General features: G+C 43.4%; 3 protein-coding genes across 3 annotated transcripts; all 3 read left to right on the top strand.

Moving 5' to 3' along the window:
- The first annotated feature begins 22,144 nt into the window (after positions 1-22,144).
- Positions 22,145-39,137, top strand: LOC124140302 (xylan 1,4-beta-xylosidase-like). The gene is made up of 12 exons (XM_046507809.2): positions 22,145-22,516; positions 23,111-23,270; positions 26,945-27,115; positions 28,053-28,144; positions 30,377-30,603; positions 31,902-32,155; positions 33,370-33,592; positions 34,380-34,469; positions 35,433-35,647; positions 37,239-37,442; positions 37,723-37,900; positions 38,924-39,137. Exons 1-12 carry the CDS (start codon positions 22,215-22,217, stop codon positions 39,037-39,039), a joined length of 2,232 nt encoding a protein of 743 aa, XP_046363765.2. The 5' UTR covers positions 22,145-22,214; the 3' UTR covers positions 39,040-39,137.
- A 1,625-nt stretch (positions 39,138-40,762) lies between these two features.
- On the top strand, positions 40,763-42,250 carry LOC125373334 (proline-rich receptor-like protein kinase PERK2). Its single transcript, XM_048384347.1, has 2 exons — positions 40,763-40,856; positions 41,727-42,250. Exons 1-2 carry the CDS (start codon positions 40,763-40,765, stop codon positions 42,248-42,250), a joined length of 618 nt encoding a protein of 205 aa, XP_048240304.1.
- A 137-nt stretch (positions 42,251-42,387) lies between these two features.
- On the top strand, positions 42,388-57,301 carry LOC124140303 (probable beta-D-xylosidase 2). The gene is made up of 12 exons (XM_046507810.2): positions 42,388-42,720; positions 43,045-43,204; positions 45,915-46,085; positions 46,569-46,660; positions 48,074-48,300; positions 49,986-50,239; positions 51,290-51,512; positions 52,258-52,347; positions 53,682-53,896; positions 54,544-54,747; positions 56,565-56,742; positions 57,089-57,301. The coding sequence occupies exons 1-12, from the start codon at positions 42,419-42,421 to the stop codon at positions 57,202-57,204; spliced, it is 2,232 nt and encodes a 743-aa protein (XP_046363766.2). The 5' UTR covers positions 42,388-42,418; the 3' UTR covers positions 57,205-57,301.
- Positions 57,302-72,089: the final 14,788 nt, after the last annotated feature.

Below are 72,089 nucleotides of genomic sequence, written 5' to 3' on the forward strand. Positions count from 1 at the left end.
TGATGTAGAACGTTATATAGCACAGTAGAGTGTTATACATATAGAATACTAAACGAGCTCCCGTGTAATACCAATTTTATGAAACGAGTGAATAGTTTTGGTATCTGACGAGCGAAAGCGAGTCAGATACCACAACTATTCACGAGTTTCATAAAATTGGTTTTACACGAGAGCGAGTTTAGTATTTTATTTATTACTTGTCATTTATAATGTTTTTAGAATTATACTGTTGAGTGTAAATAGGCTGACACCTACACGATCCATGGCATAATCCAATTGAGTTTAAAAGGAATAATACTTCAAACACGTCAAAAGTTGAAACGTATGAATTTAATATCATACAATGGTCCACCTTTAGAATTCAGGCGTTCGTCCAACAAAATTATCGTAGTGCTAAGGCTATCACTAAACTCACATAATTTAACTTAGACTAACGACTGTCGTTGCGCTACAGTACGATCGCCTTGTGGGACGGGGCCGTGCACCTCAAAGTTTACAATGACGTCACAATACCCGATGACGTAATTTGTTGAATTTTGTTGCAAGATCCATCGGCGAAACAATGCCATGTGACGTCAGCCTAGCAACAAGGTTGCTGGGGTCATCGAGTGTGCATAAGCTCCTCCCAGTGATCTATCATCTCCACACACAATGTCGTTGAATACGCCAAGGGATGTTGAGAGCTTTCAATATTTGTTCGTGAAACGTGTTCCGAGAGTACATAAGCACGCGTTTTGGTATTACACAATAAAGCTGTATGTTTATTAAACGGGTGATCTCTTCACGGGCAAGTAATAAAGTGATGTAGAACGTTATATAGCATAGTAGAGTGTTATACAGTGATGTAGAACGTTATATAGCACAGTAGAGTGTTATACAGTGATGTAGAACGTTATATAGCACAGTAGAGTGTTATACAGTGATGTAGAACGTTATATAGTACAGTAGAGTGTTATACAGTGATGTAGAACGTTATTCTTCCCCGCCCTTAAGGCGGGGAAGTATACGGGAAACGTTAAATTTGTAGCATGGATGTCGACATGTTGGTTTATTTGAAATTTCAAGCCACGCATTTACGGAAACAAAACATACAAATCATGGGCGTGGAATGTTGATGCTGTTCTTTTCCAGCAATAAGAGATGCTTCAAAATCGTCTTAATGTAGTTGATTGATGCATCTGACCGTTTCTGGTCATTAGCTGACATTATTTAACCATTCATGTGTAATCCGATGTCCTTTTTTCCTCAAGGACTAATTTTCTGATTTTCACGGTGTATACAAAAGAAGAACTGTGCTCCGGAGATCGTAAATAACAGCATTATAAAAATTATGTTCTGAATATGCTTATTCATGAACAACGACGACATCTCAATTTAAATGTAATATGGCTGAATTCAACATTCTACATACCACACTTTTGATTGTTTGGATGCCCATGTTCACTGGAAATATTTGGAATAGTTATATTCCGTATTTTGAATTAAACCAGTCCCCCGGTTTTTTTTAATCAGTGCACCGCACATAGCCACATGTGAAACGTTTGGTAGCGAAGTCAAAGCAAAATCGGAGTAGTGTGTCGGCGAATTTGCATCAAGGCTGTAATATTTTTCAAACGTTTAATGGAATTCAATTTACAGCCGTAGCTCTGGTCACTCATATATTTTGTGTCCCATGGCTCAAATCTATTTGCGTCTGTACCGTGTTCCACTGACCTCGATAATCTGTTGGATGAAGGCACAGCTCTCTACAGTCACATAGTTAACACCAAAGGCTATGAGGGGTATTTAGGTCACAATCAATTTTATGGCTCCGTCACGGGTGCCACAAATATTGAAGCAGGGAAAACAAATATCATAGAATCATTTCAAAAAGCAATATTGATATCCCCGTCACTTTTGGTGACTTTTAATGATGTCTCCATTGCAATTTTTACGGATTTTGATTCGTATGCATTTTTTTATTCTCATCAGCGGAATGGTTTGGGTCAGGAATGCTTCTCGTAAGAGGCGACAAACGGGATCGGATGGCCAGGCTTTGGTTGATGCATGGAATCGATACCAATTGCGTGGATCGATGCTCATGATATTAGGCACTGGATTGTCTGGTCCAGACTCGATTATTTACAGAACGCCGTCATATAGCTGGAATATTGCTGAGTGCGGCGTTAAACGACAAACCAATCAATCACCATCATATGAACTCAAACCAGTCATTGTTACAGGTAAACCACATTCCACAACAGTTACTGGCACTGGATAAAAAACAATACATAGAAAAAAACCAAGTAACTCAACTCATCATGATCACAATTACTATTCTTTGAAAGAAAGAAATACAAAAAGGAAACTGACCAAAAAACGTAAAACAAGAGACGAGGAATCTCCATTATTGATTAGTCCCTGAATTGAAATGTTCTCCAACTACGTGATAATATTTTGAGTTGTGACCAATACACCTTATCTAGTATGACTTTTTTGCAATATGGAGACCTTAGTATTTTCATTTACATTATTATAACCAAATGCCAAGTGTAAAAGGAATGTGATCTATTATTTGAGTATGTGCATCTGCCAATGTTGTTGGCAGTTTTGATACTATTTCCACGTGTTTACATTTGTGCCAGAAATTGCTTCCATTTCCTTCGATCTACTTTTTAAATAAAGAGCGAGCTTAGAATAGGTCTTTAGCAACCTATGCTTGCCGTAAGAGGCGACGCACAGGATTGGGTAGTCAGGCTTGCCGATTTGGTCGATGCATAACATCATATTGCAATTGCGTAGTTCGATGCTCTTGGTGTCAATCACTGGATGATCTGGTCCAGACTTGATTATTTACAGACCGCCTTCATATGGCTGGAATACTGCTTAGTGCGGCGTTAAACAAGAAACTATTTTTAAATAGACCTACCCTATGCAAATGTATCAACTGTATTGCCCAATACTCACAACAGCGTTGTGTTATTTGTGGTTAATATAATTATGCTCCTTCATGCCTTTCAGTAACATCATAATTATGCGTTTGTGAGGCATCACAGATGGCGGGGAACTTTGATGCTGTGCATCAATGTTTTCTTGTATAGCATAGTAGAGTGTTATACAGTGATGTAGAACGTTATATAGCACAGTAGAGTGTTATACAGTGATGTAGAACGTTATATAGCACAGTAGAGTGTTATACAGTGATGTAGAACGTTATATGGCACAGTAGAGTGTTATACAGTGATGTAGAATGTTACATAGCATAGTAGAGAGTTATACAGTGTTGCAGAATGTTATATAGCACAGTAGAGTGTTATACAGTGTCGTAGAATGTTACATAGCATAGTAGAGTGTTATACAGTGTTGAAGAATGTTATATAGCACAGTAGAGTGTTATACAGTGTTGCAGAATCTTATATAGCACAGTAGAGTGTTATACAGTGTTGTAGAACGTTATATAGCACAGCAGAGTGTTATACAGTGTTGCAGAATGTTATATAGCACAGTAGAGTGTTATACAGTGTTGCAGAATGTTATATAGCACAGTAGAGTGTTATACAGTGTTGTAGAACGTTATATAGCATAGTAGAGTATTATACTTTGTTTGTTTGTTTGTTGTTTAACGCCGCACTCAGCAATATTCCAGCTATATGACGGCGGTCTGTTAATAATCGAGTCTGGACCAGACAATCCAGTGATTAATATCATGAGCATGGATCCACGCAACTTGGATCAATGCCATGTTTCAACCAAGTCAGCGAGCCTGACCTCCCAGAGTGCTCTACATTTTTGTAGAATGTTATATAACACAGAGAGTAATAAAGCGTTGTACATGTAGAATGTTATATAGCACAGTAGAGAGTTGTACAGTGTTGCGGAATGTTATATAGCATAGTAGAGTGCAATACAGCGTTGTAGAACGTTATACAGCACAGTAGAGAGTCATACAGTGTTACGGGATGTTATATTATAGCATAGTAGAGTGCTATACAGCGTTGTATAATGTTATGTAACATACAGAGTTATAAAGCGTCGTACAGTGTTATGTAGCAGAGTGCTATACAGTGTTGTAGAATGTTATATAGCAGAGCGCTATACAGTGTTGTAGAAAGTTATATAACATAGAGAGTTATAAAGCGTTGTAGAATGTTATATAGCATATTAGAGCGTTACACGGTGTTGCAGAATGCTATATAACATAGAGAGTTGTTAGTGTGGCCCAGTTGTCTAAGGCGCCGCAATTCGCTGTGCAGAGTTGCGTTCCTTGGGCACGCCAGAAACTTTTGATGGTGGGTTCGAATCCCGGTTTGCCCCGATTATGTTTCTAGGTTTGTCAGCACAATACCCGTGCTCGTGGGTTTCCCCGAAGTGGTATACGTCTGAGACCTGCATCACTTCAGGCTACCTCCCACATTAAGCTGACACGCCGTGATATAACTGGAATACTGTTAACATAGTAGAGCTTTATACAGTGTTCTAGAGCGTTATAGATGTTGTAGAATGTACATAGCACACCAGAGCGCAAAACAGCGTTATAGAGTGTACTATCACAGTGTCATGCACAGTTGTAGTGTTATACAGCTACATGGGTGTACTACATTGTGCAGGGTGTTTGTCTGTACAGTCATGCAGTGTAGGAGAGCACTGGGCATGTCTTGTCATGGATTGTATTGAGCGTAGGGCTGATCATGTAGATCATGTTCCCGCAAACCAACAGTCTGCGCTCTCTAGGTTAGTAGTTGTCTGATCTCATCCACAGCAATGCCTTGGGCGGATTTCAGAACAAAGGGGGGCACGGGTGGCCCAGTCGTCTAAGGCGCCGCGATTCGCTGTGCAGAGTTGCGTCCCTTGGGCACACCAGAAACCTATGATTGTGGGTTCGAATCCCGGTTCGCCCCGATTATGTTTCTAGGTTTGTCAGCACCATACCCGTGCTCGTGGTCTTCACCGAAGTGGTAAACGTCTGAGACCTGCATCACTTCGGGCTTTCCTCCCACATTAAGCTGACACGCCGTGATATAACTGGAATACTGTTAACAAAGACTCATAACGAAGAGATGTTATATAGCACAGTATAGTGTTATACAGTGTTGCAGAATGTTATATAGCATAGTAGAGTGCAATACTTTTTTGTTTGCTGTTTAACGCCCCACTCAGCAATAGTCCAGCTATATGTAAATAACGTGAACTACGTTTATAACGAACACCCTTAGAACGTACTGACGGATATAACGAACTTATTTTTCAGTCCCGACCATTTGTTGTATATATGTTGCATGTATGCTTAAAACGAACTACGGTTATTACGAACTAAAATAAGCGGGCCCCTTGAGTTCGTTATAACCGTAGTTTACTGTAATCGAGTCTGGATCCAACAACCCAGTGATTAATATCATGAGCATCGATCCACACAATTAGGATACGATGACATTCATCACCTCCTTAGTTGCCTCTTACGACAAGCATTCGCCTCTTATGGGAAGCATGAGTGGCTAAGATCTTTGTTACCCCGGGTCTTTTGGTCTTGTGAAACAGAAACGTAAATACATCAATGTTCCAGTCAAGGTGTCAAGTCAATCTATGTGTAAAATAACCCCCCACCCCCGCCCCCACCCACCCAAAAGACAATGTGTAGTACATGTTTTTGTGCATGGCTTTTACCGACTCTTTTAACACGTCGCTGATCGTCCTGTCTGCTAAGCACGGGATCGTGTTATTATGTCAAACGAAGTGCTACGAGTATCTCTACCAGGTAAAACTATGTCTTACACGTAAAATAGTGACTGTTGGCACCGAGCCAGAATAGTTGAAACACTCGTGCAGGCGGAGAGGTAATTGATTGGACTTTTTTTCCCCTGCCGCCATGTTTCTAGAGGGCGGTCGTTACCTTGGGTCCATCATGAGCCGCTTCATACCTTGTGGTGGCGCGGGTAGCCCAGTCGTCTAAGGCGCCGCGATTCGCTGTGCAGAGTTACGTCCCTTGGGCACGCCAGAAACCTATGATTGTGGGTTCGAATCCCGGGTCGCCTCGATTATGTTTCTAGGTTTGTCAGCACCAAACCCGTGGTCGTGGGTTTCACCGAAGGGGTAAACGTCTGAGACCTGCATCACTTCGGGCTTTCCTCCCACATAAAGCTGACACACCCCGATATGACTGGAATACTGTTAAAAGCGGCGTTAAACTCAACTCACTCACTCATACCTCGTACACTAACATCCTGATAACGTGGACTGATATTTTGTATGAAACCCCTACCATGGAAACCAGTAGCGAAAAGTTCGACTAGCCCGACATCAATATGTAATTCATTTTTTTAGTCGAAGGTATTTTTTCGCCATGGTTGTATATGCTGAAAATTAAATTGTCAAATGTATATTTTAGTGTAGCTTTTAGTGTTTTATTTTACTGTCATAAAGCGTGGATGTGGTATGGCGATATTCCTTCTGGATTGAAAAGAAAAAGGTTTGTCCTCAGGTTTTGTACGCTGTACATTATAATTCACATATTCGTGTCAAAGAAAAGAACGTATGTTTAGGAACGCCGAAGTCCCGTGAAGATCCGGGTTAGAATTGGTCTTCAGCAACCCATGCTTGTCGTAAGAGGCGTCTAACGGGATCGGGTGGTCAGGCTCGCTGACTTGGTTGATACATGTCATCGTATCCCAAATGCGTGGATCGATGCTCATAAAGTCAATCACTGAGATGTCTTGTCCAGACTCGATTATTTACAGACCGCCGTTATATAGCTGGAATATTGCTGAGTGTGGCGTTAAACAACAAACAAACAAAAACAGGAGCGCTGACCGTATGATATGTCCAGATTGCAGTGTCCACAGTTTGCAGATATTCTAGGCATTTGATTGGCTGATTGGTAACCTTAACTTCTTTCGCTACATTCATTTGTGTGTATTTCGATCACAAGAACACGCCCGAAATGTAAAAGAAAACTGAAGTCATTTTAACTTGTAATTTTAAACTTGAAATGATGAAGCACTTTAGCAGCTGATTATCAATTTCGCTGAACGTGTGCCAGTTTACATGGGTCGGGATGATGTAATTTATGATAAGGCTTCAAAGTTCCTCTCACATCTCATAAAATAAATTACAAATCACAAACCTTCAAAGTTAGAAACCAAAGTTTCCCAAAGTGCAAGAGCACCGCAGAGCATCACGTGCTTACACATTATTGTGTTGGGTACTACCTACTGGCAGTCACCGCTAATGCCCGCCAGCACGGAGCTCTAAGTTCAGTAAACGTTTCGCCCCCATTTGTATATTAATCTTTTATGACCATTCTACCATGACAGACGGAAGATCTAATTTGATTGGTTAATTTGAATAACTTTGAAGTGGTTATGATGCGCGATAACCGCATCACCGTACCGAATACGTGCGCAAAAGAAAAAGTACGTTTTCAGAAACGCACTTTAGTCAAGATAGGAAGGATGCAAACCTCTTCCGGTTTTATATTTTGAGCTGGTTCATTGCTTACGTTTAATACCTCACGTTAACGCTTCGGGTTTAAATGGCATTTAGTGGTGTTTGATCAACGAATAAGTTTATCTCCCAATTAAACAAAGAATGTAAGGCCTCACGACACCTTTACGATAAACGACATCACATGGTCCTGACACACATAGACGTTTACATCACGCATCAGCGAGATATCGAGATGCCAAGTTGGCAGCGTCAGAAAAGACTGAAGACGATGAATAAACAAGCCGTTTAGGAACCTTCCACGGTCGGTGAAACATTTCTAACAGTAAATATATATGTATGTACTGGCAAATTTCTCGCTTGTCTTTCATAAGCCGTGACTGTGTTGATATGTACAGCAGAAGCACTCGGTGATCTTTAAATGGAATGTTTAGAATCTGAACTGGAACTCGCTGTCTGCTGCGTATGAACAATTGTCTTGTCTAATACGCACGTGCTTAGACAGAGTACTAGTCTCGGCAAAATTAGTGAGATATAACGATCGATTGAATCTGTTAAATTAGCGTTTTCTCGGGTATGAAAAGGCGTCACTACACTGAAAAAAACACTATATTTTTGGCGATAAAAGCAAAATTAGCGGACCAAGAGGTGCAAAGTGAAGAGGTTTAATGTGTTATAGTGTTAGTGACAAATTTCCCGGATCTAAATGATCACAGCAGGGACATGCAAAGCAATAGTCGGGAAACAAGTACGATTCGGAAGCACGCACCCAGTGTATTAACAAAAGGGCCATGGAGCAGCACATTGAACGGTATTAAAGTGCAGGGTTTTTGATTGCCTGGCATCTGCGTCAATCGCACAGTGACAGTTCAACAACATGCCAAGATTAACAGAAGTGCAAAGAGACAACGTCATATGCCGCTTGCAGGCAGGGGAATCCGGATCAGCTGTTACAACAGCATGGGTCAACACGTGATCGGCCAAGGTCGGGACGACCAGGAGTAACCATCCCCTCCCAAGATGACTACATCCGACTGCGCCACCTACGTGAAAGGACGACCACAGCCACCTCAACCGCTTCCCAAATACCCGGACTGCGCAGAATCTCCGACCAGACCATACGAAACCGTTTAAGAGCAGCAGGTCTACGAGCAAGACGTCCTGTTCGACGCGTCATATTGAGTCGACAAGATCGTCAACAACAACTGCATTGGTGTCGTCAACACAGGGTATGGCCCTCAACTGAGATGGAGAGATGTCTGGTTCAGCGACGAATCAAGATTTCTTCTCCGTCGAGGGGACGGAAGGGCACGGGTCTACAGACGTCGGGGAGAACGTTACGCCGGAAACTGAGTACAGGAAGTGGACAGGTTTGGTGGCTGTAGCGTTATGATGTCTCATCATGGCAGGACAGGTTTGGTCCATATCCAGGGCAATCTTACGGCTTAACGATACATCAACGAAATTCCCCTACCACACATCCCAATAATTGCAGCAAACGGCAACGGTGTATTCCAGCAGGACAACGCTCGACCGCATACAGCACGGATCACAAGAGCATGTCTACACAACACTGACAACGTTTTTGTACTTCCCTGGCCCTCCAGATCCCCGGATTTGAACCCGATAGAGCACCTGTGGGATGAATTTGATAGACGGCTACGCCGACGTCAACCACAACCCCAATCGTTACAGAAGTTGGCTTTGGCGTTGCAGGCCGAATGCGAATCCATTCCCCAGGATGTGATTCGCATACTCGTCTCTTCCATGGCCAGGAGATGTCAGGCCGCTATCGATTCCAACAGGGGACATACGCGTTATTGATTGTAGCTGACCTTCATCTTGGACTTTTCCTATGTACCGATAACTGAGATGACTACAATCACCATGTGTTCTCTACACATATTTTGGCTCAATACCTTGTACGGTTCCTCGTATAAATGTATTATCCTACCGCACACAAATCTGGCTTTGCGTTTCATTTTTTGAAGAGTATATATATTTTCATGAACTATATGACGGCGGTCATATGATGCGTGTCATTTCCCCATAATGCATTTCACATTCTGTCAAAACGCGGGAAAATCGGACATGACGCACTACAGCGTCGTTTTTTTCTATGCTCATCATCTGCTAATCACAATATAAGCTGCATAGTCTTCGTCTATACCAATAAAAGTCTCTCGCCCAGAAAACGGTCTTGTCCACTCTTTACATATCGTGACAGTGTTGACTGAGATACAGAAATACCTATATGTTTGGCACCTTGCCCGTATTTAATGTACTCCTTCTTCGCCCATGGGCTTAAAACGGAAAGGTAAATTGCTTTTAAGCCTATGCACTAAATATCAAATTCATGATCTTTAACGTCCTTCTTGTGTTTTTTTCATTGTAAGCCCAAAAATAATGATACTCAATGAGAATGGGTAATTAAGCCTAGGGCTTGTATACGGAAATTTCTGAAATCAGTGGCAGAGACGAGCCATATTTGACTGCCCTATCAAAGTAACAGAAACCTGCTCTGTGTAAGAGGACTTGAAGGCTTGTGTTTTATAACCACGGGGAGATAACTGTGTTCCATCTCCTAAAGCGCCTGTGTATATCTAACACAATTATCGCCTAATCATAGCCTGTTAACATATCCACACACACTCGTTTTAGATAACTTCTGTCCACTTTTTCAAACTAACGTGAACCATCGTGTTTAGATGGTTGTTTACAGTTGGGAAGCCATTCATTACAAGCTGCTCTGGACTACCTGATACCTCGGAGACATACCTGTGATTGCATGTATTCAAGCGCTCTCTTCTTACCCGCTATCTACAGTCCTGCCTTTAGATTTACAGTCTACCATTCGCCAGCCACACGGCTAGAAGCGCCCCAGGCATGCTTCGTGGACAACAGATTCCCGCATTCCGTTCAGGCAATTCGCAATATGGCCACTTTCGGTAACATAATTAAAAGAAATATTCCGTTAAGGAATTGATTAACCAGGTAATATCTTTATAACATCCTTCAAGTCAATATAAAACGACGCCAGAGAATAACCTGTTTCGACCTTGCTCCGAAACTGATTCCACCATACCCAAAAGGCACACTAACGGTGATTATTAATTACTGAATGGATCACTTCTCATCAGGGATGATACCAGGTGTTCGCGCAAAGGGTAAGCATGTTCTGCTCTACCGGTTGCACACAACATTCATACAATCTGCATAAAAAAGTATGTATGTTGCCTGACGCAGCACGGCAGTATATTCCTGCCATGCGACGGCGGTCGGAAGCAAATCAGACAATCGAGTGATGGACCAGAAAATACGGTGACACGAACGCGCATTTACTGATTTTGTTGAAACTGAAACGATATATTAATTTGAATTAGGTCCCATGTGTACAAGTGCAGAGATTCTGATGCTTATACGTAAGGAAGTACGTTAAAGAAATAAGTAAGTTTTGTAACACAGTGTGGGGGCAGTTATAATGTCTCGGCTTAATCATTGGCACTGCATGTGGTTGTTGATTGCTGCCATACTTTCATAAACTGAATACGCAAACACGAGACGCGTGTGGAGCCCTTTGCTGTAGGTTTAAGAGCTCTGCAGGCGCTCAAGTACACGCGAACACACACGAACACTCGGGCACACACGGGGGCACACGGGCACACTCGGGCACACTCGGGCACACTAGGGCATACTCGGGCACACACGGGCGCATTCGGGCACACACGGGCACACACGGGCATATTCGGGCACATTCGGGCACGCGGGCATACTCATGCGTCAAGGCCAGCCACATCGTATTCTGTATCTACTAAACGATTTGCTTCTTCTGTCACGTGAAAACCTGAACTCTTTCCTGAATCCATTGAGATGTGTGTTCGACCGTTATGTAGATACATATTTTATGGACGTCGCAAGGTCAACGTGACGTTGATTTGAAGGCACTTCCTTGTTGTTATACAAACTCATTATGAAACGTTCCTGCAAGAGAATAACAGTCTTGATTGTCCGCCGAAACAGATTCCATTTCTAACGGGCAAAATAGCTGTGAAAATTATAAGAATGCACACTGAAAATCAGTGAGGACACCAGCTGTTCGCGAAAAGGGTATTTCAATCAATTCTTACAAAGAGGCATATCTCATACAGAAGACCGTTATTATGGTTCGTCGGAGATCCGGAAGCCACCGATTGTTTCTGATTTCTCGGCACTATGACATCTCCTGACACCTCACAACGGTTAATGTCAGAATCCATGAAGCTGCCCGGGGCTTCTGGGTGTTAAGATGGTAAAGAAAGTCGCTAATACCAGTTGATCATTTGTAGACATTCGAAACGCGTTCATAATGTCAACTGACCACTACCAGAAGGGGACAGTTTCGTTACAATGTCATTTGACCATTTAGGGGTATGACGAAATCGGCATTCATAATGCCCAGAGGATATAGTTTCGATATAATGCCAACTGACCTTTTACGGGTATGGCGTACCACGCATTTCTAACTCCAATTGACCATGATGATCCCCCTTAATAATGCCAATCTTTAAGGAACGGAGAAATTCGTTATAAGGCCATATGACCGATTACAAGCCATTAAGAATACCAATTCTTAAAGTACACAGACCTTCGTTATAATGCCAGCTGACCACCGGATGCACTGGGCTAACTTCCATCATGATTATTTAAGATAAATGTGACCCCCCTGCATCCTTATCACTGAAACCCTTCTATTGTGGTGTGTGACGTCTCAGTCCACGACGGAGCTGTATTCTGCAGATGCCGATGATTGAGCGGGATTGCGGTAGACGGCCCCACTAGGGGAGGTGTGTGTCGGTGTCTGGGTGCTTGTGTGTCTGTGGATGTGGAGCAGAAAGATGGAGATTCCTTGTATATCCCCTTCCAGCATCATCTTCATTCTCCACATACACACCTGATATGCGCAGTACACATCTCTGTAGAAAACACGGATACGTGACAGCTCCCAGCGGAACATGAAAGAGGGGATCACTGCGCCACGTGGCTCCGCTGAGATCGGCATTCCTGGACTGTCTATTGTCAAGGGCCTATCTTTTCTGTTTGGAGTGAGAGACCACCTTCCTGGTGGCGCACTTATATTTTGGGCTGGAGGTGACAGTGTCAGTGAGGCGGGTGGAGAGGCAACCTTCAGTGGCGTAGATCTATTCTGTGGGAGTGAAGGAGCGCTAGGGTAGGTGGGCGTTGGGCGGAATAGAGATGTGGTCATGGTGAAGTTGTGGGGGTGTGGGTGTCCCGGGGCCCCTGTTCTAGTGGGGGTGGGGGCTGCGTCAGCTAGTGTGGTGTGGGAGGTGGGGAGGCACACTCGGGTGGGTGTGGGGGGGAGGGGTAGTGGTAGAATCCATATACCAGGGTTGATCTTGCAGTACGCGCCTCACCCTCATCATGGAAACGCCCCCCCCCCCCCCCCCCCCCTCCCACTGAGGCAAGGGTCTGAACACCGCTGGGTCAGTGCCACACACACAGAGGGTGGGTACCTCCCGTAGGGTCACGTGTATCATGCAGGAGGCACACACATCGTGTAGGGACATGAATCTGATTCTACTTGATATAAGGAGTATAGAAGAATAACAGGAATTCTCCCGACGCTGGCTGACATAGTTTGTGCTTGTTTTACGTTTCTTAGTTACGTAAATGTGTCTGTTCTATGATAAACAACACCACTTCTAACAGGTATGACCGCACGTATAACGCGTTTCCCATTTATAAAGCATTACTGGAATCTTTAGTACTCTTAGGGACATGAGATATGTGGATTTGAAGGTAGGCGTTGTGCTGTTGTACGTACAGACTGGAGTTTCTCCTCATCTATCTCCACAGAGACAGAACTCATACAGACTGCGGAGAGTTCAGCAAAAGGCAAAACAATAGTGATATGCACCTAAAGTAGTCCCATATTCCATACAATTAGCACGGAAGAGATATTTTCATGTTTTAGCGGTCATCTTGGCGGCCATCTTGAATATTTTAAAATGCCAAAAGGTGACAGAGTGTCATCAGTCAATTTCATAACCTAGAATGTGTACTTAAACAAATCCAGCAATAAAAAAAACTTTATCCCCCAATTCTTGGATTTTGTCCTCCCTGCCGGACTATACGAGCCACTGCCTCTCCCAGCGGTGACCGCCTCCGTAGCTATAGTCGAGTGGACAGACCGTCAGCCCGGAGAGTGGGAGGTCAGTGGCTCGGGTCATACCATTAGGCGTTATAACATGGTACTTGTTGTTACCCTGCCTGGCGTTCGGCATTAGATGGATAAAACAAGGACTGGTTGCCTCGGCGTCAATGTGTCGTGTCTGAGTGTGGTATCAATGTTAACCTGCGGCATGGTATCTCTGTGGTAAAGCATTACAAACACGGCAATTAGTACAAACAGACACGCGCTCACACACACACACACACACACACACACACACACACACACACACACACACACACACACACACACACACAGAAATACACGCACGCACACACACATACAGACACAAGCATACACACACACAATGACACACACAAACACGCACGCACAACCACAAACACACAGACACACACATACACACACACATACAAACACAAACAAATAAACACACACGCGCATGCACAATGACAAACACACAGATACACACACATAGTAACACACACACTCAAACACATACACACGTCGCTATATAAGTGCAATATCCTTGAACCCATTTCACGTCTCCTCATTGCTTCCAGGGGTTTGACGCTATAGATAGTGACAGACAGACTGTCTGCGTGACGTCACCACTACTGCAGCTGCCGGGAGGCCGGACTCGCCGCCTTCACACCAGTAATGTTTGTTTGTTGGTTGGTTGGTTTGTTGTTTAACGCCATACTCAGCAATATTCCAGCTATATGACGGCGGTCTGTAAATAATCGAGTCTGGACAAGACAATCCAGTGATTAATATCATGAGCATCGATCCACGCAATTGGGATCGATGACATGTATCAACCAAGTCAGCGAGCCTGACCACCCGATGCCGTTAGTCGCCTTTTACGACAAGCATAGTCGTCCTTTACGGCAAGTATGGGTTGCTGAAGACCTATTCTATCCAGAATCTTCACGGGTCCACACCAGAAATGGCGAGAGTGGTTCATGGTCTTTACTGCCTGTGTCGAGTGACATCAAGTCAGTCAGCTCATTGCTATATGTTACCATCCAAGTACATGCAGTGAGCATACACAACAGATAGAATTACTCGGCTCTTACGACAAAGTCATGGACTACTGTACTGTTTCCAATATCAAGGGTGAAGGTCGTACTTTGTAGCTGATGCGGCGTTAAGCAATGTTCACCCACTTACTTACTTTGCAGCGTTCTATTAGGTTCGTCTTTTATTGGGTCACTTGTTCCGTTTGATCGAGGGATAGGTCCGAGAAATACACAGGAATCCCATGTACCCCCTCGAACTGATTCCATTAACACTTATCAAGCAGCGCAGGACGTGACGTCAACGTTAGAAAGGGACGTTCCCCTAAACATTTTTACAGCAAATTAACCGTCGATTTTCAGTCGGCGGTAAATGTTTCTTTTGAAGAAGATGTTGGCAAATAGTTGGTCGGGCGATGATGAATCAAACCAACAAACCTGGGCAATAAGAACTCAGCAGGGATAAAGAGGCAGTCGAGTTTCATTCGCCTCCTGTGAAGTGACCAGCAGATGAGGACTGTTCCCCTTCAGGAACCCACCACTTAATAAACTGAGTCAAGGCCATTTACTTATTTTCGCCATTCCAATACATTGGATTGGGTTAATACTGCGGTATATAATAGCAGTGACGGCAGGAGTAGTGAGTGAGTGAGTGAGTTAGTTGGGTTTAACGCCCTTTTAACAGTATTCCAGTTACATCACGGTTAATCCAGCTTAATGTGGGAGGAAAGCCCCAAGTGATACAGGTCTCATATGTTTACCACTTCGGTAAAACCCACGAGCACGGGTATGGTGCTGACAAACTTAGAAACATAATCGGGGCGAACAGGGATTCGAACCCACAATCATAGGTTTCTGGCGTGCCCAAGGGACGCAACTCTGCACAGCGAATCGCGGCGCCTTAGACGACTGGGCCACCCGTGCCCCCTGGCAGGAGTAAGTAAACAAGGTATTGAACGTATATCGGTGTAAAAGAAATTAAATCATGCGAAGGTGTTGATACTGGGTCAGTTGTACAGGCCCAGAACTTGTATAGTTAACCATTAACGAATCAATGGTGGCTTGTCAGTGTGTCAATACATGATTACCGGTACAGGTTTAACCGTCACAACAGCTAGTAATGAGACTGTATTGGTCCAATGCCACCTCGTCGCAACTGTGCCATTAATGGAAAGTGGCAATATCTTAATGGCAAACCTATGTAAAAGAGAGGGCTATGACACGTCTTTTTATGCCATAAGCTTAGTTAAATGACATGAACAAGGTAAACATAAATATAAAATTATCAGAATATTAGGGAAGGGAACTTATGAATGTCAACCTCTATATCATGAGGAGCACGACGTTTCGGAGTCCATACTTACTCCTTCATCAGGTAAATCCAAGTAAATACTCCGAAACGTTGTTCTCCACATACAGTAAAGTACGGTTATAACGAACTCAAGGGGACTACTAATTTTAGTTCGTTATAACCGTAGTTCGTTATAAGCATATATACAGAATAACTACAGCAAATATTCGGGACCAAAAAAGTAAGTTCGTTATATCCGTCAGTTCGTTATAAGCGTGTTCGTTATAACCGTAGTTTATTGTAATAAAGAAGTTGACGTCCATAAAATGCGCTTCCTTCTGTGTATCACTTCTATATGCATTTCAAAGACTTTATCAGATTATTATACATCTAGAATTAAAGGTCTGCTTATTTCTTTGCAGCCATTTCTTCCTGGAAATTCATAACGGTACCAATGAATAGTCTTAAATACACGGCAGAGAACCCCGCGTGACTCCATGGTACTCAGCCATGACTAAATGTACTGTATGAGGTCAGTAGTCCAGTAGTCCAATATGGGTCAGTTGGCCAAGAGAAAAAAAGATTCATTTCTCATATGGCCTGTCCTTAATTAATCCCCATGATCTACGACCACCCACGTGAAAATGAAACCGTGGTTCGAGTCAACGAAATCATGTTTAGAGCAGATTTTTGCAACTAGGCAAGAAAAATGTTGTGATTGAACAGTTGTGTTTTGACAAATTCTATGCAACTGAACAATAGGTCATGTTCCTGTGCCCCAAGTCCTGATTGCTGGAATATTGCTAAAAGCGGCGTAAAATCAAACTCACTCACTCACTCATGTTCTGCCCTGCCTACCAAATAAAGATGTTATCACTATCACCTGTTATTGAGTTCATTCAAACAGAATAGGGCACATGGGTTTTCGTGGATAAATGGACAAGGGATAAATAACAAAAATACTCTAATCCAAATCTAATAATCCCGCTCTCATCCCCCTAAAAGCCATATGCCAAACCGGAAGTAGGCCAATGGGGAGGTCACTCTGCGGACTACTGTGTCGTATCACTGACGTTACGTAACAGAAAAATACAGTTCTTTATATACTACGAAAACACTTATGTAAAAAAAACCAGTTCATTTGAGTGTGTGAGTGAGTAAGCAAGTATGGATTTACGCCGCTTTTATTAATATCCACTAATATCACGGCGGGGGCGACCAGAAATGGGCCTCAAACATTGTACCCATGTCAGGAATAGAACCCGGGTCTTCAGCGTGACGAGCGAACGCTTTAACTACAAGGCTACCCGACCGCCCCGAAAAACAGTTTAAAAAACGTATGCTGACCATGGGAAATCATTTATAAACAAATCGTCATTTGTCGTGGCCTTGCTATTGCACAAGTACTTTATACGAAGTGTTTATGGGACGTTTAGTAGCACGTGGTGGGCTGGGAAGGGTTAGGAGGCACGTGGTAGGTTCGGGGTCAACACGGCGCTAGGAACACTGTGTGTGGGGTGGGTGGGGGGTGGGGGTGGGGGGGTACCATGTCTTTAGTGTCTGTGTACTAACTGTTCTCTGCTCTCCACCAGAACTGCGTAGATACCCGCTGTTTACTCTCTGTATCCACGTATCTAACTACATAAACATGGTTATATAACATAACAATAGCCCGAGATCACAGTGTTGGCACCGGTATCTCGCAGCGACATGGTTGATGCAGTGTACTGAGGCTGTGTGTTGTTGCTGATGCCGTGCCCACATCCTGCACAGATGGTGAGCTCAGATGGCGGCTTCACATTTCAAAGTGTAAACAGACCAGCAATATACAGAAGCTCCATTCGGTGTACACTACTACCACTTCTATGTCCAAACAGAACGATTTTGATTAACACCATGTTAAAATAATCGGAAATAAACTGCAGGGTAAAACAAGGTATTCGCTTGAAAATTGGATTTGACCAACACATTGCGACCCTTATCAAAACGCTAGTGGGCTGAAAACACTCGCCGAAACACCACTTACTTAAAGTTGGAAAGGTGAGGTGAGGTGAAATGGGGTTTAACGTCGCGTCCAAAATTATTACATTTATATAGCGACGTGCATGCACGCGCGCGCGTGCGTGCGTGCGTGCGTGCGTGCGTGTGTGTGTGTGTTGTTGTTGTTGCTTGTGCTAATACGGACTAATGCCGATTTTATAGTGCTAGCACACTGAGATACCATGTCGCTGTTTAAGATGAATACCAAACTCAGACACAGTATACTGACTCCGAGACCGCCTCCGTGGTCCAGTGGTAGAGCGTCCGCCCGGAGAGCGGAAGGTCCGGGGTTCGATCCCCGACCGCGTCATACCAAAAGACGTTAAAAGATGGTACTTGTTGTTACCCTGTCTGGTGCTCGGCATTAAGGGGCTAAAACAAGGACTGGTCGGCTCGGAGACAGTATACTGTGTCTGAGTGGGGTATTCATGTTAAACTGCGACATGGTATCTCAGTGAGCTAGCACTATAAATCGGCATCGGTCCGGACTAGTACAAGCAGCCACACACACACACGTGCATGAACGTCGCTATATAAGTGCAATAATCTTAGACGCGACGTTAAACCCCATTTCACCTCACCTGCCGACTCCGAGCCGACCAGTTCTTGTTTTAGCCAGGCAGAATAACAACAAGTAACATCTCTTAACGTCTCTTTTGGTGTGACGCGGCCGGGGATCGAACCCCGGACATTCGGCTCTCCGGGCAGACACTCTACCACTGACCATGGTGGCGGCCCAAAACGCAACTATGAAATCCACATCAAATACATCACCATCGAATAACCATTTCTTGTTTGTGAGTGAGTGAGTGAGTGAGTTAGGTTTAACGCCGCTTTTAACAGTATTCCAGTCATATCGCGGCGTGACAGCTTAATGTTGGAGGAAAGCCCGAAGTGATGCAGGTCTCAGACGTTTACCACTTCGGTGAAACCGACGAGCACGGGTATGGTGCTGACAAACCTAGAAACATAATTGGGGCGAACCGTCTTGTATGTTTCCCCATCATCAAACATGGTGAATACTTTCTTTCGGCAATGTATTCTACACCAATACATACAGGAGACCCATGGTGCAGTGGCTTCAAATCAACATGAATTCTCATATTCGGTGAAACCAGATTACTCTAGTATAGAATACTACAAGGGACATTGTCGCGTTGTCGCATTGTCGCGCTTTGGTAAAATGAAAAAGATTACTCAAAGCGCGACAGTTCGACAACGCGACAATGCGACAAATGGCCAAAATGTCGCGTTGTCGAATTGTCGCAATGTCGCGCTTTGGCTAATTTTGACACTTTTTGCTTGTTTTTCGAAGGGCGACAATGCGACAACGCGACAATGTCCCTTGTAGTATTCCATACTCTCGTGGTATTGTCCGGGTCCTAATGTCCAGAATAGTGACTCATGGATAAGGAGCTGATGTACTTTTATAAACACACGATCCCAACAATAACGGCCTGGATGCAGGAGATGTGACAGTGGTTTAAACATATTTATTAAACATTTATTTCATCACATGAATGTAGGATGAAATAGGTTTGTTTTGTTTGTTTTTTAACGCCAAACTCAGCAATATTCCAGCTATATGACAGCAGTCCAGTGATTGACATCATGAGCATCGATCCGCGCAATTGGGATACGATGACATGCATCAACCAAATCAGCGAGCCTGACCACCCGATCCCGTTCGTCGCCTCTTAGAATGAAATTGGTATTGGTAAACAACAACAATGTTTATATTACTACCGCTCCTGATGATTACATGTATACATTGGCAGTTTTAATACATAAATAAAAAATATATAAAAAATACAAAAATCATGTAAAAATATAACAGAAAGGTATAATAAATGTACAGCTCATGTACCACCAACATGGCTGGCATTACAATAAAAGACTCAGTGTAAGATTACTTCCTTAAAACTCTTTCCCAGTTAACATACACACTGTTACAGAACACTGTATAAAAGCCCAACCGAGTGACAGTGCCTGCGGCCTGATCAACACATAGCCTAGCTGACCGCCTCCGTGGTCTAATGGTAGAGCGTCCGCGGAAGGTCTAATGGTCCGCGGAAGGTCTAATGGTAGAGCGTCCGCGGAAGGTCCGGGGTTCGATCCCCAGCCGCGTCATACCAAAAGACGTTAAAATATGGTACTTGTTGTTACCCTGTCAGGCGCTCGGCAGCAAGGGGCTAAAACAAGGACTGGTCGGCTCGGAGTCAGTATACTGTGTCTGAGTGGGTTATTTATATTAACCTGCGGCATGGTATCTCAGTGTGCTAGCACTATAAATCGGCATCAGTTCGGACTAGTACAAGCAGCCACACACACACACACATACATGTGCATGCACGTCGCCATGTAAGTGCAATAATCTTAGACGCGACGTTAAACCCCATTTCACCTTACCTCACCTCACATCGCCTAGCTCCACATGAACACGATGGACGTAAAACCAGTGTCAGTCAGATGACTTGACTGCTGTTCGTGTTACAAACAGGATATTTTACTGCCCCCTCAATGTGTGGGCGGTTGAGCGGCAGATCGCCTGGTCCACTACTAGGCAATAATGTGTAAGTACCCTCCATTGCATATTGTGTGGACCCGCGTGAAGATCCGGGGTAGAATAGGTCTTCAGCAGCCCATGCTTGCCGTTGAAGGCGACTCTGCTTGTCGTAAGAGGCGACTAACGGGATCTGGTGGTTTGTTCGTTGACTTGGTCGATGCGTGTCATCGTATCTCATTGCGTGGATCGTTGCTCATGATGTCAATCACCGGATTACAGACTGCCGTCATATACGTGGAATATTGCTGAGTGAGGCGTTAAACAACAAACAAATAAACGAGCATACCGTGTGTGTTACTGGACATGATTCACAGGCGTCGTCGTGGATGTGAACTAATCTCCACCATTACAATTTTAATATTAATTTGTCAGTTCTGATTTGTGTTCATTCACATTTTGCGAATACCCTTCTGGTTTAACCTTTTATGAAGCTAATTGGCCAAACAAATCTTCAACCGAGTCCTCATGACAAAGCCACTGTGTGACCCTGACCTTGAAATACAGCTGTCAGTCATATATAACAGTAAACTAAAGCGTGCGCTTAGACTAACATTTAGTCTATACAAACTTATATTACACAATACTCTTCTCGACTGATTGTCCTCTGCTGATTTCATAGACTGTGGAATAGAGCTAGCTAGGGCTGGCTAGACTTGCTTTTGTATACGTTTCTAGATTGTTTTTTTCCATAAAATAGATAAATTCGACGGTCACGATACGGGACTAGCGTGCGCTCTGTTAAAGCCGATAGTCGTACTATCACGACATCGTTCCTCGTATAGTCAGCCCATAAAAATGGAATGGGCTGCCTGTTTGGATTTACTGAGAATCTACCATATGACGGGAAGGTTGAAGGACAGTAGATCACGTTGATTAACGCCAGCAGATAAAGCAGGTGGTATAGGCCAGTAAGGTTACCCTTTTAAACTTAACCACCTTGCGTTAATCTTGGAATGTCATTCACTACGTATACATAAATTCACGTGCTATTCCAGGACGCGTTCATGGACTTACTCCTACTAAACTAGACGAGGATACTATTCTACTTTTAAATGAATTAAATAAGGTTGGGCGGTTGCAGTGGTGTTAAACGTCGCTTTCAGGATTATTGTACTTACGTAACTACATGTATGTGTGTGCGCGCGTGTGTGTGTATGTGCGCGCGCGTTTGTGTATGTGTGTGTTAGTCCGGACTAATGCTGGTCATATAGTGCGAGCTAGGGCCCCCAGCTAGCCCACTGAAATATCATTAATCTGGTCTTGCACAAGCAGACACACACACACACACACACACACGCACGCACGCACGCACGCACGCACGCACGCACGCACGCACGCACGCACGCACGCACGCACACGCACGCACGCACGCACACACACACGCATGCAAGCACGCACACACAAACGCACGCACGCACACACACTCACTCACAAGCACGTACGCACGCACACACGCACACACGCACATACACATGCATGCATGCACGTCGCTATAGAAGTGCAATAATCTTAGACGCGAGGATAAACCTCATATCCTCACCTCACCTCTCGATTACAACTATCCATTACCTGTACATTACAACGAAGAGTTAAGGCAAGAGATAAGACGGTGACGTTCCTTATCAGCAAGTTCTATAACCGCCACTCTGAAGAACACTCACGACATTGCTGCTAGGCCAGTAGGGACGTACATCCATGAAGTTGCTGCTGATGCTGCTGCTGCCCCTGTTGGCGCCAATAGGGGCTGACTTCCCCTTCCGGAACACCTCGCTCACGTGGCAGGAGCGGGTTCAGGACCTCGTGGGGCGTCTTACCGTGGATGAAATACAGACCCAGATGGGGCGGGGAGGTTGGGGGCCCCAGGCCGGGCCTGCCCCCGGAATAACCAGGCTGGGGATAGGTCCTTATTCCTGGAACACAGAGTGTCTGAGGGGCGACTCGAGGAGTGGGTCTGCAACATCCTTCCCCCAGTCAATAGGCCTCGCGGCTACTTGGAGGTATGGTTCTGTGTGTTCGCGCGTGCGTGCGTGCGTGCGTGCGTGCGTGTGTGTGTGTGGATACCCTTGGAACCATTGTGTGTGTGTGTGTGTGTGTGTGTGTGTGTGTGTGTGTGTGTGTGTGTGTGTGTGTGTGTGTGTGTGTGTGTGTGTGTGTGTGTGTGTGTGTGTGTGTGTGTGTGTGTGTGTGTGTGTGTGTGTGTGTGTGTGATATTTTGGGTTTCACCAAAGAACAGGGACCTGCATAACTTCGCGCTTTCCTCCCAGATCAAGATGACACGCCGCGATATAACTGGAATACTGTTAAAAGAGGCGATAAACCCAACGAAGTCACGCACTCACTCACTGCCAAAGAAATGATAAACGTCCATGACCATTGTCACTTTGGGCCATCCTCCTAGTTTGGCGAGCGGGTTGGGATGTAGGGCAGCAATATAACGGGCGCGGACACCAGAAATGGGCTTCACACAGTATACCCATGTGAGGATTCGAACCGCTAGGCTACCATTCCCCCGCCTTCTAACCCAAGCTGACGGTGTAAGTAAATGTGTTCCTAGCGGCGTTTAATCCGAATCAATCATTTCCTTGACCCAGCACTGACATACTGTTCCGAATGGCCGAGGCTACGGGGGTCGAGGTCCGTGGCAAATACAACGACTATGTCAAGAACAACGCCTACGGTGACCACAAGGGCCTCAGCTGCTTCAGCCCCGTCATCAACATCATGCGGGACCCCAGGTGGGGCAGGAATCAGGTGGGTGGACCTTCGAGGGTCTTGAGGGCGCCGCTTAGGGTGATCCCGTTATGTGTGACTCCCTTATAAGCCTCGAGTGACATCATCAAATTGTTTTTACGGGGCCGTCATTTCATAGAATAACCTCTGGGCAGGGCCTTTCTTCAAAATATCCCTCTGTCCCTGGCATATTCTATAGAAAGTGCCACTGGCCCAGGGATATTCTATAGAAAGTACCTCTGGCCCAGGGATATTCTACAGAAAGTGCCTCCGTCTCAGGAGCAATCTATAGAAAGTACCTGCGGCCCAGGGATATTCTATAGAAAGTACCTCTGGCCCAGGGATATTCTGTGGAAAGTACCTCTGGCCCAGGGATATTCTGTAGAAAGTACCTCTGGCCCAGGGATATTCTATAGAAAGTACCTCTGGCCAAGGGATATTCTGTAGAAAGTACGTCTGGCCCAGGGATATTCTATAGAAAGTACCTCTGGCCCAGGGTTATTCTGTAGAAAGTACCTCTGGCCCAGGGATATTCTATAGAAAGTACCTCTGGCCAAGGGATATTCTTTAGAAAGTACCTCTGGCCAAGGGATATTCTATAGAAAGTACCTCTGGCCCAGGGATATTCTGTAGAAAGTACCTCTGGCCCAGGGATATTCTGTAGAAAGTACCTCTGGCCCAGGGATATTCTATAGAAAGTACCTCTGGCCCAGGGATATTCTGTAGAAAGTACCTCTGGCCCAGGGATATTCTGTAGAAAGTACCTCTGGCCAAGGGATATTCTATAGAAAGTACCTCTGGCTAAGGGATATTCTGTAGAAAGTACGTCTGGCCCAGGGATATTCTATAGAAAGTACCTCTGGCCCAGGGATATTCTGTAGAAAGTACCTCTGGCCAAGGGATATTCTATAGAAAGTACCTCTGGCCCAGGGATATTCTATAGAAAGTACCTCTGGCTCAGGGATATTCTATAGAAAGTACCTCTGGCCCAGGGATATTCTGTAGAAAGTACGTCTGGCCAAGGGATATTCTGTAGAAAGTACCTCTGGCCCAGGGATATTCTATAGAAAGTCCCTATGGCCCAGGGATATTCTACAGAAAGTACCTCTGGCCCAGGGATATTCTATAGAAAGTACCTCTGGCCAAGGGATATTCTATAGAAAGTACCTCTGGCCAAGGGATATTCTATAGAAAGTACCTCTGGCTAAGGGATATTCTGTAGAAAGTACGTCTGGCCCAGGGATATTCTATAGAAAGTACCTCTGGCCAAGGGATATTCTGTAGAAAGTACCTCTGGCCAAGGGATATTCTATAGAAAGTACCTCTGGCCCAGGGATATTCTATAGAAAGTACCTCTGGCTCAGGGATATTCTATAGAAAGTACCTCTGGCCCAGGGATATTCTGTAGAAAGTACGTCTGGCCCAGGGATATTCTGTAGAAAGTACCTCTGGCCCAGGGATATTCTATAGAAAGTCCCTATGGCCCAGGGATATTCTACAGAAAGTACCTCTGGCCCAGGGATATTCTATAGAAAGTACCTCTGGCCAAGGGATATTCTTTAGAAAGTACCTCTGGCCAAGGGATATTCTATAGAAAGTACCTCTGGCCCAGGGATATTCTATAGAAAGTAAGTCTGGCCCAGGGATATTCTGTAGAAAGTACCTCTGGCCCAGGGATATTCTATAGAAAGTACGTCTGGCCCAGGGATATTCTATAGAAAGTACCACCGTCCCGGGGATATCTTACAGGATGTCCCTCTGCCGCATAAGTAATATGCGAAACGACAAATGTATTCTTCATATTTCAGAGGATCTAACTTGCAACCTTCGTATCTGTAGTCCAGTGAGTGAACCACTAAGCTACATCGGCGCAGATAAACCACATGTTTTCTATCACTTTTTCAAGTACATGTACGTCAGCAAGAGATATTTTACGTCTGTTTCCTCAGGTTCACGGAAATGTTATATTGTTCAAAAGTTGTTTCATATTTTTCTTTCGATTTTTAAGTAGGATAAAAAATATTCCGCGTTCTTGACTGAGAATGTAAGCCCGGAGAAACCCAAGTGAAAACCGAGGAGAATTTTTTTATCATTCACACAAACCTTTTCGCAAAGTCAGTTTTCAGGATTAAATGAGCTAAGGTTCTTGTATTCCCTCTCAACCACTGGCAGATGTGAGTGAGTGAGTGAATGTTGTTTAACACCGCATTCAGCAAAATTCCAACTCTATCAGAGTTGTCTGTAAAAAATAGATTCTAAGCCATAAAAACCAATGGTTCATAACATCAGTAACGACCAATTCTTCGGGTACGATTATGTCACAATCAGCCAGTTTGCATGTTGTTCCCATGGTTTCACAATGTAGTAGGTGCGGTTTGGGTTTGGAAATGGTTTATTGCATCAATTTAACGACCCACTATGTGATACATTATGCTGTCTAAGAGGCCTTTTCACACAAACCGTTAGTCTCTAGGCCCCTAAGCCCTAGAGAAAAGCATTAAAAGGAGTCCATCTCAAGTCTAGAATGATTTGGCAAGGCAGATTAGATTGCCTCAGCTTCTGGAATTAAGGATTGTTCTGTCCTGCATTTGGATATTTTATTTGTAGATTTACATTTTTAAATAAGATAAGTTAATTTCTGGGACTAAATGTCAGCCTAACCAACCGTAGGCTGTTGCTTGACCCTTTTGTAGTGGAATTATCAAGGCCGCTACCACTGATGTTGTTGTTGGTACGTGCCTCCCTAGCAGTTCCACTTCCACATGGGCAAGCTACGCGTGTCGCTCCGTGACAATCTGGGGGATTAGACTCGTTCCTTTAGCAACCCATGCTTGTCGTAAGGGAGTGGCCATTTGATATTCTTTGTGTGTGTTGCAGGTACAAAACCAGATATTTTTTTATTTTAAACTTTGAGCCCAATCTCATTAAAATCAGTTCTCGCTATCGCTAAACAAAGATCTGAGGACATCCCATTAGGGGTCACGTCAGAACGACCTTTCATCCAACCAATCAGAGCGTCGCTTACTAGATCATGAAAGTGACAGTTGGAATGTGTTTTCTAATCATGCAACCACAATATATTTAACACGGGGTATTCCGAACGACAGTTACAGGTGTTATGATTATATCCATACAATCTAGGCCATCTATAAGCCATTTCAAAATGTTCTCTTATCAGTTTTGAGACGTCAAAATATGTTTCGAAGCGTAGTCGCCAGTTTTAAAATAATGTCGTAAAGCTCGAGAAAGCTGCCTTCTGGTTGGCCAATGTCAATTTCTTGTCAGTCATTTCATTGGTCGGTCAAAATTCGCGAAAGGTCGTTCTGACGTGATCCGTAATGGGATGTCCTCAGATCTTTGTTTAGCGGTAGCGAAAACTAAGATCTGATTTAAATGAGATTGCTTTGAGCCTAAAGTCCTTTTTTGAGACATCAGGCGCACTGCAATGGCAGTAAAAACAAATGTTCTCAACAGTCTGAAACATAATTATCATTATCAAGAATCTTTGGAACAATTTATAAAAATCCAGCTGGTATCTCGCTTGCTTGATATATGTACTAGCACCTGTACCCCAACTCATTATTAATAACACTGACGTTCTGAGTCTTCCACGGTTTCTCTTGTGTGCTGAGGTGGTTGTTGGTGTTACCGGATGTGACGTGTACTAACATTGCGATATTACCTTGTCACGCCAGGAGACCTATGGAGAGGATCCGTACCTCAGTGGTCAGTTCGCGGCCAGTTATGTGAAGGGACTGCAGGGCAATGACCCCCGTTACCTCAGGGCTAACGCCGGCTGCAAACACTTCGACGCCCACGGCGGCCCCGAGAACATCCCCGTCAACAGATTTTCCTTCGACGCCAAGGTAACCTCATATGTTCAAAGTACGAGACAACCGGATTGAGTAGTATCTGTGTCTTCTGTTTCATCAGTTGTTGCCCCACACAGGAGAAATTTTGATGTATGTTCATGTTCACAGTATACTGAGTCCGTGCCGACCAGTCCTTGTTGTAGCCCTTTAACGCCGAGCGCCAGACAGGGTTACAACAAGTACCATAATTTATATTAGTCTTTTGGTATGACGCGATCGGGACTGGAACCCAGGACCTTCCGCTCTCCTGGCGGACGCTCTACCACTAGACCACGGAGGCGGTCTCACAGTACGAGACATAGTAGACAATCGGATGTTGTAATACCTGTATCTGTTTCATCAGTCCAACACAGGGCAAATGTTGATATAGTTTGAGGTGAAGTGAAGATATCATCCCGCAGATACCCCACTCAGACACAGTATACTGACTCCGAGCCGACTAGTCCTTGTCTTAGCCCCTTAATGCCGAGAGTAGGCAGATTAACAAGTCTTTTAACGTCTTTTGGTATGACGCATCCGGGAATCGAAAAACCGACCTTCCTGTTTGTGACGGGTACTTCCGGTGAAGCAGGATGCGCTCACCTTTCCGCGAACACCTGGCATCATCACTATTTGATAGTGATTATAAACATATGACAATGATATAGTAGGAATCGACTTTATTTTTGACAGAGATTTCATATGAATGTGAATATGAATACTTTTATCTCGCCGGGAAGACGCTCTGTCCACTACATCACGGAGGCGGTCGATACATTTTGATGTCCACAGATGAGTAATACTAACAACATGACAAACCAGTTGGATACGTTTCCAAACAATGATGTCTGCTTGCAAGTATGTAACCAATGTTCTAACAATGTAAATGTAATATGTTTTTGTTTATAACTATCTCTTCTGATGATTTAATTATTAATCAACCTTCCAACAGGTTCCTGAGCGAGACTGGCGAACAACCTTCCTGCCTGCTTTCCGAACGTGTGTCAAGGCCGGCACCATGAATCTGATGTGCAGCTACAACAAGTGAGCGTTGTATACCACTGTAACAACCCCCATTATAACACGCACTCAAGCAGATAAATATTCCAACAAACATACGTTAAAGGCATTCTAAATTAGTGAACTCTAAGCCAGTTAATGACGTTGAAGGACCCATCATTTCTTTTCCGATTGCGTTTCAAACCCCAATTACATTCAGTAGATTCTTTCTATGGCTTCTACAAGGCTTTAAACACGACACACGGGGCACGGGTGTGCTTGTAAGATAACAAAGTGAAACAGAGTTCATGAACCGTCAACAGAGAAGTCTTTGCTTCTGCCGATACCATCTGAGCCTAGTTACATGTGCGGACTATTGACTGCAGGACACATCCTGCCCATGGCCTCAATAAGCCTACAGATGACATCTTATGGAATGGTAGCCTAAGAGCTTGACGAGGCAAGGGAGTTAACTGACAGTTTCCACCCTTGCCGAACTAGGCTGGAATTTCTGTGCTCGATCGTAGCGCTACCAGTGTCCATTACGAGTTTTGTCCCTTCTATGTTCCTCCTATCGACCAATCAGATTCCACCTCTCATATCAGTTGCATTTGCCTCAAACAAGATGGCGGCCCGCTGTCAAGACGATCTGATCGGTAATCAAAATCCATATTGTGATGAAACGGGTCTTACTTCGCTACGTGCATCAAATCACGTGAGCACCTTGATTAAAACATGTAAAGATTTGGAAAATATCTGTTGACGCTGAGTTTGCACTGCACATGCTTTACAAATCCTGCAATCGACCGAAATTTAAACGACTGGATGTCGATTTCATTACGCGATTTTGATTGGACGATGCAAACACGCGGTGGTCCAGCCAAAATATAATTCCATAATTCTAGCCTAGCTCAGCAAGGGTGGAAACTTGACTTTTATAATCAGTTAACTCCCTTGCCTCGGGAAGATTCCCTGGTTGACGTTGATGCTCAATTGGATTGAGATCTGGTGACCTGGACGGCCACGGCATAACGCTCATGTTCTCAGCTCTCAGGAAATCATTACACAATTGTTTTGATGAGCCGGGCATTGTCATGCTGAAACATGGTGTCTGGTGCTTACAACGCGATCTGTCCACGAGAACGCGCACCTGTTCACTTGCCCTGGATACGAACACAGATCTGTTCTTCCTATAACAGGTGGGCTGCTGTGGTGAATAGTTTACGGTATCACAACGTCATCAAGCGAAGACTGCATCAAATTTGCGAAAATGGTACCCGCTATACCGGCGAAATTGGCACCGTATTTTCAAACTATGTTTGAATGAAAATAAAACACTAAATAACAGTGTGTCAATTGAAATAGGCATTTAGAAAATATACGTTTGAACATTATTTAGGGTCTGGTCATTTTTTATAGGTGTGGGGGGGCACGTGTGGCCCAGTCGTCTAAGGCGCCGCGATTCGCTGTGCGGAAGTTGCGTCCCTTGGATACGCCAGAAACCTATGATTGTGGGTTCGAATCCCGGTTCGCCCCGATTATGTTTCTAGGTTTGTCAGCACCATACCCGTGCTCGTGGGTTTCACGCGAAGTGGTAAACGTTTTAGACCTGCATCACTTCGGGCTTTCCTCCCACATTAAGCTGACACGCCGCGATATAACTGGAATACTGTTAAAAGCGGCGTTAAACCCAACTCACTCACTCACTCACTCACTATTATAGGTGTGTGTGCCATGTTACCGATACCGTGCTCCCAAGTTGGGGAATTGCTCAAGGCAACGTTCAAATGCCGTGCCACTGATGTGTGTGATTCGCCAGCTTCAAGTCTACCACAACGTTCTTTCTCGCATTGTTATTGAGTCATTTCGTTACCTGAATTATTTGTGAAGATGACATTTGTCATAAACTTACCCTTGTAACCCATGACAAATTCCGTGATTTGCAGGTGAAAACTACTTTACAGTTTCCCAAAGAACTAACCCTCACATCTCAAATCGATATATCAATTATTGCCTCTGATTAATAAGTAAACCATCCACGAAATTAGGTTTTGAAAATATTGATACCACCAATACAGGGCTTTTTAGGACGTATATTAGATCATCTACGAGAATGACCAGGCTAGATTATCCGCCGTAACAAGTTCCTTTTCTCGTAAATGGCAAAATAGCTGTGAAAATTATATGAATGAAGAACTGAAAATCAGTGATGATACCAGGTTTTCGAGAAACATCCGAGTCCAATGTAACTATATTTAATATTACACGTGTATTCAGACTGAACGGAGTCCCGGCCTGCGCCAACAAGCACCTGCTCACCGATGTCCTCAGGAAACAATGGGGGTTTGAAGGCTACGTCATCAGCGACCAGGGAGCTATAGAATTAATGATGACACAGCACCACTACTTCCACAACAACGTGGACATGGCGGCCGGCGCCGTGGATGCAGGATGCAACCTTGAGCTCTCCAATAATCTCGCCACGCCAGCCTTCTTCTCCATAGGTCCGTGCACTGTTTACTGAGTCTTCTGTTATGTAGTTCTGTATACTGAGTCTTCTGTTCCGTAGTTCTGTTTACTGAGTCTTCTGTTCCGTGATTCCGTTTACTGAGTCTTCTGTTTCGTAGTTCTGTTTACTGAGTCTTCTGTTCCGTAATTCTGTTTACTGAGCCTTCTGTTTCGTAGTTCTGTTTATTGAACCTGCTGTGCCGATAGGTCTGTTTACCGAGCTCTGTTCGCCAAAAGAATGTTTTGTTTGTTTACTGAGTTTACGTATGGTTTGGGGCACGGGTGGCCCAGTCGTCTAAGGCGCCGCGATTCGCTGTGCAGAGTTGCGTCCTTTGGGCACGCCAGAAACCTATGATTGTGGGTTCGAATACCGGTTCGCCCCTATTATATTCTAGGTTTGTCAGCACCATACCCGTGCTCGTGGGTTTCACCGAAGTGGTAAACGTCTGAGAGCAGCATCACTTCGGGCTGATCTCCCACATTAAGCTGACACGCCGCGATATAACTGGAATACTGTTAAACCCAACTCATTCACTCACTCACTCACTTACTCACTCACTCACTCACTTACGTATGGCTCAATCTACATAAGACATATATTGACGAATGTCAATAAGAAGCCAGTATGGGACTCGATTGACTATGTTTTTCTGAAATTGTGTTCGACGTATCCTACACGAACCCAACCCAATGTTTATACTTTGCCATTGGGAAACATGTCATCCCGCCAGTCTGTAGAGTGTATGCTTTGGGAAGTCATTATTGTGAAAACATCTTAAAAATATAACGCATTTTATTTAAGTTCAAGTATACCGCGAAACGTCGTTAACTCGATCTCACGGTTAAGACGATTTAACTCTTACGGTACTGCCAGAATCGTTATGTCATATTTATTTGGAATTTATCAACACCAAAAAATAATGGCCACCTGTACACTGTCACTCCAGTGGTTGTTACATCTATATCTTATGTTACATCATAAGATCTGTCGATTCCCTAGATGGGTACAATGTGTGAAGACAATTTCTGGCGTCCCCTGTCGTGATAGTGCTGGAATATTGCTAAAAGCGGCGTAAGGCCTTACCCACTCACTCATACAGTCCTGGGAAACGTTATTATGACCACAGTATCAATATCAATACAATGGTCATGTATTTCCAAAGAAAATATGTTCAAATCTTAAATTAAGATCAGCTCTGTGTGGCCCTAGTTCAATAAAGGCTTAGTGTGATATGGGACTGATACTATTCCCTGGATAAGTGCACATGCAATGCTCTTCTGTTCTCCTCCCCAGCGGACGCCGTGAAGCAGGGCAAACTCAAAGAGGACGTGGTGAGGCAGCGGGCCAAGGAGCTGTTCTATGCCCGGATGCGGCTGGGTGAGTTCGACCCCCCAAGTATGAACCAGTACAGCAAGCTGGACTCCTCCGTGGTAGAGACTCGGGCTCACCAGGACCTCGCCGTGGAGGCAGCCATGAAGTCCTTCGTCCTCCTCAAGAACCACAACAACTTCCTCCCCATCAAGGCCAACCACTACAAACAGTCGGCTGTAAGTGACCGACCCTCTCCCTGTCTGGTTATACGTGTAGGATAAAGCACGTCCGAGGGTTTTTATATTTAAAACCGAGGAGCGACAGCCCCGAGTTTTATCCCAAGGATCAGGGTTTTAAATATAATAAAAACCAGAGAGGAAGTGTTTTACATAACTTGTATACCATAAATAGAAACATAAAACAACATTTATCAACATGTTATGTTCCAAACATACTTTTCATGAACCTTATGGAACGGGCGTAAAATATCTGTTGCCGGCGAACAGTACTTGAAAAAAACATTCTTAAAAGCATACTTTAGTGATTTATCATGATCAGCGCCTTTATGATGCACATACTGGGCTACAGATGAGGTGAAATGGGGTTTATCGTCGCGTCCAAGATTATTGCACTTATATAGCGACGTGCATGTACGTGTGTGTATGTGGCTGCTTGTACTAGTCCGGACTGATGCCGATTTATAGTGCTGGCACACTGAGATACCATGCCCCAGTTTAACATGAATACACCACTCAGACACAGTATACTGACTCCCAGCCGACCAGTCTTTGTTTAACCCTTAAATGCCGAGCGCCAGACAGGGTAACAACAAGTGCCATCGGTTAACGTCTTTTGGTATGACGCGGCAGGGGATCGAACCCCGGACCTTTCGCTCTCCGGGCGCACGCTCTACCACAAGACCACGGAGGCAGTAACTGGGCTGCAGATATGAATGTTGCGTGTTCCATCCTCGGGAATATAAAGAAATCATTTGTCATTTGATTTGACATAATATTGAGATCAAATGCAAAATAAATTTCTAGCGAGAATCATTAATATGTTACGATCTAAACGGAGGTTGTATTAATAAAATCTCCGGGATATTATATAAAATACCAGGTTGATTATAACAGCTCTGTTTATGAGATAAAAAACCCTGGAGGACAATGGGATGACGTCACTGGAGGTTTATAAAGTGGCTGACTGAAAGTCTTTCTTATCTCGAGCGTAATCCACAGCAACGTTTTCCGTGATACAGCTGTTATAACCCACTCACTCACTCAACTTCAGACAATGTTAGGACGTTGTCGACATTTGGGTCTAAATGCTCTGCACGGCGCTTAGCGGCACCTTTGACGACATGGCCACCCGTGCCCCACGATATTTATGAAAAAGGTAATTTGGCTATATCAATGTAAATAAGAATATACGTGCTCTCTTCGACGTCCAGGTTGTCGGGCCGTTCACCTACCAGGGACGTGGCGTGTTTGGCAGCTACGCCGCCAACACCGACGACAAGTACATCTCCACTGTCCTGGATGGACTGAAGGGCGTGGCTCCCACGGTCAAGTCGGCTGAGGGGTGCACGGACTCCACTTGTAATACATACCAAGCCCACATGGTCAAGTCAGCCGTGCAGGGCGCAGAGATTGTCTTTGTATGCCTCGGTCTAGGTGAGTGAGTGAGTGGATTGGTTGACAAGTGAGTGGGTCTGGGTGGTTTGGTTTTGGGCGAGTGACCAATCTATGTATAATTTGTGTGTGTGTGTGTGTGTGTGGGGGGGGGGGGGGGGGGGGGGGGGAGAAGCACATGTTAGTTGAGTATATAACACTAAGCACAATATATTAAAACGCTTTAAGTTTTAGCATAAGAACCTAGTCGGATTAAACATATCTGTGAGGTGCGGTTGGTTCGAACCCGGTCTTGCTGTCTAAATATCTAGTCCCACCACAAAATAACATATTATGTAGATACGTACAAATGAAGTTCCATATGATAGATAGATAGATAGATAGATAGATAGATGCACGCACGCACGCACGCACGCACGCACGCACACACATACACACACAAACACACAAACACACACACACACACTCACATTTGAAAATTGTAAGTGTAGACACCGCTGCAGGTTTGCGTTTTTGTGAGAACATCATAATCAACTCATGCGATGTGCGTGTTCGAATCCCAGGATCGGGAATACATTTTTCAGGTAAAGATATTACAGGTTTGACAAGATACTGTATTGAAGATGAAGCCTGTATGTTAAAAGACGTGAAGATCTATTTCAACAGATAACAGGTGACGACTTACTTCAGTTTCTAAGACCGTAGAGGTGTTGATGGTGCTGTTAATGGGACTGGCGTTAGTACAGTTGGCCAGAGACATACAACTGTGTTATAACATTGTGGGGATACCAGTGTGTGTGTGCTGACAGTATTTCACACTTGTTAACAGGTCAAAAGATGGAGGATGAGTTTCGTGATCGTCGTAATCTGGACATGCCGAGTGGACAGTTGACACTTCTTAAAGACGTCCTAAGTAACAGTAAGTTCCGGGCAGAGACCTACATGGCAGAACGCCAGAAACAGACAGCACGTCTTGGATAACAAGGACGCCTGTCGTGTGTCACACGTGACCTATGCGTGGAGATGACACACGTAACGCACACGTCAGAAGTCAGAAAGGAAGTCCATTACTGACCATCATTTGGGATTCTGTAAACGAGAGCTGTCATTTGATGACATGTTCTGAATCTAATACGGAAGTACGAGGCCCCTTCTCCAAGTGCATGTAGCTATGTGTAGCCTCCGGGAGGTGGCGCCGTCCACACAGGAAGGGAGCCAGTACCTTCGCTAGTTCTGGCAATTTCAAAAGGTTACAAGTGATGTACCTTGAAACAGATCCATTGTTGCCATGACTACACACCCTATAGACTGGGCTGTATTAATAAACAGCTGGTACATTAATAGTCTCCCAGTGTAACTGACGTATTTGTAACTGTCTATTTTACAATTGAACGGGTCGGGTAGGCATTTTACTTTATTAGACAAAAACTTCCGGAATTACAGTGACAAAAAGAAAATACTTCTTAAAGTGGGTTCAGAGTCAAAGGGATCAACAGCGACTCAAAAACATTGCTAACAGTAAATATTGTGGTGTATTCATAAAAATATATTTAGGGTCATAGTGTCGGAACTAAACAAGTGCCTGGTTCTACATATTCATGTAACGTACATGCGTTAGGAGTTTGTGGGTGGTTTTGGGGGTGAGTGAGTGAGTGAGTGAGTGGGTGAGTGAGTGAGTGAGTAACTGACTGAATGACTGACTGAGTGACTGAGTGAGAACAAATGCCTGTAGATACATAAAATACACAACTCGGGATTGTCATCTAATCGCAGCAAGATATGGATGAAAGATTCTGTGTTTTTTTCTGACACATACGTGTGTATGTATAGTTTTTACTTATATATGCAACATAAAGTTATTACTTCGCTGTCATTTGTTTAGCAAAGAACGATGTTCCCGTCGTGCTGCTGTTGTTTAACGCCGGTCCGGTCAACATCGTCCAGCAAGAAGCTGACCCCCGCATCTCGGCCATCATGACGCTGTTCTACCCGGCACAAGCCACGGGCACGGCGCTGTTCAAGACCCTCACCAACGACGGGCCTTTCTCCGTCCCCGCCGGCCGACTACCCTACACCTGGTACCGGAACACTAACGGCGTAAGTTCCACAGTCAAAACACCTCTACGTTTTGTCCACCGTTTTACGAAGGCTGGTAATCAAACAAAACCAACAATTGTGAAAGTGTTTTTAATTTTATTTTTCAACGTACTCCCTGCTTTTAAATACACTTATATATCAATAGCGAAGCTTTTCAATTCCATTTAGGAAGAATTTATTCTGAAGCCACCCTGAAAAATCCATTCACTGCAGCTTTGAGGTCATCGTTGTCGTCGTAGCGCTTTTCACTAAGGGGTTCTTTCAGTTTCGGAAACAGGTTCAAATCATTTGGTGCCAGGTCTGTCGAGTATGGAGGGTGAGGAAGCTCTTCGAACCCACATTGTCGTACAGCAGCCTTTTTAAGTCGAAAGGTGTGAAAAGAGGCATTGTCATGAAGTCGTAGAACTACAGCAGTCAGCATTCCTCGTCGCTTTTCTTAAATAGATTCTCTCAGGCGATGAAGCAAATCAGCATAGAAGGCACCGATAATAGTCTTTTGACGTTCTAAGTAATCAACAAGGAACATCCCCTTTGCATCTTCAAAACAGTGGCCATAACTTTCTTCGCTGAAGTTTAAGACTTGAATTTCTTTGGTGTCGGAGAAGTGGAATGGTGCCATTCCATGGATTGACGTTTTGCGTCGGGATTATAGTGGAAGACCCTTGTTTCATCACCTGCTACTCTTTTTGAATTTGACGAAATCCTCCTCTATAAGTCCTAAAGTTCCTATGACAATGGCAATTCTTTTTTCCTTACGATCAGAATTTAGAAACTTTGGCACCCAACGAGCAGATATTCATCTGTAAATGTTCATGGATAATAGTTTCAATGGATCCAGGGCTTAGAACGGTGTCTCCTCAAGTTCAGCAATGGTAATACGTCTATCAGACAGTATAATTCTCCTTGATTGAATCTTCATTGATTGAAGTTGAGGGTCTTCACCAAGACTTAAACAAAGCTGCCCAACGTTTAACAGTGGAAGGGCTAGGGCACTTATCCCCATACACTTGTGACATGCTGTCATGAATTTCTTGGGGAGCACTATTCTCTTAAGTCAAAATCTTGATGACTGCTCCATTTCTGTGTCCATTTGTCGTTGTTTAAAGTCTGTTTTTAACATTCTAGTTTGTTCAAATCTGTGATGTTACTGGATATTTTACAGTCCTTTGATGACAGGGTTTTAGAAAATATAAATTCATTACTCACTCACTCGCTCACCGAATCCCATACAGAAAAGTAATCCATATACTGATTAGAACAATGGTTTCCTCCTGACCTCTACGTTTAAGTCCACACAAAAATATGATTTGTTCCTTGTCTCTTTTTGTGTTTTATTGATATCATGGAAAAGCACACACACACACACACGCACGCACGCACGCACGCACGCACGCACGCACATATAACGATATTATATCCACAAAATGAACTGTACTGTCAGCACTCAAAACAAGCACTTCTTCATGCTAGGTTTCCGAGGGATGTACTGTGTACCACACACAAGGAGGACAAAACCGCACTCAACCTTTGTGAAATATGTTTTAAGACGTGATCCAACACGTTGAAATAATGTTCCTTGTTTCTGTCACAGTTCCCATCTATGACAGACTACACGATGACAAACCGCACCTACCGCTACTCCGATGTCGACCCTCTCTACCCCTTCGGCTACGGCCTCTCCTACACCACCTTCCACTACGACAACCTCCAGCTCGGTAGCAACACCATCCAAGCCGGTGACGACGTATCGGTGCAAGCCCGCGTAAACAACAGAGGCGGACAGGATGCAGACGAGGTGAGTCAACTCCAACACTGCATCATTCCCGGGTAGTGAGTGAGTGAGTGAGTGAGTGAGTGAGTGAGCGAGTGATAACAAACCATGATTATATATCCCTGATACATCCTTAAACTCACGTTGTATGTCGTTCAGATTTACAAGGCGATTCAGGTTTGTTCAGTCCAGTGTTGTCAAATCCAGCAGTTACAGGCTCGCTCGTGTGAGGTATTAAAGTGACACTTCGATAAAGTCTCAAAGGTCTACATCTTCTACACGGCAGCTGTTGTTTCTGCTGCAGGTCGTGCAGCTGTACATCAGCTGGGAGAATCCCACAGTCACCGTCCAAAGGTTGCAGCTGGTCGGATTCCTCAGAATGGCGGTCCCAGCTCAAGGTCACGTGAACGTGAACATGACGATATCTCACGAGAACTTGGCTGTGTGGGCAGACGACACCACCGGCTGGGCTGTACAACCGGGTAAGAAGAGTGCCCAGAACACAGTTTGAATCTCAGGATCTCCAAATACAGATTCCCAAATACTCTTAACCTCGATGACTCGAATTTAAACTTTATATACTAATCAAAAGGTTAAAGTTAAAGAGTTTCCACAATTTAAAGGCTGTGTGTTGCAATACCAACCAGCCATGACATATTGATGATAGCAATAGGAATAAATCGCATATCTTTTGAGATGGTTAACTTTATGGCCCCAAATTATTTTTTTGCTTAATGGCCTAATATTGGTTTTCACCTCTCGAAGGAAAATTATATCAATATGACATTATGAGCGATGGTCCACGTCTAAATTGGTTTATTGGGTGTCATATCGTACCCTGACGGCGTGGATTGTTCCTCGTGCTAATAATTACGTGTGTGTTCGAGTGGATAGAGCGTCTGCCCGGAGAGCGGAGGGTCGGTGATTCAATCCCCGGCCGCGTGATATCAAAGGGCGTTAAAAGATAGTATTTGTTGTTGCCCTGCCTTGCATTCGGCAGTAAAGGGATAAACAAGGACCGGCCGGCTCGAAGTCAGTATACTGTGTCTGAGTGGGTATCCATGTATGTTAAACTGAGGCATGGTATTAAAGTGGACTAGAACTATAGAACCGTCGTACGTCCGACTTGTACAAGCAGCCACACACACACACATGCATGTCTCTATGTGAGGGAATAGGTCTTCAGCAACCCATGCCTATCGTAACAGGCGACTAACGGGATCGGGTGGTCAGTCTCGCTGACTTGGTTGATGCATGTCATCGTATGCCAGTTGTGTGACCTTCAAGCACACTTCACCTCACCTCACCTCACCTCACCTCACCTCACCTCACCTCACCTCACCTCACCATGCTTCTAATTACATGTATATAGTGATGAAATAGTGCGTAGGAAGGCATTTACTCAGAATAATGAGGCGTTTGCGGATTCTCAACAAAAGTTACTGTACTGCCCTTGGTCACGTTGTCCGGTCGATGTAGTTGATGATGTTGTGTGAATCTTCCAGGGAAAGTGCGGGTGTACTTGGGTGGCCAGCAGCCCAATCAGAAGATGTCCGTGGGATCAAACACCCTCACCACAGAGCTGACCATCACTGGAACAAAGACGCTAGGAGTATATTGAATGTAACAGGCAATGTTAAACATATCGGATCTCATGACGTATTAAAACATGCCGTTATGTGAAACCAAGAAAAGCATTAAATAACGACAGGAATGGAATAGCTTGTTATTTTGTATATGAACATTATCAAGTATTTCGAATTTACCCATATCACAGTCTAGTGACCGCTCTGCTCCCCAGCTTTATTTCCGACACAACTCGGCAAAGTCCGGCGGTCGTCATTGTACAGTGTCATTACCCTCTGTGTTAGGGACTTAGATGCCGGATTATTTCATTCTTTTGTGATCTAATGGTACTCTCAAACCATGGACGTCATCTCTTATATGTCCGCCACCTTATTCTTGCATTGAAAATGTTTTTGTAACTATGATTTTCAAACAGTAGTAGAATTTATATGTTCTCGCAGATAATTCTCATGTATTCATGATAGTTTTGCCACCTCAATAATTGTACATAGCTTGTTGTACATCCTTAAGGATACCCTGTTTCTAAGCGCCCCAGTCTGTTGTATTCCCGCCGGTCAATGAGAGAACGTCTCTCTGACGTCCGCGCGCAGTATATTTATACTCCAGTCAGTTATTGCTTCTTTTTGAGGGGACTTGAAGGCTTGTGCTATACAACCACAGGGAGATAACTAGGACCTTCATCTCCTGTAAAGCACGTATGCCAGGCCGGTGACAGACTAATTTATTTAACTCACTTATCGCATAATTATAGTCTGTTAACATATCCTCACATACTCGTTTTAGATAACTTTTGTTAACTTACGTGAACGATCTTGTTTAGATGGTTGTTTACACTTCAGAAGCTATGCCCTTAAATTAACAGTCTACCGCCCGCTAGATGTCCGGCTAGAGGTGCTTCAGGCATACTTCTTGGACAACCGATTTTCGCTTTCCGAGAATATATCACAAATAACATGTCCACTTCCGGGAACATACTTAAGAGAAATCTTCCGATGAGGAACTGACTAACTAGGTAGTTACAATATAACATCCTTCAAGTCACCGCGACCTGTTGTGCACTGTTTGGACTCACTAAGTCATTTCTTCAAAATCAGCGCGACTAGTCTTTTCTTGGAAATTGAATATGCACTTTCCCACTGTAGGAATGGCAGGTTGTAGAAATAGTTTTTAAAAATGCTAAACTAATACATTTCTCCAACATACTTTTTGAATCAACATTCTACTGTTTATTTCACATATGTTTGTCTCATTAGTGAGTTAGCAATTACCCCCAGCAAATAATACACATTTGAAATAAATGCCTCTCCACTCCGAACTTGGATAAGGCAGAACTTGACCTACATCACAATTACTCACACCTCAAAACTGTCAATGGCTGCCAGTGTTGTTTCCATTTACCGTACCTCAGACAAGTTACATGGAGAAAGATGACAACCCTGATCTTTGATGTGGTTCAACATTAACCTGTAGGTTTACTGGGAATGAGCCTGATGGTACAATGTGTTTGCCAATGGAGCATGACTGAACAGCCCTTTTTTAGGCTGCAGATGAACCGGCCATTTTGACATGAGGGACCTGATTTGACCTGTCAATTTCCAGATCTCACGGTTTAGACGCCAGCGTGTGAAAGAAGTGTGACATTTGTGGCCCAGAAACAGTGGTTTGCATATGATTTGCTTTATTGTGTGTGTTCTGAAATGAATTTCATCAAGTTTCATAAGTTGTTATGATCAAGCGCCTGTGCTGTGACTTCACTGATGTCGGGAGGAGTGTTTTCTGATCCTCAGATCCTCTCCTGCCAAATCTTTACGGTGGCTGGCGGAGATGGCAATGAATATCGATCACAAAAAGGTCTGTAAAAAACATGTTGTCATCAATAAAGTTTGACTTAGTGACTTAGTTAACTATACTGGTCGACTAAATGTACCAGGCCGTCACGGTGACTTTGTTAATTATGCTGGTCGACTAAATGTACCAGGCGGTCACGGTGACTTAGTTAACTATGCAGGTCGACTAAATGTACCAGGCAGTCACGGTGAGTTGGTTAACTATGCTGGTAGACTAAATGTGTCAGGCGGTCATGGTGAGTTGGTTAACTATGCTGGTAGACTTAATGTGTCAGGCGGTCATGGTGAGTTGGTTAACTATGCGGGTCGACTAAATGTGTCAGGCGGTCACGGTGACTTAGTTAACTATGCTGGCCGACTAAATGTACCAGGTGGTCACAGTGACTTATTTAACTATGCTGGTCGACTAATGGTGTCAGGCGGTCATGGTGACTAGGTTGAGTATGTTGGTCGACTAAATGTACCAGTTGGTCACGGTGACTTTGTTAACTATGCTGGTCGACTAAATGAACCAGGCAGTCACGGTGACTTTGTTAACTATGCTGGTCGACTTAATGTACCAGGTGGTCACGGTGACTTGGTTAACTATGCAGGTCGACTAAATGTACCAGGCGGTCACGGTGACTAGGTTGAGTATGCTGGTCGACTAAATGTGTCAGGCGGTCACGGTGACTTTGTTAACTATGCAGGTCGACTAAATGTACCAGGCAGTCACGGTGACTTAGTTAACTATGCTGGTCAACTAAATGTACCAGGCAGTCACGGTGAGTTGGCGAACTATGCTGGTAGACTAAATGTACCAGGCGGTCCTGGTGACTTAATTGAGGATGTTGGTCGACTAAATGTACCAGGCGGTCCTGGTGACTTAATTGAGGATGTTGGTCGTACAACTCCAACTCCACCTCTACCCTCACCCCCACCTCCAACTCCAACTCCACCTCCACCCTCACCCCCGCCTCCAACTCCAACTCCACCTCCACCCTCACCCCCGCCTCCAAGTCCAACTCCAACTCCACCTCCACCCTCACCCCCGCCTCCAACTCCAACTCCACCTCCACCCTCACCCCCGCCTCCAAGTCCAACTCCAACTCCACCTCCACCCTCACCCCCGCCTCCAACTCCAACTCCACCTCCACCCTCACTCCCACCTCCAACTCCAACTCCACCCTCACCCCCGCCTCCAACTCCAACTCCACCTCCACCCTCACCCCCACCTCCACCCCGCCTCCAATTCCAACCCCAACTCCACCTACACCTCCACCTCCAACTCCAACCCCAACTCCACCTCAAACTTTAACGCCACCTACATCTCCACCTCCACCACCACCTCAAACTCCAACTCCACCTACAACTCCAACTCCACCTACAACTCCAGTCCACAATTTTGTCACATTCTGAATGTCTTCGGTCTCGATTACAACCATCCATGACCTGTACCTTATAGCGGAGTGTAAATGAAAGAGATAAGAAGTGACGTTCCTTATCAGTGAAGTAGGATCTATAACCGCCACTCTGAAGGACACTCGTGAGGTGGTGAGGGGACAGAGGTCTCTCTATCTCTCTATAATGATACTTCTCCTGCTGCTGCTGCCGCCCCTTGTGGCCCTGGTCGGGGCTGACTTCCCCTTCCGGAACACCTCGCTCACGTGGCAGGAACGGGTACAGGACCTCGTGGGGCGTCTTACCGTGGATGAAATACAGACCCAGATGGGGCGGGGAGGAGGGGGGCCCCGGGGCGGCCCTGCCCCCGGTATACCCAGGCTGGGGATAGGTCCTTATTCCTGGAACACAGAGTGTCTGAGGGGCGACTCGAGGAGTGGGTCTGCAACATCCTTCCCCCAGTCAATAGGCCTTGCGGCTGCATGGAGGTAAGGTTAAGTGTGTGGTTCAAGCTGACACGCTGTAAAAAAATGGAATACTGTTCAAAAGCGGCGTTGAACCCAACTCACTCACTCACTGCCAAAGAAATGGTAAATGTCAATGACCATTATCACTTTCGGTTATCCTCCGAAGTTGGTGAGTGAGTAGGGTTTCAAACAATAAACCCATGTGAGGATTCGAACTTTGCCTTCGACGTGACGAGTGAACGCTTAAACAACTAGGCTACCCACCGCTGCCAATCTGACAACAACGATGTAAGTAAATGTTTTCATAGGGGCGTTCATTCCGACTCAATCATGTCCTTGACCCAGCACTGACCTGCTGTTCCGAATGGCCGAGGCTACAGGGGTCGAGGTCCGTGGCAAATACAACGACTACGTCAAGAACAACGTGTACGGTGACCACAAGGGCCTCAGCTGCTTCAGCCCCGTCATCAACATCATGCGGGACCCCAGGTGGGGCAGGAATCAGGTAAGTCGCTCCGTTGAACTGATCGTTTTCAGGGCCCGTCCAAGGATGTTCCCGTCTCTGTGTGTTCCCTTATATAAGATAGCTTCGCGATAAATCGCAAAGAACAATGAAGAACGAGGCGTTGTTCATTTCACGATAAAACCTTGTTGTTTCATGTCATTTCTTGAGATTCTAACATGCGCTCGCAACTTAATAACGTCGTAAATTGGACGACGTTGTTTTTGAGAGAGTAGTGAGTTGTTCCTCTTAGATGTAGCTGGATAACGTGGTATAAACGCAATGGCCGAACAATCGCACCCAAAAGTGGAGAGAGATATGGCAATCGGTATTAGGATATACAGATAATCGACATGTCCAGATAATCGACATGAAAACTGTGAGAATATCTGGACAAAATACCAAACTTAACACCCTGTTCATGAAATAGACTTGCCCGACTTTGCCGAGGTCGGATTGTATTCAGGTAGTCATCATTATATAAACACGGGTAAATATTTTTAAAGCTTGTATTGTTTATTAACGCCCTTATTAAAGAGGATGTAACATAATGTTGATATCTCATATGTGAAATAAACCTCTAATGATGTCATTCAATTGTTTTGTAGAATAACCTCTTGGCAATAACTTTCTCCAGTATTTCAACTAGATAGACAGTGCCTCTGTCCCTGAAATATTCTATAGAAAGTGCCTCTGTCCCTGAAATATTCTATAGAAAGTGCCTCTGTCCCTGAAATAATCTATTGAAAGTGCCTCTGTCCCTGAAATATTCTATAGAAAGTGCCTCTGTCCCTGAAATAATCTATTGAAAGTGCCTCTGTTCCTGGAATATTCTATAGAAAGTGCCTCTGTCCCTGAAATATTCTATAGAAAGTGCCTCTGTTCCTGGAATATTCTGTAGAAAGTGCCTCTGTTACTGAAATATTCTATAAGAAAGTGCCTCTGTCCCTGAAATATTCTTTAGAAAGTGCCTCTGTCCCTGAAATATTCTATAGAAAGTGCCTATGTTCCTTGAATATTCTGTAGAAATTGCCTCTGTTCCTGAAATATTCTGTAGAAAGTTCCCCTGTCCCTGGATAATTCAATAGAAAGAAGCTAGAAGCTGGAATTACAATTAGTAGAGTGACAAAAATGACTATAAATACATGAGAAAAAGTTCCAGATAATCCCGCTACCGCCTGAAGAAAACAAAGTCACTAAAACTCTTTCAATACGTGAATAAGCTTGCATACATGTAGGAGATAACATATATCAAACACAAGATAAGAGTATGAGATTTAACTGCTAGAGAACGGAATTTACAGACAACAAATTCTCTAACAATGAACTAACGCGACACAGACCTGCGCCGAGCGGCGCCTACCGCCAGACCGATACGAGTAGTGAGGCGTTAAGGTCACGGTTGTCGGGCCTGCACGGTTATCGGACCTGCACAGTTGTCGGTCCTGCACAGTTGTCGGCCCTGCACAGTTGTCGGCCCTGCACAGTTGTCGGCCCTGCACAGTTGTCGGCCCTGCACAGTTGTCGGTCCTGCACAGTTGTCGGTCCTGCACGGTTATCGGCCCTGCACAGTTGTCGGTCCTGCACAGTTGTCGGTCCTGCACGGTTATCGGCCCTGCACAGTTGTCGGTCCTGCACAGTTGTCGGCCCTGCACAGTTGTCGGCACTGCTTTTATCGTAAATGAAGCAGGCTCGCATAATCCCATTTTTTTCCTTGCGTATAATACTTACGAAACGGAATCACACTCATTTTCTTTATAACCTAAAGTCAATGTTCCAGACGTAATTACACTCAACGAAGTAGTGAGTGAGTATGGTTTTACGCCGATTTTAGCAATATTCAAGCAATATCACGGCGGGGGACACCAGAAAAGGGCTTCACACAATGTACCCATGTCGGGAATCGAACCCGGGTCTTCGGCGTGACGAGCGAACGCTTTAACCACTAGGCTACCCGACCGCCCCCTCAACGAAGTAACGTTAGAAATCATGTATGAATACATGAGGCCGCTACTACTGATTGTTGGTACGTGCGTCCCCAGAAGAGGCCTAGATAATTCCACTGCAACATAGTCAAGCTACGTGAAGGTCCGGGTTACTAACAATTGATCTTCAGCAACCCATGCTTGACTTAAGATGCCACTAACGGGATCAGGTGGCCAGGCTCGCTGACTTGATTGATGTATGTCATCGTAGCCCAATTGCGTATGTCGATGTTCAGGATGTCAATCACTAGATTTTCTGGCCCAGGCTCGATTATTTCTGAACATCCGTCATGTAGCTGGAATATTGAGTGTGGCGTTAAAACACAACAAACTGGTACGTGCGTCATTCACGAAGGGATCACAGCAATCAACAAAGACTTGCGGTAGTCATCGCTTTATGGTATCTCGCTTGCTTGATATGTGTACGGGGGCGGTCGGGTAGCCTAGTGGTTAAAGCGTTGGCCCGTCACGCCGAAGACCCAGGTTCGATTCCCGACAATGTGTGAAGCCCATTTCTGGTGTCCCCGCCGTGATATTGCTGGAATATTGCTAAAAGCGGCGTAAAACCATACTCACTCACTGATATGTGTACGAGCATATTTACCGCAACGCATTAAAATAACACTGAAGTTCTGAGTCTTCCACGGTTTCTCTTGTGTGCTGAGGTGGTTGTTGGTGTTACCGGATGTGACGTGTACTAACATTGCGATATTACCTTGTCACGCCAGGAGACCTATGGAGAGGATCCTTACCTCAGTGGTCAGTTCGCGGCCAGTTATGTGAAGGGACTGCAGGGCAATGACCCCCGTTACCTCAGGGCTAACGCCGGCTGCAAACACTTCGACGCCCACGGCGGCCCCGAGAACATCCCCGTCAACAGATTTTCCTTCGACGCCAAGGTAACCTCATATGTTCACAGTACGAGACAACCGGATTGTGTAGTATCTGTGTCTTCTGTTTCATCAGTTGTTGCCCCACACAGGCTAAATATTGATGTATGTTCATGTGATATGAAGGTGTGTCGCCCACTGAGATACCATGCCACAGTTTAAATGGATACCCTACTCAGACACAGTATACCGACTCTGAGGTGGACCGTTCTTGTGTTATCCCTTTAATGCCGAAGGCAAGGCAGAGTGCCATCTTTTAACGTCGAGCCACTGACTTTCCTCTCTCCAGGCAGACGCTCTATCAAATACACCACAGAGGCGGTCGATACATTTTTATGTCCAATGATTAGTTAATATTGACAAAATGACAAACCAGTTGGATACGTGTGCAAGTATGTAACCAATGTTCTTACAATGTAAATGTAATTATTATATGTTTTTGTTTATAACTGTCTCTTCTGATGAATGAATTATTAATCAACCTTCCAACAGGTTCCTGAGCGAGACTGGCGAACAACCTTCCTGCCTGCTTTCCGAACGTGTGTCAAGGCCGGCACCATGAATCTGATGTGCAGCTACAACAAGTGGGCGTTGTATACCACCTCCGTTATAACACGAACTCAGATAAATAAGATTACAACATAGAACAACACACTTTTAAAATATCAAAACTCTAAGCCTGTTAATGGCGTTAAAGGACCCAGATTACATTACAATGATTATTCAACTTCAAACCCCCATTACATTCTGAGATTTATCTACGGCTTCTACAAGGCTTCGAAAACAATACGTGTGGCTCGTATGACTGCAGGACACATCCTGCCCATGCACGTGTGTGTTTGTAAGATAAGGAAGTGAAACAGTTCATGAACCCTGAACACAGCATGTACCGATACTATCTCAAGCACGGCAGTGCAAAGCCCTGTACTCTGTGTGTCCGCTACTGGACCGAATGACTGCAGGACAGATCCTTCCCATGGACTCAAGAATCTTGTGGAGAACACCTTATGGAATGGCAGCCCATTCCTCCTGGAGAGCTTGGCGTATTTCTGCAGATTCTGTGGTCCTTGTTGGCGTTGATGCTCAACTGGATTGAGATCCGGTAACCTTGACGGCCACGGCATTACGCTTATGTTCTGAGCTGTCAGGAAATCATTACAAATTGCTGTGTGGGGACATTGTCATGGTGATACATGGTGTCTGGTGCTTGCAACGTGAGGATTATATCGCCATGAGAAAGCACACTTCCCCCACCAAATAGGTCGACTTCTTGTACGCAACATCCAGTATAAAGTTCATTCAGTCGCCGGATAGGCCCATCTCTCTTTTGAAAAAAGAAACGGGACTCGTCACCGTACCAAATGCTACGGCAACTTTGGGGAAGCCGCTGATGACACAATGGAGTCGATTACGTTGAGGTTTGATGACGCCAACTTCTAGGTTCCCTGCAGATCAGATCATGTTTCCATGGTAACGGACCCGGCCTACTGTTATGATGTAGGGTCTCCCTGTTCATGGACGATCTCTAGCGGTACTATGTTCCCCAGTCGTGCTCTTAGCAACCTTGAAATGACAGGTCACTGATGCTTGTGTTTCACTAGCTTCATATATCTACCTATAACGATATTTTTCGCATTATCATGGAGTCTTGGCTAGACGATTGTCAAAATTCACTTCAGTCCCTGAATATTTTATGAAAACGACATGCACCATAAACGTCCCCATGACAACCATGACAAATTCCGTGACTTGCAGTTGAAAAAAGCTTTTCATTTTCCCAAGAAAACGATATCCTGCATCAAAGCGATGTATATTTTACCTCTAAGAACTATATAAGCAGAGATACATTCCAGACTTTCCATCCACGAAATTTGCTTTTGAAAATATTGCTATCGCCTACACTTCTTTTTCAAATGTTATCAATGAAACATCCGTACGGAGTCCAATGTATATCTAAAGTGTCCAATGTATAACTAATGTGTTACTTGTGTATTCAGACTGAACGGAGTCCCGGCCTGCGCCAACAAGCATCTGCTCACCGATGTCCTCAGGACACAATGGGGGTTTGAAGGCTACGTCATCAGTGACCGGGGAGGAATTGAATTAATGATGACACAGCACCACTACTTCCACAACAACGTGGACATGGCGGCCGGCGCCGTGGATGCAGGATGCAACCTTGAGCTCTCCAACAATCTCGCCACGCCAGCCTTCTTCTCCATAGGTCAGTGCATTGTTTACTGAGTCTTCTGTTATGTAGTTCTGTATACTGAGTCTTCTGTTCCGTAGTTCTGTTTACTGAGCCTTCTGTTTCGTAGTTCTCTTTACTAAGTCTTCCGTTCCGTAGTTCCGTTTACAGCGTCTTCTGTTCCATAATTCCGTTCACTGAGTCTTCTGTTCCGTAATTCTATTTACTGAGCCTTCTGTTCTGTAATTCTGTTTACTGAGTCTTCTGTTTCGTAGTTCTGTTTACTGAGTCTTCTGTTCCGTGATTCCGTTTACTGAGCCTTCTGTTTCGTAGTTCTGTTTACTGAGTCTTCTGTTCCGTAATTCTATTTACTGAGCCTTCTGTTTCGTAGTTCTGTTTCCTGAGCCTTCTGTTTCGTAGTTCTGTTTACTGAGTCTTCTGTTCCGTAATTCTGTTTACTGAGTCTTCTGTTCCATAGTTCCGTTTACTGAGTCTTCTGTTCCGTAGTTCCGTTTACTGAGTCTTCTGTTCCGTAATTCCGTTTACTGAGCCTTCTGTTCCATAGTTCCGTTTACTGAGTCTTCTGTTCCGTAGTTCCGTTTACTGAATCTTCTGTTCCGTAATTCTGTTTACTGAGCCTTCTGTTCCGTGATTCCGTTTACTGAGCCTTCTGTTCCGTGCCTCTGTTTACTGAGTCTTCTGTTCCGTAATTCTGTTTACTGAGTCTTCTGTTCCGTAATTCTGTTTACTGAGTCTTCTGTTCCATAGTTCCGTTTACTGAGTCTTCTGTTCCGTAGTTCCGTTTACTGAGTCTTCTGTTCCGTAATTTTGTTTACTGAGTCTTCCTTTCCATAGTTCCGTTTACTGAGTCTTATGTTCCGTAGTTCCGTTTACTGAGTCTTCTGTTCCGTAATTCTGTTTACTGAGCCTTCTGTTCCGTAATTCTGTTTACTGAGCCTTCTGTTCCGTGATTCCGTTTACTGAGTATTCTGTTCCGTAATTCTGTTTACTGAGTATTCTGTTCCGTAATTCTGTTTACTGAGCCTTCTGTTTCGTAGTTCCGTTTACTGAGCCTTCTGTTCCGTAATTCCGTTTACTGAATCTTCTGTTCCATAGTTCCGTTTACTGAGTCTTCTGTTCCGTAGTTCCGTTTACTGAGTCTTCTGTTCCGTAATTCCGTTTACTGAGTCTTCTGTTTTGTAGTTCTGGTTAATGAGTCTATCAGTTCCGTAGTTCTGTTTACATTCAAGTTTAAGTCCACAACGAAACGTGTTACTCGATCTGATGTTTAAGGCGACGAACTCCTATGGTACTGGCAGAATCGCCATGTCAGCTTTGATATCGACACCCAAAATAAGTCCGTTGACTGAACTAACACTGTGTCACTCCATTGGTTGTTACATCCATACCATCCCGTCCTGTCGACTCCCCACATGGGTACACTGTGTAAACCCCATTTCTGGTGTCCCCTGTCGTGATCTTGCTGGAATATTCCTAAAAGCGGCGTAAAGCCATACTCACTCACTCATACCGTCCTGGAAAACGTAATCATGACCACAGTTTCAAATGAAAAGATCAGTACATGTATGTTTAAACGCTACGTGAAGATCAGTTGTGTGTGAGCGACCCATGGCCCTAGTTCAGTAGGCGTAGCGTTGGACAGGACTGAAGCTACTCCCTGCATAAGTGCACGTGCAAGGCTCTTCTGTTCTCCTCCCCAGCGGACGCCGTGAAGCAGGGCAAACTCAAGGAGGACGTGGTGAGGCAGCGGACCAAGGAGCTGTTCTATGCCCGGATGCGGCTGGGTGAGTTCGACCCCCCAAGTATGAACCAGTACAGCAGGCTGAACTCCTCCGTGGTAGAGACTCGGGCTCACCAGGACCTCGCCGTGGAGGCAGCAATGAAGTCCTTCGTCCTCCTCAAGAACCACAACAACTTCCTCCCCATCAAGGCCAACCAGTACAAACAGTCGGCTGTAAGTGACCGACCCTCTCCCTGCTGGGTTGTCGTGTAGGATAAAGCACGTCCGAGGGGTTTAATGATATTTAAAACCCGCATCCGCGGGAGAAAACAGAGGAGCGTCAGCCCTGAGGCTTTATCCCAAGGATCAGGGTTGTAAATATCATAAAAACCCGAGGGGGGTGTTTTACATAACTTATATATCGAAAAAAGAAACATAAAACAACATTTAGCAACATTTTATGTTCAAAACATACTTTCCATGAACCTTAGGAAACGGGCGTAAAATATCTGTTGCCGGCGTACAGAACTTGAAAAAGACATTCTTAAAATCATTGATTGATCAGCGCCGTTGTACCCTTACTGTACACTCACTGGGCTACAGGTGAAGTGAAATGGGGTTTAACGTCGCGTCTAAGATTATAGCACTTATAATGCGACGTGCATACGAACGTTGCGTGTTTGATCCTCGGGAAAATATAAAGAAATCATTTGTCATTTGATTTGTGTTCAAATGCAAAATATATTTCTAGCGAGAATCATTAATATGTTATAATCTAAACGGAGGTTATATTAATAAAATCCCCGGGATATTATTTAAAAGCCAGGTATATTATAACATCTCTGTTTATGAGTTTTAACCCGACTGGAGAACAAGAGGAGACGTCACTGGAGGTTGAAACGACTGTTATAACCAACTCAATCACTCAACTTTGGGCAATGTTAGGACGTTGTCGACATTTGTGTCTAAAAGCTCAGTCTATAACACTTCGTGTCAGTTTAATTTGGGAGGAAAACCCGAAGCAATGCAGGTCTTAGACGTTTTCCACTTCGGTGAAACCCACGAGCACGGGTATGGTGCTGATAGACCTAGAAACATAATCGGGGCGAACAGACAATCGAACAGACAATCATAGGTTTCTGGCGTGCCCAAGGGACGCAACTCTGCACAGTGAATTGCGGCACCTTAGACGACATGGCCACCCATTCCCCACGACATTTAATAAAAATGTAATTTGGATATATCAATGTAAATAAGAATATACATGCTCTCTTCGACGCCCAGGTTGTCGGGCCGTTCACCTACCAGGGACGTGGCGTGTTTGGCAGCTACGCCGCCAACACCGACGACAAGTACATCTCCACTGTCCTGGATGGACTGAAGGGCGTGGCTCCTACGGTCAAGTCGGCTGAGGGGTGCACGGACTCCGCGTGTAATACATACCAAGCCCACATGGTCAAGTCAGCCGTGCAGGGCGCAGAGATTGTCTTTGTATGCCTCGGTCTAGGTGAGTGAGTGAGTGGATTGGTTGACAAGTGAGTGGATTGGTTTTGGACTTTTTAAGTTGAGAAAGATAGGCACATGATAGTTGTGTATGTAACACCAAGCACAACATGCTTTAACGTTTAGCATATGAACCTAGCCGGATTGAAAACATCTGTGAGGTGCGGTAGGTTCGAACCCGGTCTCGCTGTCTAAATATGTAGTCCCACCTCGAAATGACACATTATGTAGATACGTACATATGAAGTTCCATATGCAAGATAGATAGATAGATAGATAGATAGATAGATAGATAGATAGATAGATAGATAGATAGATAGATAGATAGATAGAAAGATAGACTCACACATTTGAAAATGGTAAGTGTAAACATCGATGCAGGTTGATGTGGTTAATATGTATATCATAAGAAGACGTGAACATCTATTTCAACAGATAACAGGTGACGACCTACTTCGGTTGAGGGACAAATTAATTTTAAGCTTGTACAGAGAAGCAGCTTATATTTCATTCTGTCATCTGAGCTGAGCCTTGCGTAAAGGATCTCTTAGGTGATTATACGAATGTCAGAATCCCCCGGAAACAGATGACGTCACTGGGGGGTTTCTAAGGGTTTCTTTGGGTGTTGATGGTGCTGTTAATGGGACTGGCGTTAGTACAGTTGGCAAGAGACATACAACTGTGTTATTATACTGTGGGAATACCAGTGTGTGTGTGCGTGCTGACAGATATTTCACTCTTGTTGACAGGTCAAAAGATCGAGGATGAGTTTCGTGATCGTCGTAATCTGGACTTGCCGAGTGGACAGATGACACTTTTTGAAGACGTCCTAAGTAACAGTAAGTTCCGGGCAGAGACCGACATGGCAGAACGCCAGAAACAGACAGCACGTCCAGGATAACAAGGACGCCTGCCGTGTGTCACACGTGACCTATGCGCGGAGATGACACACGTAACGCACACGTCAGAAGTCAGAAAGGAAGTCCATTACTGACCATCATTTGGGATTCTGTAAACGAGAGCTGTCATTTGATGACATGTTCTGAATCTAATACGGAAGTACGAGGCCCCTTCTCCAAGTGCATGTAGCTATGTGTAGCCTCCGGGAGGTGGCGCCGTCCACACAGGAAGGGAGCCTGTACCTTCGCTAGGTCTGGCAATTTCAAAAGGTTACAAGTGATGTACCTTGAAACAGATCCATTGTTGCCATGACTACACACCCCATAGACTGGGCTGTATTAATAAACAGCTGGTACATTAATAGTCTCCCAGTGTAACTGACGTATTTGTAACTGTCTATTTTACAATTGTGATCTTTTATTATAAACATGGTGGTGTTTTTTACAAGTACTGGGGTAAAGAGATGACAGTCCCTTGTGCTTACGGGTGGGTACCTTTAGGGTACTTGTGAACGGGTCGGGTAGAAATTTTACTTGATCAGACAAAAGTTTCCGGAAAACTCCGTGGGATCTCCCCAGTGACGCAAGTAATGTGAAAAAAAAACGATTCTTAAAATGATTTCAGAACAAACGGAATCAAGCGCGACTCGAAAATTATGCTAACAGTAAATATTGTGAAATGACAGTGTATTCATAGCAAGTATTAACTGTCATAATATCGGAATTTAACAAGGGCCTTGTTTTACACATTAACGTTACTGATTTGTTTGTCTGTTTGTTTGTGTGTTTGTTTTTTTACGCCGCTTTTATCATAATTGCAGCTATATGACGACGTACTGTACATAATCGAGTCTAGATCAGATAATCCAGTTATTCATATTGTGAGCAACCATCGACGCCGTTGGGGTACAATATCACCAAATCACGGATTTTTACCACCCGATTCATTCAGTTGCCTTTTACGACCAGAAGAGGAATTTGTGATAGTGCACTATAGTCCATATGCAATTCTTGCGCGTTCTGGAACCCAAAGCTGGCCCCAGCCCGAGTGAGTGAGTGAGTGAGTCAAAGAGTGAATGACGTTTATATAGATCAGCAAATGCCTGCAGATATATCAAATAGTGAGTGAGTGAGTGAGTGAGTGAGTGAGTGAAGATCAACAACTGCCTGTAGATCATAAAATACACAACTCGATTCTGTTTTTCTGACACATAAGTGTGTATGTATACTTATATATGCAACATATAGTTATTACTTCGCTGTCATTTGTTTAGCCAAAAACGATGTTCCCGTCGTGCTGCTGTTGTTTAACGCCGGTCCGGTCAACATCGTCCAGCAAGAAGCTGACCCCCGCATCTCGGCCATCATGACGCTGTTCTACCCGGCACAAGCCACGGGCACGGCGCTGTTCAAGACCCTCACCAACGACGGGCCTTTCTCCGTCCCCGCCGGCCGACTACCCTACACCTGGTACCGGGACACTAACGGCGTAAGTTTCACAGTCAAAACACCTCTACGTCTTGTCCACTCCCCTACCACTGTTCTAATGGAAGAATATTGTGTCATGTCATTGTGTACATAACATAATCGCAACTAGCCCGCCTCTCGGGAACCATGGCAGTGGTCAGTATCAAATACACAAATACAGTGGGGATAGCGGTGACAGTGGTCATGCTTCCGAGATGGGCTAGGCAGGGAATCTGGGAAAATGACCGATCCTCACATGGAAGCTGGTTCCAATGTGATGAAATGCGTGAGAGATACGGAAACACGCTCTTGTCCCCCATTGGAAAGTTCCGCATAGTGCCCTCATTGAACATTACAGACGTTTCGGGAAAATACTATCACCGTCCGCGGTATATCGGACCGAAAGTTAACACACCACACGGGCATCTAAGTATAGTAGCTTCCTGACGACTTATCGCTGCCCAAACACAATGCTAACAGCGTCTACCGAATCTCAACAGAAACGATGTAACCCATTTTCAAATATTTTTAAACAATTAAATACACTGCAAAATAACAACACGAAGTTCATGTGTTGGACATTTATTCCTACACTCGGCTTTTGCGAAATATGTTTCAAGACGTGATCCACCACGCTGAAATAATGTCGCCTGTTTCTGCCTGTCCCAGTTCCCGTCTATGACAGACTACACGATGACAAACCGCACCTACCGCTACTCCGATGTCGATCCTCTCTACCCCTTCGGCTACGGCCTCTCCTACACCACCTTCCACTACGACAACCTCCAGCTCAGTAGCAACACCATCCGAGCCGCCGACGACGTGTCGGTGCAAGCTCGCGTCAACAACAGAGGCGGACAGGATGCAGACGAGGTGAGTCAACTCCAACACAGCATCCCTCCCGGATGAGGACCTCGTAATGAGTGGGTGAGTGAGGTTTAATGCTGCTTTAAACATTATTCCAGTTACGTTACGGCATGTAGGAGGAAAGGCCGAATTAATGAAGGTCTTAGATGTTTTCCACTTTGATAAAACCCAGAAGCACGGGTATGGTGTTGCCAAACCTAGAAACAACCAGGGCGAATGCGAGATTCGAACCCAGGATCATAGGTTTCGCGCGCACGCCAAAGGGAGACAAGCTGCACAGCGAAATGAGGAGCCTAAGTTTCAAGTTAATATTGATTATCTCCTGAATTCATATCTTTTGAAGAATTCAAAGACATGTACAAGATAAAATCAAATTTCTTGGCTTTTTATGGTATTGTTTGTGGTATTAAGAGATATTTGACCAGTTTGAATTTGACTTAACTCCCTACTGACTCTGTAGAAGAACATCGCTGTGCTATTAAAAAGATCTTCTCTCAAAGGACAGGCTCTAAATATATTTATAATATTCTTGTATGTGTTGATATGAAAACAAGAGGCCAGGAAAAGTGGGAGTTTCAGTTTGGAAAATTGAATTGGAATATTATTTGTATTAAGCCTTCTAAAGCAACACAAGAGGTGAAATTGCGTTGGTTTCAGTATCGAATCATACATAGAATACTTGCAACTAATTCTTTGTTGTTTAAAATGAATATTTCTGATACCACGCTTTGTTTTTTTTGCAAATGTTATGATGAAACTATTGTACACATTTTTGGGGAATGTGAACTTGTACAAGTATTTTGGAAAACCTTCTTAGATTGGATAAATAAATGTAGCCATAAACATCATATGAAATTAAGTGCTGAACTTGTTTTATTTGGTGTTAAAGAAAATATTGTTACTGACAAAGTTTTTGATCTTCTTATTTTAATAGCTAAATCTTTTATATATTTTTGCAGATCCAAAAAAACAAATCTTTGCTTCGCAATATTTCAAAAAGATGTTAGTCTGAGATACAAAATTGAGAAGAATATAGCCTTTACAAATGGTAATGTAGCTACATTTTATAAATCATGGATCTTTTATCACATATTGTTTGAAGAAGCAGAACAGCAATAACATATGTATCTCTTCTCATATTTGTTTCTTGCCAGGATCAGTGTTTGAATAATATTTTGAATGCTTGACTGTGTGTATGTTTTGTTATATTTCTTAAAAATCACCTTGGCACCATTTCCAATACTTGTATTTAATTTTCCCCAAATGTATACATACATTGTCTTCAGAATGTGAGGGTGACCATTGCCCTGGATGGCCATCCTCCTCATGTAACAGGGAAAAGGTGAAATAAAATGTTAAAAAAAAATTAAAAATATTGATTATCTCCGATCTGCTCACGCTAATAAACGACCACCATCTATCCCTATTTCAAATCAGATTATCCCTGATATATACATAATCTCTTATCCTTCGAGTATATTCATGGGATTTACATGTGTGTCGTTCAGCTTCAAAAGGTGATTCAGGGCGAATCTGGGAATCGAACCCATGATCATTGGCAACTCTGAACCTGAGAAATAATTATCTCCGACAAGCTCGCTATAATAAACGATTATTATCTCTCCCTACTTCATATATGCGCTGAAAAAAGTCTGAATATCCCTGATACATCTTTAAACTCACCTCAGATTTACAAGGCGATTCATGTTCGTTCAGTCCAGTGTTGTCAAAACCAGCAGTTACGTGTGACGTATTTAAGTGACACTTCGATAAAGCATCAAAGGTCTACATCTTCTACACGGCAGCTGTTGTTTCTGCTGCAGGTCGTGCAGCTGTACATCAGCTGGGACAATCCCACACTCACCCTCCCAAGGTTGCAGCTGGTCGGATTCCTCAGAATGGCGGTCCCAGCTCAAGGTCACGTGAACGTGAACATGACGATATCTCACGAGAACTTGGCTGTGTGGGCAGACGACACCACCGGCTGGGCTGTACAACCGGGTAAGAAGAGTGCCCAGAACACAGTTTGAATCTCAGGATTCCCAAATTCCCAAATTCCCAAATTCCCAAACTCGATGACTCGAATATACTAATTCAAAAATGTAAAATGTGAAAGAAAACATTTGGTTGCTGCATGTTATCGTATCCCAATTGTATGGATCGATGTTCATGATATCAATCACTGTAATGTCTGATCCACGCACGATTATTTACAAACATCCGTCATATAGCTGGAATATTGCTGAGTGCGGCGTTAAACAACAATCAAACATTACAAAAGTTACTGTACTGCCCTCGGTCACGTTGTCCAGTCGATGTAGTTGATGACGTTGTGTGAATCTTCCAGGGAAAGTGCGGGTGTACTTGGGTGGCCAGCAGCCCAATCAGAAGAAGTCCGTGGGATCAAACACCCTCAGCTCAGAGCTGACCATCACTGGAACAAAGACGCTAGGAGTATATTGAATGTAACAGGCAATGTTAAACATATCGGATCTCATGACGTATTAAAACATGCCGTTATGTGTAACCCAGAAAAGCATAAAATAATGACAGAAATGGAGTAGCTTGTTATTTTGTATATGAACTTTATCAACTACGTCAATTGTATAATGAGGTTGTTGGTTTTCAAAGTGAGCGAAGCTGGAAGTAAGCGTCAGATATAAGCCTAGTAGCATTTGTTGTTAGTGAGTGAGTGAGTGAGTGGTGCTGACAAACCCAGAAACATAATCGGCACGAACCGAGATTCGAACCCACAATCATAGGTTTCTGGTGTGCCAAAGGGACGCAACTCTGCACATCAAATTGCGGCGCCTAAGACGACTGGGCCACCCGTGCCCCCACATTGGGAGTGAACGTGCCGCATGAAGCGTCTTTATAATATCTAGCGTTATCCGACTGGTTCTGATGAATTACGCCTGATGCTGCTCGACCCTAAGCAGATGAGGGAGGGAGGAGTTGTGTGTGTTTGTGTGTGTGTGTGTGGGGGGGGGGGGGGGGGGGGGGGGGTAGAGAGGGAGATCAGGGCATCTGTTCTCCTGCAGAGTGGGCATCAGGTCAAGCGAGGAACCTCACGAGCGACAACAACGAGTTTGGTTCCACAGAGAATTTTAGAAATTGAAAACTGAAAAATATCAGACTCTGTACACATTTAGAAGAAACAATCGTGATGCAAATCTTGAGGAATATGAAAATTCAGAATCTGATTTTACGAAGTGTTGTTTTTAAGAAAAAAGTAGAGAAGAAATTAGTTGATCATGATGCTGCCAGACAAGGCGGTTGTAAAGTACTGTGTTAAGTACTGTGTTGAATACTGTGGTGAGACCTGTGCTTTTACTGTTGAAAATTGTGTTGAGAGTTGTATTCAGTGTTTTGTTTGTTTGTTGTTTAACGCTGCACTCAGCAATATTCCAACTATATGAAGGCGGTCTGTAAATAATTGAGTCTGGACAAGTCAATTTAGTGATTGACATCATGAGCATCGATCTACACAATTGGGATACGATGACATGCATCAACCAACTCAGCGAGCCTTACCACCCGATCCCGTTAGACGCCTCTTACGACAAGCATGGGTTGCTGAAGACCGATTCTCTACTCGGATCTTCACGGTTAAAGAAATAAGGTAACTGATGCAATTATAGTGAAGATATAATGACGATAAATGGCTGTAACATATTTTCGGTCGTGTAGATCAATATCTGGTGTGTCCACCATGTTGGGCGATACATACACGACACCTTGATAGCTGGCTTCTTTCTTTGGAAATAGTATCAATAGCTCCTTGAAGTGTCGGGGGAACAGGAGGCCAAGTCGTCTAAGGCGCCACGATTCGCTGTGCAGAGTTGCATGCCTTGAGCACGCCAGAAACCTATGATTGTGGGTTCGAATCCCAGGTTCGCCCCGATTATGTTTCTATGTTTGTCAGCACCAATCCCGTGCTCGTGGGTTTCACCAAAGTGGTAAACGTCTAAGACCTGCATCACTTCGGGCTTTCCTCCCACATTAAGCTGACACGCCGTGATATAACTGGAATACTGTTAAAAGCGGGTTAAACACAACTCACTCACTCACTCTTGAAGTGTCCTCTTTTTCCAGCGAAGGATGTTAGTGTGGAGAATTTTGGTTTGTTGCCAGGAAATATGGTGGTCAGGATTTGATGAGATGTTCCGAAAGGGCTCAATACATTTCAGATTTTTCAACAAAGGTTTCGCGTTCTTTTATTCTGGTGACTATGGGGCGCGAAGTGTCTCCAAAATAGTTGTTTCCACAGCTGTATGGGATCTCCCAACATAGGCTTTTGGGTGGACTGGGTGGGACCTGTGCCGTTGGCGTGTGGGATGTTTTTTGGAGTCTTGTCGGAGGTGAATGTGACATCAATGTTGGTTGTTTTTGTGGGAAGTCTGCTGGTCTTGTGCCTGGGATGGTGACGCGGTTTAACGATGAAGGGGCAGGAAGTAGCTCTGAATGTCATTACAAAGAATAAAAAGAAGGAGTTATCCACCAAAAGAATTGTTTTTATTTGTAGTACGATATTTTTTATCTCTAGCAAGCATGTGATTTAGTTCGCAAGTGTATATTTCTGTGTGAGTGAGTTAACATTTATCGTCACATCGGCGTTATTTCACCCATATAGAGACGAGAACAAGTTAATACATATACAATTGCGTCATGAATACAAAGTTGTATAACAAACAAATTTGTCAAACTCTGGGCACAATATTATTCATACCTATTTATTACATTTAAGAAATAACAGCTGTAAAATGTTGGACAAAGTTAATTAGACTGGAACCTCCACGTGACCCTGACCAATGTTGTCTGTGCTAGGACTAAGGTACCAGATGAAAGTAGTAACGTTTCTTTCTTTTAATTGTTTGTTGTTTAACGCCGCACTCAGCAATCTTCCAGCTATATGAAGGCGGTCTGTAAATAATCGAGGCTGGACCAGACAATCCAGTGATTGACATCATGATCATCGATCCACGCAATTGGAATACGATGACATGCATCACCCAAGTCAGCGAGCCTGACCACCCGATCCCGTTAGTCGCCTCTTACGACAAGCATAGTCGCCTTTTTCAGCAAGCATGGGTTGCTGAAGACCTATTCTACCCCGGATCTTCCCGGGTCGGTAGTATCAAAGAACGTTGAATAACGTGTCACAAATGGCACATGTAAGGCCAATCTGTTGAAGAAGAAATCTGCCAAAACCAGTACTATTACCTTTTGGCTTGACTCAAAAACCTAAAGACTCAGCCATTCCTCTTTTGTATTGGATTCCAAAGCTGCATTGACAACCCAAGAAGAGGGAGATTTTGCTGGGTCCAGCAATTATGCCACCAGTTTGCTTGAACGTTTTCAATCTCAGAAACAATCAAGTTATCCCAAAATGGTTTGACTTATTTTTTCAACTTTTCAACCACTATGCCACGTGTCAAACTTACGGGAAACCTTCAACCCTTGATCTATCGGGCCATTTGTCACTAAACGTGGCGACATAGATATAAATTAGTTACACTCCATCAAAAGTTCAGGATAATTTATCAAAAATGAAACTTAAGTAAAATGTTATCTAACGTTTCTGACTTGGAGTTAAATGCTGGACATTTGGCTATATGACAAGAAGTTTTTTTACAAGAAGTAGGCATCCCATGGGCACCAAATCTGCTCCACTCTTTGCTGATCTCTTTTTCATACACACGAAAAAGAATATCTGCCCAAAACAAGGGAAGTTTGCCAAGAAGTTAATGATAATCGATGATCTGATATCGTCCAATGAAGGTCAAATAGCTGATTCCCTTCCAGAGATTTACCCACCTACCTGGAATAAGAGACCAGTAAAACTCGCCTCATCCGTTTGATATGTAGATATATACTTAGAGATTAAGCGTGACACAAGTCCAATCGTCAACTTTCCCTTTACGTCGAGCAGTATTCCAGCAGCCCCAGACTTTGGTGTTTACATTTCACAGCTTTTGAGATACCATCGAACATGCTCTTCCTTAAGGAGTGCCATACGATATTTGCTGAAATATGTTTGACAAGGGTTACGACACTGAAAGCCGATTTAAAGTTTTCAAAAAGTATTATGACAGACAAGCTGAAGACATTTCCAAATTTGACGCATTATTGACAAACATTTTTGACCATACATTCTCGTGTTTTGACAAGTGAAAAATTGCCCTGCCTTTGCACGTGTTTTGATTGGTGGCTCCGGTGTAATGTTAAACAGAACATAATGTAATCAATAATTATGTACATCAACCACCAACCAATGAAACGTATTGAACACTAATGTTCTATGGCCTTTCAGGAATAGCAAATAAACGACTGATTGATCAAACGGTAACCATATAAGAGTACGAGTGTAACATGACATTATGGAGATATATGTATAGTTGATACTCGGCTCAGACTAATCAGTATTAGTGTACACTTTAAAAAGACTCCATATTTAACAAATATAGTTTACATTTCATTACATGTGTTATCATTTCTTTTTTAATTCTGAGAAAGTATCTGAAGTGCAGACAGACTGGAGAATGTTCAATGCCCCACTTGTATTTAGACCGGCCCTTTAACACGCACGGTGACCGTGTTCATCTCAGCCGTTGTCGCTGTCGTGGCTTGAAGCCCCAGTATAATCTATCAGCATTGACGTGCCTCAAATGACTAAACGATTCCCTGTATAAGAAGTCCCAAGGTCTCGGTATAAGACCTCTCAAGGTCCAATTGGAGAAGGACATTTAAAACCTCGGTAATACCCACACACAGGCACTCAAATACCGGTTAAGTCCATTGGAAAGACAACCCAAGTTTAATTCAACTGCCATGTTTTATCTGTGTTCGTTCCCCAGACTGGTATCGCTTGGTGCCGTCCTCCGTAAACTGACATTAATCAAATCAGGCAATCATGCGTGAATAGAAACATGTTTCTCCCGCCGCAGAAACAAACCTCCTCTCTCTGTCGTATCTCATCCCGACATGGGGATTGACTATCTGCGTGATGGTCATGCATTTCCCCGTGTGTCCATCCATCTTTGTGCCTGTGCATCACGACTCGGCACCCCCGGGGGAATACCGGGGTAGAATTGGTCGACAGAAACCTATGCTGATCGTTAGAGGTGATCAGAGCGAGGCTCTGTGACGTAATTGGTTATGTGTCTTCGTACCCCGTATTGTTGGAATGCTCATAATATCAATCACAATTTTGTCCGGTCCAGACTCCAGAATTATTTTCATGCCACCGTTATTTAATTGGAATATTGCTGGGTGGGCCGGGGTTAATTAATAAACAAAACACACAAATCATCCATCAGTCCTGTCCGATCATCTCTCAACGTGCTGTGGCTCCTGAATCAATCATGTCAGTGCATCCATTGGTGTCGTGTTTTATCCTTCAGTTCTCTCTGTGCATCCATCTATATGTCGCGTTTCATCCATCAGTTTTATCTGTGCATCCACCTATATGTCGCGTTTCATCCATCAGTTTTATCTGTGCATCCATCTATATGTCGCGTTTCATCCATCTATATGTCGCGTTTCATCCATCAGTTATATCTGTGCATCCACCTATATGTCGCGTTTCATCCATCAGTTTTATCTGTGCATCCATCTATATGTCGCGTTTCATCCATCTATATGTGTGTTTCATTCAACAGTTCTATCTGTGCATCCACCTATATATCGCGTTTCATCCATCTATATGTCGCGTTTCATCCATCGGTTCTATCTGTGCATCCACCTATATGTGTGTTTCATTCAACAGTTCAATCTGTGCATCCACCTATATGTCGTGTTTCATCCATCTATATGTCGCGTTTCATCCATCGGTTATATCTGTGCATCCATCAATGTGGCATGCCCCCCAGTACTTTGTCTTTGCATTTTCATGCACTTTTCAAATACCCTTCTTAACTGTTAGACAAGCATGGTTGAATAATACTCTTTAACGAAATAATTGTTAGGTTCTAAAAAAAGCGACGTGTTAATCCCGACAAAAGTGTATCCTAAATCCTGGCCCCCGTGAATTCTCGGGTTAGAATTGGTTTTCCGCAACCCATGCTTGTTGTAAGAGGCGACTTACAGAATCGGGTGGTCAGGCTCGCCCACTTGGTTGATGCATGTCATCGTATCCCATTTGCGTTGATCGATGCTCATTATGTCAATCACTGGGTTGTCTGGTCCAGACTCGATTATTTACAGACCGCCGTCATTCAGCTGGAATATTGCTGAGTGCGGCGTTAAACAACAAACAAACAAAACAAATACCAACATATAATAATAACGTATATAGGGCACTGATTACATTGTCTTCGTGTGTAGTTTTATCAGGTGAGCTGCTGAACGCCGGGCTATTTTTTCACTAGTTTAATATCAATATGGATCCGGCCGTAATTCGAGTCCAGTCGGCACTTTTTGTCATTGCAGTTGGAGACCAGGCCGTCTACTTTTCTACATCCGGCCTCTGGTCGAGCACTCACGGTAATTTACCTGACTTCATAATTGACATTTTGTGCTCGCACAGTAGAAGGAGACTGAATATTTTGACATCTGCGCCCCAGAGTTTGGTCGGAAGTGGTGAAGACGGTTCCACTGGGATAAGAAGAAGCCATTATCCTATAAAACCGATAAAAGAAATGGAAAAAACAAAACTTAAAATCAAAATTAACTAGGTATCGCTTTCGAACGCAGGAAGAGGATCACCTCCATTTGCAATTTTTAAGCACATGTGAGCCGGCTATTGATTGGTTTAATCTGGGTTTAAACCTTGTATGTCAGGTTTTGTATGGCAGGCACGAAGTGTAATGGAGGCGTTGAGGTTATCGACTATGCATCACTGTAGTGTTGTGTTTAGGCACCAGGGAAAGTAGCTTCAAATACTATTAGGATGACTGTCGACTGTCTATCACTTTGTGTTGTGATGGGTAACGTGGAAAGAAGCCCTATTGGATCAGAGTTAACTATCACTGGAGTTGTTGTGCTGGAAATGTGCTGGTATAGTAATGGTATTGGATGACTCTCGGCTATCTATGACTGAAGTTGTTGTCTTGTGATCGGTTTGAAAAGTAGCCAGTGTTCACGAAATAAGACAAAAGACCGCATATTCCTGAATTTTAAATTTGGGAACAAGGCATTTGACGCTTTAAATAAAAGCTACAAAACCTCTTACAAATTCACAAGAAGTCTCTACCAAAATCAGAGTCGGCGGCTCTGACTATATATCATGGGCATGTGTTTAAAAATCACTATCAAATAGTGACGATACAAGTAAGCGAAAAACTGTGACCCTGTCACAACCAATCTCAATTATGTCCACTATCCCACACGGCAAACTCATATTAAGGACACAAGTAATTCCTTGATCCACTAAACGTTGTGGCAATAGATACAGTGACATCTCTATCTTCAAATGTTTAGGATAATTTCCAAAACATGAAAGCAAATTCATTTCAAATTTTCCAAGAAAACACTATGTAAAATGCAGGACTTTAAGGCAAGAAATTATCACCACCACCACCACCACCACCCCCCATGGGCACCAGTTGTCCCCCCTTTTTGTGCTGATCTGTTTCTTTTTGCATACGAGTTGACCTTGCCAATTTCTTCTTAAATCCGATATGGTTGAACAGTGGTCAAAGTTAAACCGCCTCATCTGTTTCATATTTGGATTCACACATAATGATTCGGAGTGACAAACAAACGAAAAGCGACACAACCCTTTCCATATTCATAGGAAATCTCTGCTATATCCTGAGCACGTGTCTATCACTATCAAGAGGGATGACATAATTCAAGGCCTCATTAAAGCTTTCAAAATGTTTCATGGTAGACATGTGGAGGACATTTCCACATTTGACGCATCATTGACAAAAATCATTTTGACTTGTACCATATGTTTCCGTCTTTGTTTGTTTTTCAGGTGAACAATTGACTTGCCTTTGCATGTGTGTGTGACGGGTGCCACCGGTGGGGCAGGATACGCTCACCTTTTCGCGAACACCTAGTATCATCACTATTTGATAGTTATTCATAAACACATGGTCATGATATAGTCGGATTCTGCTTTAAGCAGATATTTCTATTGAATATGGAAAGGGTTTTGTCGCTTTATTTAATTATTATTGAACTTTCCATATATGTGGAGCAATACTACTATTGCAGCAGCTCTAGCCTGTGGTGTCTACATTTCACATTCTCTGAAGAGGATTACAATTATTGCCCAAAGGTTTGATTATGATTACAACATTCAAAGTCTCAGAAAAGCGTTTTTAAACATGTGGATGACACTTCCAAATTTGACTGATGTCAGGTGCTACCTAATTTGACTTGTACCTCATGTTCTCCTGTTTTTTTTCAGGTGAACAACTGACTTATTTGTGACTGATTATACCGGAGGGGTGGTATAAGCTAACCGTTTCGCGAACAACTGGAGTAGTATAGGTAATAGGGGTTCTGGACCACTTCCACTGGAGCCGGATTTATATACCTATACTGCTACTACAGATGGAATTTTTTATGCCAAAATGATTATGCGATTCAACGATAGTCATGAGATTGGTCCCAGCTCACCAATACCTGGGGCCAATCATTGCTTTAGATGAGTCTAAATGGTAATAAAAATATTCTTTATTATTTTTATCGATAAAGCGATATTCAACATTTTTATTAAGTTCTTCGTTCATTTTACTAGGAGACCAGACTATATAACTACACTCTTTTTGTAAATTGATAAGAAACAATTGATAACCGTATTTGGTTGGTTTGACATCACTGATATAATAAAAACCTTGTGGTAATTCTTTCCATTGAATAGCTTTCTCCATTATTATATATTTATGTTAGCATTTGTCTAAATGTAATCACACGATAGTAAACAATCTATTTTTAATCTCCAACCAGTTCTTTGGTTTTGGCACGGAATAATTGACGCGCTTGTTGCCTCCCCTCTTCTATGAACTTTTTTTTCTCGTCTTCGCTAATACCACTGGTCTTACGAGATTTTGATCGAATCTCCTGCTTCATTTTATTGTATTTGTTGAGCTCCGACAGCACTAAACGAAACTCATCCTCGGATATCTTACAATCAGCCATTGCTGTCGAAATATGATCCTCAATGCTGTTCAACTTTGCTTCGGCGAGTATCCGAATACTATCGTGTTTTAATGCTTTCTTTTGTAACCTACGAGAAATGAATTTTATCGCTATTCCTGCCAGTCCCGAGACTCCAGCGGTTATTTCCATGCCGAGCACGATAGGCGCGGCGATTATAGTTGATAGTAAACCGATACCCGCTACACCGAGTCCCATGCCAGATAGTACAAGAGCGGTGTCAACTCCGTCCAGAGCATTCACGGCTCTGCGATACTTTTTATACAATCCAAGTCTCAACTCCCTATCCTTCCCTATTCGATGTTTTATGTCGCTTATTTGATGTAATCGAAATCCATCAACGGTATCCATCTTTTCAAATGCTTCACCGAGCGTCGGATATAAACTCATAGTGTATATAACGATCATATAATAGTCTTTACTTGGTCTTGCTTAATTGTTTTGAGACTACACATCAACCTTATCAAATGTATATTATACGGCAAGAATATCTTAGTAAGAGAAATACTGTCACTTTTAATAATTTGGACCCCCTCGAGGGTTGCAACGGGCGATGCTCCGATATGAATAATACTGCAACGTTGACGCTCGTGATTCTTGAACCATTTAATCGATAGACCTGGTAATATTTCAAAGGCATCTTCCGGTGCATCTCCGAACAAGACTTCAATAATAAGCGTAGAAAGATTGTACAGGTTGGTGTTTTACATTTAATACAGAAATTTTGAGGTCTGAAATAATACCACACTTCAATTTTTTATATTGTAATGACGAGAAAGATTCCGTTCTACCGCTATTATATTTTTCATTTTTCACTGGAATAGATCTGAGTAGAGTTGAAGGACTTTCTAGTTGAATGTTATCCGTCGTGCTTATTTGATCAAGATGGATGAACAACTCTTTATAGGGAACTAAATCGGGTAATTTAATATAAGGTTGTGCACCATCTAAGCGACTAAATTCCTCTCTACCTGGTTGGCCAAATACAATTATATTTGGACTATGGTTGTATTTCACTGTCCCAGTCGCCTCATTTTGTGTGAGACTAATTTTATTAGGCTTAAAAATTTCATCATTGAGTGAGCTTACGCTGTAATACCCATCAGGTATAGTAATGGATTTGCTAGTACCATATGAAGTTATTATCATTATCCCATTATTATTTTTTATAGCATTTATATTGGTCCACCTTGGGTAATACGTTACATCACATAGAGCGACTTCGAGTTGTCCATCCGAGTTATCGATAGTACCAAGTAGTTGAATAGACTGACCATTTGTTATTCCCAGGAATGTAACATACATATCAAATATACAATGATACTATATCATAACTTAAATATGGAATTAACCATTATTTTTAATATGGAGTGTTACACTTAAGTATCCTATATGTACAGGTTGATGTTTTACATCTAATACAGAAATTTTGAGGTCTGAAATAATACCACGCTTCAATTTTTTATATTGTAATGTTGAGAAAGATTCCGTTCTACCGCTATTGTATTTTTCATCTTTAACTGGAACACATCTGAGTAGAGTTGAAGGACTTTCTTGTTGAATATTATCCGTCGTACTGATCTGATCAAGATGGATGCACAACTCTTTATAGGGAACTAAATCGGGTAATGCATATACAGTCACTGTTTTTTTGGGTGGTAATAATGCTGACTGTCCAAGTCCAAGTGTAATTGCTAAGTACTCGTAAATAATTACACCTTTTTCTCCAGTGTATATTTTCACTGTCCCATTCGACTCATTTTGTGTGATACTCATTCCATTAGACTTAAAAAATTCATCATTGAGTGAGCATACGCTGTAATACCCATCAGGTATAATGAGTTCTCTGTCAATACCATTGTTTTCACCTGGTATACTCATCTTATTATTATTTTTTATAGCACTTATATTGGTCCACAGTGGGTAATACGTTACATCGCATAGGGCGACTTCGAGTTGTCCATCCGAGTTATCGATAGTATGAAGCAGTTCAATAGACTGACCATTTGTTATTCCCGGGAGTGTAACATACATATTAAATATACAATGATACTATATCATAACTTAAATATGAAATCGAGATACATTACTAATCAATCGATTATAGTAACTGCCTCTGGTGCTGAATTTTTCATTAAATTCCTCGATATCTTTGAAAATTACAGGGTCACGGCAACTAGCGATAAAATGGTGCACGATTGGTTTCACAATCCGATGTAATTTTGGCAAAATCAGTTAAACTTTGCCATATGGTGTGCCACAACGGGATGTGGCGTATCTGTTAATGCCCCAGGATTTATGCTAAATAAGTCTGTTTTATTATTTCACGTGTATTATCAGATTAGACGTATACTTAAAGAAATTAGTGCTCCTTTACCGCAGGATCGAGCGTGGAATTCCACAAATAATAATTATGATAGGTCCGCGTATGGGCGTATTTGTAATGAATTTAATGTTTCTACGAGTAAAGATTGGCGCATTAAAGGAGTAAACCATGGTCTAGGTGTTCCATACAGCGGACAAAGAACTGTTAAAGAAGTCAGCGATGATTTAGTTAAAAAAACTCATCAACCATTCGATCCATTTAAATTCTTACAGATAGACAATCTTTTTGTAAGATTGCATAATCTTAATCATGGCTGGGAACTTTCGAGTAACGATTGGAGAGGTTCTCTTATGAGTTTTAAGGGTGGTTTGGCTTATATTGTTACAAAATTTATACAAATGAACGATACCGCAAACGCTTGGAATGAATTTCTTAATGATAAAACGGAAAATAATTTTACTAACCCAGGATTTGTAAGATTTAATGAATCGATAAGAACTTATGTATGGGCAATTCTCGGAGCACAATCGCAAACACGAACATCCATTATCGGTTCTGGGACGGCGCTCGATGCACAAAAACAGTTTGTCGCAAACGTGGAGGACGCCATTAATTCACCAGTTGACATACCATCGTCTATAAAGCGTTTTCAAGATGCATTACAGTACGCTCAATCCAAAGTGGACTTCGTTTATGCGCCGGGACTATACATGTCTCCGAGTAATATGGAACTTAAGATCGGTCAAGTGATAGGCTATAATAATAAAATTGTTATCGCTACCGATCAACAAAAACCAGGTATAAATTCAGATATTAACGTTGAATTAATAACGCAAACGATCACGGGCGAAAAGGGAATAGTCAAGCCGCAAACACCAACTATCGCTAAAACTTCTACTAATGCACAACCATCTACAAACGCACACGTACAAGTACCACCGCATATTGAGGCTAAAAATCAACAACATATCGATGAAAAAACAGCGCTTGTAGTGGGTGGAGTCTCGGTTGGTTTACTCATGATTTGGTTAGCGAACTGATTTGGTTAAATAGTTCTTAGCGAATACGTACAACAGCCCTGCAATTGCTACGATCAACCCCCACAAGTTTTGACTAAGCCAAGTGGTGGTCTTAGCTAATAAATTCAATAGCCAGGAAACAACACTCCCTATTATACCGGGAAGTGCGGCCGCGGATTTCTCAGCGAGCTTTCCCAGTGCTGAACCTAATGCTTTTAAATGCTTTTTTATCCACTCTTTTATACCATTTTTATCGTTAGGAGGTGATCCGCCTCCACCTGTACTACCACCTGTTAACGAGAGAGTCAAAGTCGATATAAAAAATCCCAACGCGGTTAAAATACTGGCAATTGTTATTCCCTGTTCTCTGAACAATGTTTTAATTTTATCGGCCAGTGTAGTGTCATCGTTGAGGACTTGATCGATAGTTTCTCGAATACGACTGATTTGCGAACGAAGTGCCTTTCTATTACTGGAAGCAGCTTCGAGGCGGGCCGATCTTTCGTCTTCTAAGTTACGCAATCTTTCAGCAACGCGGCGTCTACTGAACTCATCGCCCGCCTGTTCGAGTTTTGTTTTCTCTTTAGCTTTATGCTTGTCGATTTCGGATATCTTGGCTATATTATTGATGAGTTCTCCCCGCATTGTTCGCATTGCCTTGTCAAGACCTCGTAATTCCCTAATACTAAACTCCGATACCTGTAACGTGGAATTATCGTAATAGGTATCTAAGATTTCTCCGAGTCCGTCCGAGGCCACCATCGAGGCTGCTTCCAAATCATCTGTATTAACGAGTTCACCACGCACGGTTCGAAGAACCTTAGTAGTCTTCGCGGAAAGTCGTCGGTAGTCCACAAAACCTAATTTATCACGAACAGTGCCGATGCCGTGTTTAGCAGCTATCGTAGACAAGGCTAGGGGCTTACGAGTACGAGAATGCATAAGATCAATATCCGGAGAGTCACGCAGTCGCAATATTCCTTTACTATCTATCGTAAACTTTGAATAGTCACGGCCTATTGGGGTATCTTCTTTTAAGGCATCGTAATAATCATTGACGGACGATTGTAAAAGTTCATCGTTAAGACTACTAAACCTGGTTTCATCAGTACCCTCTTCAGTTCGATTCGGATCATCAAAGGTACTTAGATCAAAGTCATTAATATCAAAATCAGTCATTTTTATATTAAACATAGGGTACATAATTTCAATATAAACAATGTCTTCACAATACGGACGCAAGTTAAACCCACAACGTAGACTTCGAGATCCATTAGGGGTCAAAGCAATTCGTCAGTCTGTAACTATAACTAATAACCCTAGTACCATAGATCAGAATCAAACGCTTCTGGTTCGCTTTCCTAATCTCGGCGCACACGATGTGTTAGTTCCGGGAACTGTCAGACTAGCATTTACGATTAGTTTGACTTCTACAGACGTTAACAGGGAGCCCGTTCAGAACATAGGTCGTGCTATCGTTAAGAAAATCGCGATTAAAATTAGCGGTAATGAGGTTTTGAGTATCGATGATAGCGATGTATACTATTGCTACATGGATCTCTGGAGAACGGATAAAGAGCAGGAAAACTTACAGTACCAAGGTATTTGTAATAAGAACACATTGAGACTGCGCGTGGGTGCTGAAAATGGTGTTGATACCAACGAAAAAGATAAGGCCGTTGCCGACGCATTAGGTAACAGATTCTATGTTCCCTTAGACTTTGAATTACTAGATTCCCACATGCCCTTTTATCAAGCATCCCTAGGCGATAGGTTAGAATACGAACTCACTTTTAATGACTACGGCAGAGTAATCAGATCTGCTAATGAAGATGCTAGCTATTCCATTGACAATATATCACTGGAGTACGATATGATAACGGATCCCGAATTAGCCAGACAAATTCGTAACCAGTATACCGGAAGTTTAGCCATTTTGTACTTTGCGTGCTGCGACATCGAAAGATCACGAGGGACAAAAAAGATACGATGTGGAATATCAATCTAAACGTGCCCACGAGATCGTTGAAGGGTATTTTAATGTTGTTCGAGGACCCCTCCGATGCGTTTAAAAGAAATACCGAGAAGTTTTACAATCCCAAGATTACAAAAGTAGAATTGACTATCGAGGGCGTTCCTAATCAACTATATAGCCAAGGAATGCTAGCGTATCACCAGTGGGATGAGATTAAAAAACTTCCTTCTATAAAACGTTCTCCGGAAGTTAACGCGGTCGTGAAAGATCTTTCTCTCGGGAGTGTATCGATGGGTGAATACCTCACCACGAAGTACGCGCTATGCCTCGACATGCGAACAACGGACGATGACCAACTACACGGCAGTGGGAGGAGAATAGAAAATGCTAGCGAGGGTGCCACCATACAGATAACGAAGCTTCAGGAAGCGGCTGGTAAATTAAACATATATTTGTACGTGATTATGGATGCGCAACTTAATATACAGAATGGGAGATTCGTGCAAGCAATCTATTAATAATCTTTTACCTAAAGATCCGCACTGCGCTATCATATGCGGTCAAACGGGCTGCGGAAAAACAGCTTTTATTCTAGATATTTTAGAAAGTCATTATCGGGACGTTTTCGATCATATTATTATTCTGTAACCGACTATAAGCGTTAATAAAACCTACCTATCGAGAGATTGGGTAATGAATGACGACGGGGTACACAGAGTCGATCCGGGCGATCGTTTACAAGACTGCCTCCGAGTATGTCACGAAAGATACAAAGAAGAATCAACCCTCTTCGTAATAGACGATTGCAGCGCAAGTAAAGAACTCACAAAAAAGAAAGATATGCTTTCGTATTTAGCATTCTCCGGTCGGCATACTCAACATAGCATTTGGGTACTTACTCAAAAATACAACTCTG

Source organism: Haliotis rufescens, unplaced genomic scaffold (genome assembly GCF_023055435.1).
Source record: "Haliotis rufescens isolate VD_foot unplaced genomic scaffold, xgHalRufe1.0.p SCAF_5, whole genome shotgun sequence".
Classification (NCBI taxonomy): Eukaryota; Metazoa; Mollusca; class Gastropoda; order Lepetellida; family Haliotidae; genus Haliotis; species Haliotis rufescens.

What these genes read in the sequence shown, in the direction of transcription:
- LOC124140302 (XM_046507809.2), top strand. Translation starts at nt 22,215, where the DNA reads ATGAAGTTGCTGCTGATGCTGCTGCTGCCCCTGTTGGCGCCAATAGGG. An exon ending in CTGATGTGCAGCTACAACAA is followed by an intron (nt 28,145 to 30,376) that starts GTGAGCGTTGTA and finishes ACGTGTATTCAG; the next exon opens with ACTGAACGGAGTCCCGGCCT. An exon ending in ACCACTACAAACAGTCGGCT is followed by an intron (nt 32,156 to 33,369) that starts GTAAGTGACCGA and finishes TTCGACGTCCAG; the next exon opens with GTTGTCGGGCCGTTCACCTA.
- LOC125373334 (XM_048384347.1), top strand. Translation starts at nt 40,763, where the DNA reads ATGTCGGGAGGAGTGTTTTCTGATCCTCAGATCCTCTCCTGCCAAATC. An exon ending in TGAATATCGATCACAAAAAG is followed by an intron (nt 40,857 to 41,726) that starts GTCTGTAAAAAA and finishes GACTTAATTGAG; the next exon opens with GATGTTGGTCGTACAACTCC.
- LOC124140303 (XM_046507810.2), top strand. Translation starts at nt 42,419, where the DNA reads ATGATACTTCTCCTGCTGCTGCTGCCGCCCCTTGTGGCCCTGGTCGGG. An exon ending in GGCCTTGCGGCTGCATGGAG is followed by an intron (nt 42,721 to 43,044) that starts GTAAGGTTAAGT and finishes TCCTTGACCCAG; the next exon opens with CACTGACCTGCTGTTCCGAA. An exon ending in TGAAGACGTCCTAAGTAACA is followed by an intron (nt 52,348 to 53,681) that starts GTAAGTTCCGGG and finishes TCATTTGTTTAG; the next exon opens with CCAAAAACGATGTTCCCGTC.